The following is a 72089-nucleotide window of genomic DNA, read 5'->3' on the forward strand; positions in this document are numbered from 1 at the left end:
TGCTTTATTATTTGGATCATCTCCATAAGTATAATTCCTATTTACCCTTGTTTAATTATTGCTAATCACATCATTTATTCATCATGTTTTGCTATGTTAGTATGATTGACAACCTTAATAGCATCCTAAACTTGATCATGAGTGAGTAGTTCTTTAGCTAGGGTTAATGGGGAATTAGGGGAAACAAACATGGGAATTAATCTATGCTTAATCTAATATGTTTTCATAATTAATTTGCTTGCTTATTGTGATTTCAACCTATGCACATGTTATGTTTGATAAAATGTGAGACTATGAATCCTTGCATTTTTTACCCATCTCCTATCTTTTCAATGAGGCTTGAAAGACATAAACCAACTCGAGCCTCATTAGACCATGCATAACAGTCTAGATGACTCGGCTCCGTGACCTAAATTCTCCTAGGGATTGTAAGATATACACTAACTCGATCCCATCACAACAATAAGTGCTTGCATCTATTTGGGAACATGCTTGTATAATCTATCCCCATGAATCCCCTATGAACCCATGACACTCTAGTGCTTTCAATCAATTGTTTACAAATCCCTTTATTTGCTTTACTTTACTTTCATTAATTTACTTTCATCTTATTGATTAGTTTAGACCACATCTCATCTCAAACCCAATTTGTGACACCCTTAGACATAGCTACTTGCAATTGAAAATCCTACATCAATACCCGTCCCTTGAGATCCGACCTTTACTTACCTCTTTGCTAAGAGTAGTTTGTGAAGTTATAAATATTGTTTTGGTTGGTAGCTTTTGACAACAAGTTTTAAACCGAATAAAAAATGGCGCCGTTGCCGGGGACGGTGTTGAATTGAATTGATTTTCGTTAATTGTTTTTAGTTGTGTCTTTCTTAACCTTGGGTAAGTTAATCTCCTCAAGGTTGTTCTAATTGTTTTCGAGTTGTTTGATATTTTGCATGACTAGGAGATCACAAGGTAATTTATTACCAATTGATTTCGAGATTGAAAGGACCTTAACCCGCAATAGAAGAGTTGCTAGACGTACTTCGAGAGTTGTAGGTATTGGTGAGATTGTGGATATTCAACCAAATAACATTGAGTTTACCAACCCTTTTGCAAGAGAAGGAGAGGATAATACAATTCAAAACCCACCACTAAATCAACCTACAATGCCTAAATTTTCATCACATTTCGTACCAACCGAGGAGAACCTACCAAACGGTACTCCTACACCACCACATTTAACCGGTAATTTCATTGCCAAATCCGCATTCATACAAGTAGTTGAGAGAATTTAATTTGGAGGGATGCCTAGTGAAGACCATCACTCACATATGGAGACTTTTTGTGACTATTGTGATGCAATCTCTCAAACCGGAGTTACTCAAAAGCAAATCCGATGGGTATTGTTTCCTTTTTCTTTGATCGGTACCGCAAAGCAATGGTTGAAGAGCCTAGACAAGGCTACCCTTGGTATTGATTCATGGAAGAAGTTAGCACTTGCCTTCTATAAGAAATTCTACCCTCCGGAGAAGACTAATATGTTGAGAGCCCAAATCACCGGGTTCAAGCAAAGGGATGAGGAATCATTATATGAAGCATGGAAGAGATTTAAGGACACTTGTCGTTCTTGTCCACACCATGGGCTTAGTGAGTGGTTCCTTGTGCAAAAATTTTGGAACGGCCTATATGAAGACTCCTGCAATGATCTTAATATTAGATCCAATGGGATGTTTACCGAATTTGATGTCAATCAAACATGGGCCAAAATCGAAGAGATGGCAGTTCATAAGTCCCAATATAGTAGGCCTCGAAAGGACACAAGAGGAGGAAACCATGAGATAGATTCCATCACTCAATTGGGTGCTCAACTAAGTGCTCATATCGACACCATCAATTTGAAGTTTGAGAAGGCCATGGCTAAGCTTGATGAAACTTCCAAATCACCCAAACAACATGTTAATGCTATGGTGGCATCATCCTCAATCCTAAGTGGAGTATGTGAAAGTTTTGGAACCTTGGGACATGATCAAAGCGAATGTAGGGGAACAAATGAATAAGTTAATGCTTTCCAAGCATACAAGAGTGGCACCCCTTATTCCAACTACTATAATGAGAACACCAAATTCCATCCAAATTGATACCCGTCGTTGTGAGTACCAAAGATAAAATTTATAATCTCCTATTAAGACTAACCTAGGCTAGTGGTAACAGGGTCGAACCACAAGGAGGCAGTTGTAAACTTTAGTTGATTTATGTTCAGTCTGAGGTAACTATTGTGGGGGTTGAATTGAATTGGTCGACGGCTAAAGTGAACAAAGATAATAAACTAAATAAACGAATTAAACAGATAAAAGAAGGGTACTAGGATGGTCGGTTCATTATAGCTTCGGTGGCAGCAAAATAAGTCGGTCTGAATCAAACACAGGTAAGGCGGGAAATAAAGAGGTCCTCTCGGTCCACTCTTTACAAATAGCATCTCTCGATCTCGCTATAGGTCCCTAATGTCACTAATACTAACTTTCGTCCTGAAAAGTGACTAACGGTCTAAACTATACCTATCTTTCGATCTTAGCACAGTTTAGTCGAATTAATTGATGGTCTAATAACCTTCCCTATCTTTCGATCTAATGGGTTAGTCACGAAATAGGTATCTAACTGGTCGCATGCATTCGATTCGTTAAATACAAGATTAAATTTAATTAAAACGAATATGAACCCTACGAGGTCAGTCGATCGACTGAAAAGGTCAGTCGATCGACCAATACGCGAGACAGTTCTCCCTAATCTAATGCCGCCTATGCCATAAATCGCCTACATCCTAGCACTAAAGAATTAGCTACTCACGATGAAGGTAAAAACAACAATGAAAATAATAATAATTACTGAATTCATGCTTAAAGTAAATAACAACAGTGATGATACGATAATTGGCTTTGGGGCACTAACTATCAAACCTATACTAACAATGAAAGTAAAGCAATAAATTGAAATTAGGCGTAAATGAATACCGAAATTCAAGAGGAAAGATTAAGAACAAGGGTAGAATTCCAATGCTAAAATCGATAACCCAAACCCTAGTTACTCGAAATAAACTAAAACTCAAAGCACTGTATTGTGATGAAAACTTGGATAAAAACTTGATATCTAAACTGATGGTTTTATGTTACGTTATATAGCAATCAACGCAACATCTTATTTCCTAAACCTAAACTTCACGGGCTTCAAGAGTCACGGTCTTTCAATTCACGTCTGGAATAGAAATCCGGTCGATCGACTGCTAATGCTGGTCGATCGACTGCTCCTCAGCAAACAGTGGCTTCTGGAACCCGAGCATTGGTCGATCGATCAAAAGTGCTTGGTCGATCGATCGGATGAGCTGCTATTGACTTCTTTATTCTCGTGGATTCGTCTTTTGGGCCTTGGATTGCGCACCGAGCTCGTTCCTTAAGCAATTCCTTTACGTCATTTGCAATGCAGTTACTCGGGGCGGATTTGGCTTGATTTCCCGTTAAATTCTTCACATTTCTGCAATAATGTACAAAATACGGAAGTAGACGGAAATAGGGAGAAATGTAGCATAAACTACAAGAATGAGCTCTGAAATGCGTGCAAAATGGGATGTAAAACATCATATAAAAGACACGCATCAAACTTCCCCAAACCAAACCCTTGCTTGTCCCCAAGCAAGAACTAGACTCGATCTAATGACCTAATGGAACGAGTTCAATCTCAGAGCGAAATGCAAATTGTTAAGCCTAAACCGATTTAATGCACAACCAACAATCAATTAGTAATGTGAATCATGCAAACGAATTATAAAGTCGTCAAAAACTGCTGCACCGTTGACTATAGAGACTTATCAAATTGGACTCTCGCGGGTCGCTCAAATCACTCAATTAAGCACGGGTGATATATATGTAAGATAGAAAGAAGTAATTTTGTAGTGACTCTCACCTTACTACGACTTATGAAAACATGCCAGCAATAAAATATGAAAGCAATCTCTACAACCGTACATATGCATTCCAACGGAACAGATGACCAATGACACATGCCGAGGTATATATGGGATATGTGAGGTATGGGTAAGAAGAGGCAAAACATTTTATGGTAAAGTGGAGGTACAGGTGATCAAGCTAGTACCAAAACGGAACCAAAGGATAACATCCAACTTCTTGCTCATAATCAATCGAAAGGGTGCTATAGCAAGCACAAAACTCACAATCTTCAAACTATCAGATCAATAAAACACCCCATAAGATGTAAATGAAACATGGGAGCAAAAATCGCCAAAAGATAAGGATTAAATTATGCGAATTGATCTCTTTTCTCGAATCTCAGTCGATCGACCATGAGTGGCAGTCGATCGACCCATTTGAACAGTACAGAACCTCTTTTTTTTTTTTTTCCTTTTTCGAATCATTTTTTTTCATTTCCTATTTCTTTCTTTCCTTTATTTCATCTTCCCAATAACGTCTCAACAGAGCATATGCCACCAGAAATGAGTAACAACCCCAAGAACACAGACTACTAGCTTGACAAAGGACAGGCTAAATGTAGGATGTAGTAAATGGGACAAAAAAGGATATTTTTGGCAGTGTGGAGTTTATGGGCAAAACGAGAAAAAGGGAAACCTCTACCACATGTGTCAACAAACCGCAAACCGAATGCATACAAGTATTAAGCAGATCAAGTTCATATTTATGCAAATTAAGGAAACATGTCTCATAAGGAGTACTACTCACATTCCTAAGTAAACCGGTCATTAATGTCACCAGTTATAGGCTCTAAAACTCAGAAATATGATGTAGCTTGCCAATTTTCAAAGTCAAATCTCAAGTTCAGCAAGAATGTAACGAAAACTCGTAGGTATGCACTTGTACGATTCTACTAATAACATGTTAATCTAGCAAGGCTCAGGCAAAACAGTTGCAAATGCAAAATCATCATGGAAATACTACCGTTCCGACTCGACCTATATGCGAAAATAAACGTGCATTTTATGGATTTTTTGAAATTTTTAAAAAATTCTTTTTTTTTTTGAATTTTGGTATATATGTAAAGAATTAAACAATGCAAAACAAAATTAAACGTGAATGCAAGTAAATGATATGCGACGCAAAACCCTTCCCCAAACCAAATCGCACAATGTCCCCATTGTGAAAAATCATGTAATGAAAAAGAAGAGAAATGGGAATCTTGCGAGAAAATAAATAAAACATGACACAAAGGAAAGATATGGAACTCACAAGACTTTAAGCGCGCAAAGGAAACCTCCCAAACCAAATAGCGAGCTAGAGGTTTCAAGAGCTGCAGTGATGCTACCCATAAGGACCTAAAAGGACAATTAAAAACCACGCATAAGACTGAGAAAACAATTTTGAAGCGTAAAAATTGTGCACAAATGAGATAATAGAAGAAATAGATAATCGACGGAAAATAAGGTGGAGTAGAAGACTCCCTTAGGTCCGCATATCGACCAAACACAAAGGGGAGAGGTCGTGAACGAATGTAGCAAGGCGCGGGGTCGTCGATCGACTAAGGAGATCGATCGATCGACCAGGTGGGTGTGAACAAAGATTAGCTCTGTAAACTGCAATTGATTGATCGACTAATGGTGCCGATCGATCGACTTAAAACATCTTCTTTGCTGCGTCCTATTTCTTCGTAATTGCTCAATGATTTGAGCTAACAAGCTCTAAATACCGCAAATGCACAATAGTACGCGCCCAAAATTGCAAAAACCCGAATGAAGTCTAAAGTACGTAAAGATCCTAAGCAAAATAAAATAAAAGCGAAGTTTTCGCGCACACAAAAAAGCAATAGAGTTGTCTTAATAAAGCAAATAAAGAGAAGTTTATAACGAACTCGATCAACTAATAGTTGATCAAGAAGGACCACGGTATGGCCCACTTCGTCGGCTTCTGGCTACTAGAGGTAGCCTCAATGGTGCTCGATTTATCACCGCACCCTTCTTAGCTTCAACGTCGGAAATCTCACCGATCGGCTTCGTCACCTCCCTAATCAAGGACTCCTCGGAATCGTCGGAATCCAAATCGCCCATCTCACCTTGCCTGGTTCACCTTCCACTTCCTCATCGGTCCCATAGCTTAGGCATCCAAGACCTCCTCTTTGAATGATAGGCTTCTTTACAGCTGGCACAACTTGTAGCACTTCCTTCCCCAAACCAGCTCATGCATTATCTAAGACAACAAATTCTTCCTCCTTCTTGCTCCCAATCTGGGGCGGAGGGGTTAACACAGCAGTAGTAATAGGGACAGTCGATTCAGGAAGCACAAAGTACGATCTCTTTTCAGAGACCGTATTACAAGTTACGGGCCACATGGCGTCCTTCTTTTTAGCAGGTTGGGCAAATATGATAGAATGTTTCCCAACTTTGAAAGTCAAAGTTCCAGAGCCTACGTCAATAATCGCACCGGCGGTGTGCGAAACGCCTACCTAAGATTATCGGTATATGGGCATCCTCGGGCATGTCAAGGGCGACAAAGTCAACGAGGAAGAAAAACTTCCCTATCTGGACGGGTATGTCCTCTAGGACTCCTATAGGCTCGACCGCAGATCGGTCAGCCATCTGAACTGTCATGTCTGTGATAGCAAACCGGGTCAACTTGAGTTTCTTAGCTAGACTCAAGGGCATGACACTTATGCTAGCTCCTAAGTCACATAATGCCTTTTCGATAGAAAAGGTACCTATCTTTAAGGAACTGAAAAAGCGCCGGGTCTTCTAACTTATGGGCGCATGTGAGACAAGTAGGAGCAAGACTCTTTAGTTAACGCAACAGTGTGAACATGTTCAAGCGATTTTTTCTTTGACAACATCTGTTTCATAAATTTAGTATATGCTGGCACTTGGTTAACTAACTCAAGGAAGGGTACCTGAACATTTAAGCTACGAATAACTTTCTCAAATTTACTAAAAGATACCTGTTCCTTCGTCGGCACGAGTCTCTCCTGATGGGGCCGTAAGGAGTACCTTAGCCCTCTCCTCTAAATCGCGTGTGCCGGTATCCTTGGACTTAGGGTGAAAGTCCGTTACCTTCTCTTTGTTGAAGCTAGACCCCTCCTCGGACCGTCTCAAATGAGAACCATTGACCGTCATTGGATCGAACTTCGGAGCCGGGATCGACCCATCAAAGACTCGGTGCGCCCAAAATTTTCGAGACGGTGGTTCCCGAAACAAGTGGTCTCGTAGATTATTTGGCATCAAGGGACGAAATTCTTGAAGATCGCTCGCCGATCTCGGTCGATCGAACACTCTCCTCGATCGATCGGATGAGATGTCGATTCGAAGCTCCTGTAACTCGTGTTTCGATCGATCGACTAGGTATGTCGTCGATCGATCAAATACCCGCGACGTCTTTTTCTTTGATTTGTTCGTTGAAGCTTTCTCTTGACTTGTTTCCAGCTCATCTTTTCCAACAGCATCCTCAACCATGGTAGGACCATCAAGGTTGGACCCGCTCCTCAAAGTGATGGCATTTAGGGTCTCCTTTTGTTCGGGTTGAGTGGGCAAGTGTCCTGGAGCTCGAGTGTTACTTTTACTAGCTAGCCGATTGAGCAATTTGGCTCTCCAAGAAACTTCATCCCTACCTCTCTTGCTTGGGACTCCTTTAGCAACAGATTCTTTAGCTCGGAAAATTCAGAACTTTGTGATTGTTGCTTTCTTTGCGGCACATAAGGAGGCTTTTGATATTGCTTTGTTTTTTTTTATGAGGGGGCACATAGGGTTGTTGCTGCGGCGGATGTTGGGTTGGATTTTGGACATTTTGGCTCCTCCAACTCAAGTTTGGGTGGTTTGGCTTGTAGTAGGTGTTTGTCTGCCTATAGTGTTGAAAGGCAGCACAAGATTCAAAGGGACTAGGGCAATTTTTCGAGACATGGCCCTCAACTCCACACCTTTCACAGACGAAGGGACCGTCTGACACAGCGTTGACTTGGTACATCCCACCCTTAGAGGCTCCTCCTAGCTCATACTTGTCAAACCTCGCAAGAAGAGCCTCAAGTGCGACACGAGAGGAGGATTCGGCTCTCCTCTGGTTCCCTCTAGAATTCCCGTACTCGGCCTTGTGGGTAGCTAAATCGTCAATGATCTTCCACCCCTTGGTTGCTCCCAAATTTTCAGCGAATCTTCCATTGGGCTGCAGATCCAAAATGGCCCTCTGATCGTCGTACAACCCATTGTAGAAATGATTGCACAAACTCCACTTTTCAAACCCATGGTGCGGTATGGTTCGCACCAACTTCTTGAATCGGACCCATGCCTCGTGGAAATTCTCATCTGGCCCTTGTTTAAAGCCCGTGATTTAAGCTCTAATAGCGATCGTCCTTGAAGCAGAAAAGTACTTCTTGTAGAACGCCAATGCCAATGTATTCCAATCAGTGATCTCCTGAGCGGTCCGGTCCAAATCTCTATACCACTCCCTTGCGGCATCACGAAGGAGAAGATGAACATGGTCTCCTTGATTTGATCCTGGGTCACGCCACCGGGGTGGGGGAATGGAGCAGCGATGAGTCAATAAAGGTCTCCATATGCCTTGCTTTGCATCTTCATTTGCAGCTCCCCCAAACCGATTTCTCTCGACCATAGTAATGTAAGCGAGGCTTTGGTTCGAATTTCCTGGCATCTCCCGTGCTCGAACCCCTTGTATAAATTGTCACGGCTGTCGGCTCGAATAACTAGCTATACTTGCTTCCTCGGCCATGACTGGAATTTCCGGAGAAGTAACTGTCTCGGCTGAAGAGGTGGAAACGGGTGAAGACTGTGGGTCTTCTTCGAACAGATCGTTCTCGTGATAGCTTGACAGAGTGCTCAGCTCTTCCTCTGTCGGTAATACTCTTTGTGTTCATCTCAACTCGCGCAAGGATCTCTCAAGCTCAGGGTTCAATGGTACTAATTCTCCACCCTGTGACCTGCGCATAAGAAGAAACTACAAAAAGAATATGAGAACAGTTTAAGGAACGGATGTCCCTTAAACTAAGAAAGACTGAAAAATAAAAACAACTAAAATTAGGACTATTGCTTCCCCGACAACGGCGCCAAAATTTGATACCCGTCGTTGTGAGTACCAAAGATAAAATTTATAATCTCCTATTAAGACTAACCTAGGCTAGTGGTAACAGGGTCGAACCACAAGGAGGCAGTTGTAAACTTTAGTTGATTTATGTTCAGTCTGAGGTAACTATTGTGGGGGTTGAATTGAATTGGTCGACGGCTAAAGTGAACAAAGATAATAAACTAAATAAACGAATTAAACAGATAAAAGAAGGGTACTAGGATGGTCGGTTCATTATAGCTTCGGCGGCAGCAAACTAAGTCGGTCTGAATCAAACACAGGTAAGGCGGGAAATAAAGAGGTCCTCTCGGTCCACTCTTTACAAATAGCATCTCTCGATCTCGCTATAGGTCCCTAATGTCACTAATACTAACTTTCGTCCTGAAAAGTGACTAACGGTCTAAACTATACCTATCTTTCGATCTTAGCACAGTTTAGTCGAATTAATTGATGGTCTAATAACCTTCCCTATCTTTCGATCTAATGGGTTAGTCACGAAATAGGTATCTAACTGGTCGCATGCATTCGATTCGTTAAATACAAGATTAAATTTAATTAAAACGAATATGAACCCTACGAGGTCGATCGATCGATGAAAGGTCGATCGATCGACCAATACGCGAGACGATTCTCCCTAATCTAATGCCGCCTATGCCATAAATCGCCTACATCCTAGCACTAAAGAATTAGCTACTCACGATGAAGGTAAAAACAACAATGAAAATAATAATAATTACTGAATTCATGCTTAAAGTAAATAACAACAGTGATGATACGATAATTGGCTTAGGGGCACTAACTATCAAACCTATACTAACAATGAAAGTAAAGCAATAAATTGAAATTAGGGCAGAATGAATACCGAAATTCAAGAGGAAAGATTAAGAACAAGGGTAGAATTCCAATGCTAAAATCGATAACCCAAACCCTAGTTACTCGAAATAAACTAAAACTCAAAGCACTGTATTGTGATGAAAACTTGGATAAAAACTTGATATCTAAACTGATGGTTTTATGTTACGTTATATAGCAATCAACGCAACATCTTATTTCCTAAACCTAAACTTCACGGGCTTCAAGAGTCACGGTCTTTCAATTCACGCCTGGAATAGAAATCCGGTCGATCGACTGCTAATGCTGGTCGATCGACTGCTCCTCAGCAAACAGTGGCTTCTGGAACCCGAGCATTGGTCGATCGACTGAAAGTGCCGGTCGATCGACTGGATGAGCTGCTATTGACTTCTTTATTCTCGTGGATTCGTCTTTTGGGCCTTGGATTGCGCACCGAGCTCGTTCCTTAAGCAATTCCTTTACGTCATTTGCAATGCAGATTACTCGGGGACGGATTTGGCTTGATTTCCCGTTAAATTCTTCACATTTCTGCAATAATGTACAAAATACGGAAGTAGACCGAAATAGGGAGAAATGTAGCATAAACTACAAGAATGAGCTCTGAAATGCGTGCAAAATGGGATGTAAAACATCATATAAAAGACACGCATCACAAATCTTTCATACAAGAGCCAAAATGTCCAAAAACCCCAACAAACATACACCCCACCTCCAATGAGAAACCAAGCTCAAAGACTCTTTTTCAACCAAAGCCAAGGTTACCAAAATCATCCTTCTTACAACCAATCAAATAACCAAAGCTTTGATGTTCGAAAAGCAGTCCTCCAAATGCAAAAGAACTAACAAGAATTTTTTACCCAAATGCAAAAAGCAAGCCAAGCTAAGGAAATCACCATCAAAAACATTCTTGCCCACACCAAAATGTTAGAAACTCAAATGACTCAATTACAATCTTCTAGCTCTCAAAGACAAAAGGGGCAATTACCACCTCAAAGTAATCCCCCAAGACATGAGACGGTTAGTGCCATCCATTTGAGGAGTGGTACAAGATATGAGGGGCCGAAGGGGCCAATTGATGAAGATATTGTGGATGTTAGTGACAAGTAAAGAGTTGTGGAGAACTCTAAGGAGGTAGATCCTACCTCCAATGAAGTTTCAAAGAAGAAGAATGAAGAGAAGGCCAAGGAAAAAGAGCCTATTGTGATTAGACTTCCATTCCCAAGTCGTCAAGCCAAGCCTACGTTTGATGACCAACTTGGAAAGTTTATGGAAATTGTGAAGAACTTAGAAGTCTCAATCCCATTCACGGAATTGATCAATCATGTTCCGGCCTATGCAAAGTATATGAAGGACATTCTTACCAAGAAGAAATCCATCCGAAAGCTAGAGACTATTGCCTTAACCAAAGTGAGTAGTGCTATTCTACAAGGGAGTTCCCCTCCAAAGCTCAAAGATCCGGGAAGTTTTTCAATTCCATGTACCATTGGCGACACTACAATCAACAAAGCATTATGTGACCTTGGAGCAAGTGTAAGTGTTATGCAATACTCGGTATGTTAGAGGCTAGGAATGGGAGAGCTCAAATGCACCAACATCACTCTTCAAATGGCGTATCGATCAACAAAGGTACCTTTAGGGGTATGGGAGGATGTGCCCGTGAGAATTGGCATTGTAGACATGGAAGAGGACTCCAACATTCCTATCATTTTAGGAAGACCTTTCTTGCATACAGCCGGATCAGTAATCGATGTAAAACATGGAGAGCTCACACTTGAGGTAGGGGACGAGACAACCACTTTTAATCTTGTCAAAACAATGAGAGCTCCTCGACTACATGAGCCATGTTTCATGGTCGACCATTATAGCCGAGAAAGTGATAGGAAGAAGTTGGAATCTCTATGCAAAGATCAAGCCATGAGTAAAGAAACACCACCCATATGGAAGAAGAAAATGGATGACCTTCAAGTAGCTCTATTCGGAGATCAAGGAATTTTAAACAACAATGAGAGCTTGAATAGTTCACCCATCATGGCAAGCAATGAAGAAGGCCTCATTGGCCAAGACAACAAGAAAGAGGAGTTGCCCTCGTCAACTCATGACATCATTGGAGAACAAGCTAGTGAAGTTTGCGGTCTATGGGATGATGAATTTGAAGGATTGGTCAATCCTTATATTGGAAATTTTATGACCTTAGATCACGGCTTTGTGGATCTTTGTAATCACTTTGACTTCGAATGCAACAATGAAGAGAACAATGTGCAAAGGTCTACCCAAGACCTCTATCATGAAAATAAGCAAGCCTTCGACTACTTCTACAAGGTGTTGAGCAACATCAACAACATCTTGGCTTTGCCCCCTTGACATCTCATCCATAAATGAGAGTTTGGTGGAGTCCTCCCTAAACCACCATTTGTAAATATTCTAACCCCTTAACTAGCATTTTATTTCCCTGATTGCATTTTTGTCATTCTTGGATTTGCATTTTTGTGCTTGGATCAAGATTTTCGACATGAGAGCAAGCGAGGGAGGTATTTTAATATGTTTTGATGTGTAGTGTTTGATCTAGTGTGGGGATGGCAAATGCCTAGGCTAACCGAGCCTTCGTAGTGCACCCACATTGAACAAAGTAAAAGAAGAAAGAATGATATGGGAAAAGGAATCCCCACGGCCAGACCTGAGCCCGTGGGAGATGAAGATGATTCGGGCGTCCCCAGAGGCAGTCCGAGCGTCCTGGCCTTAGGACGCGAGTCCGGGGATGGTTTAAATTGTAGAAAATGTGGTGTATGAAAATCTGAGCAGATCACCCTCAGGACGTTCGTCCCAGACATTGAGCCGCTCGTCTTAGCATCAGTCCGCGCATCCTTTCATGCTTCAAAATTATAAAATTATCCTGTAAGGAAATCTGCACGTCCCCAGGAGAATATGAGCATCCCCAGAAGGAATCCGCTCGTGCTAAGTCTAATTCGCGTGTCCTGGCACGGGTTTGCAATTTCAGAATTTCCTGTAAGATAATCCGCGCGTCCCGTGCATGATCCGCGCGTCCCGAGCTGGTATTTAACAAAAACACGGAATAACACCCTTCCTTCCCAATTCATTTTTATCTTCCATAAACACAAACACATACCTTTTCTCCTTCAAAACCCTTAATCTCCTCATTCAAAAACACAAATTTCTCAACAGAATTCACCACCATTCAAACAAAACTTGCTCAAAACTAGATTAAATCACTCCTTTATCAAAAAAAGACCATCTAAACATCAAATTCCTCTCAAATTGAATCAATTTTCTAGGGTTTGGGTACAAATTCGAAAATCCTAAAATTAATTAAGGAATTGATTGAAGTTTGAGGAAACAAGGAGCATTCAGGCAAAATCTTTGTTTGTTGATACTAATTTGAGAAGGAGAACACAATGGCAAGGACCAAAGGCAGAAACAAGGCACCCAAGACTCCAAATTTATCAAAGAGACAACAAGCTCTTCTTGCACCAAAGGCTTTGGTAGTGACACAACCAAGGGTGAAAATCCAAGAAATTGCAACTCCTATTGAGGAAGCTACCACATCTACTCCGGTTATAGAACAATTGCCAAATTTTTGGGAGGTAACTTTCTTAAACGATGCTCATAGGAATGCATTTTTATCCCTTACTTGAGAGACTATTGTGGCTACCAAGTTTATATGTCAAGACACTTTGGAAAAATTGGGTGTGCTTGAAAGAACTAGAACATTCTTCGAGTCCATGAGGTTGTTAGCCCTCTTTGAAATGGAAGAATTGACCTACCCTTCATTAACCATGGAGTTCATAAGCTCCTTGAAGGTGTCTAAGGTAGAGACTCGACATTTTATTGATTTCTGTATTGAGAACAAGAGTAGAACCATGACTTTGAGTGAGTTTGATAATGTGTTTGGTCTTTTACAATATCACCATTATAAGAAGAATCCTTTGAAATATGATGCCACACCCCTTTGGAAAGCTATTACCGGTCGAAAGTTTGATTCTTTCCGGGAGTGTCATGCTCTATATGTTCATCATCCGTGTATAAGAGTATGGCACAAGTTTGTGGGCAATACCTTGATTGCTAGAAAAGGCACCAATCACTTCACTGAACTTAATTTTGTCTACCTTGAGTCCTACATGAATATCAATGGAAAGCTCACCAAAAATTACGACATTCTTCAACTATTGCTTGATCGGTGGTTTGAGATTGATAATGGGAAAGACAGAGCGGCCTTCATTGTAAACGACGGCTTAGTAATGAGGCTAACTAAGCACTTTAACCCAAATTTCAACAAAGATAACACGTACAAACCGGTTAAAGGGAGCAACCTCCTTGATATGAGCACTATGATCAACAAATTCCATTGGGTCAAGAATGACAATCTTGACAACAAATATGATTGGCTCATCAAAGAAGCTAAGTCCGCTGTCTTGCCTAGCAAGATTTGTCGTATCTCCGACCGTAGACTAAACTACCTATTGCCCGTCTCCAAGGAAGCTGAAGTGATAATTAAGCAACATAGGGAACCAATTGCAAAGCCCTCCTCCTCCACCATTGTGACTCTACCATACCCTTTTGCCTAACAAGAATTCAAACCGAGTGGCTCTAATGTCATGGTAGGCAACGACTATTTGACCCAACCAATGCAACAAATGCATAAAGAAGCTCATGAAGATCGGGTGAATGCCTACCATGCCCAATATCCACCCCTTCTACATTTAGCTAGGCAAGGACTTCTTTATCCTTAATGTCCGTTGCCTAGTTGGGCCGATAGGGAGGTATTCTTCCCTAATGCTTCTCAAGATGCCGAAATAGATAGTCCGGTAGCACATGGAAAAGAGGTTGTTGTTTATGAAGACGGGGAAGGTAGTGATTCATGCCAAGAAGAAGAGGAAGAAGAGCAAGGTTCAAATAATGATGATGAGAGTGTTGAAGCCTCCAGGTCAATGGAGGTGGATGATGAAGAAGATTGAGAAGAAAATGATGAAAGCAATGATGATGATGACGGCAATGACGCCGGTGATGAGGATGTCGCAATGAGCGACAATTGAGGTTTACAAGGCTATTTGGAGGATACCACACATGCGGGGTTGATTAATTGACTTCCACCTATTCCATTTTGAGTTCCCTACACCTCCTTTAGCTTTGTTTATATCTCTTGTTTTTAAAATTTTAATCTTGATCATTTGTTTTGAGTCCTAGCAACACTTAAAGGACTCCCACCTCGGTTCCATTGAGGTGTCTCATATATTGTTCCCACTTGTACAATCCAAAATGACAATTAGCTTCATGCATTGCATCTTTGCCTTGTGCATAAACTCCCTCTTTTTGACACTAGAAATAGTGTCTTGATCGGTTTGGGGAAGTTCAAACACAAGGAATGGGAGTTAATCCTAATTAGCTCTCCAACCAATAAAATCATGCATCATATAGGATAGATTAGAATGCATCACTTGTATATATGATATATAGTTTGCATATTAGTGTAGAAATCATGCATTCTCATTTAGCTTGCATAATTTCCTATCGTATTGGCCACTGAGGACAATGCCCACACTAGTGTGGGGATGGAAAATTCTAACTTAACCTTTTAAAATAAAAAATGTTAAAAATTGAAAAATTACAAAAACCATAAAAAATTGAAAATTGAAAAACCAAAAACATGTTCATTCCTTTGTAGTATAGAATTGTTTATTGTGTATATACTTGTGTTTGTTTGTCCTCATATTACATTGGATCGACTACGCCACATCCGAGGCATGAGGAATATGAAGACCGCATGGTATCATCTTTCCAATTTCCTTTTTTCTCTCTATGTTAATTACTATGTGGCTTTATTTTGGTTGATGCGGTACAAACCAATGTGTTCTTAGGAGTTGCATGAAGTTTATATGGAATACTAGTTGATAGAAGCATATGCATTAGGTTGTATAAATGTTATTTGCATCATAGCATGTAGTTGCATTTTAGAAATTTTTTTTCTGAAAACATCTATTTGGGAAACTTGACAAGTGTATATAAGGCCCTTGTAAATACTTTTTCTTCTTGAGACTTTGCTCATTAGAATACCTCTAAAACACCCTAGGATATGTCATGCTAGTATCCTTTGAGCCATTGATTAAGGCCTAGTTAAGAGTACCTTGTGGTGTGATAACTACTTGGCTACCGTTTATACCAAGGTGACCCTTGAAACCATGCAACCATCTTCCACTTCTATCATCATTTTGTCAATAAAAAAGGGATGGGCACAAAAATTATCAACTTGAGTTCAAGTACCAAAATTAAAAACTAGAAGTTTGCAAATTGCATGAAAGAAAAGAGGAGTACAAAAATAAGAACTCCTATGCTTCAAATAAAAGCACCCTTGTTCCAAATTGGGGTGACTTTGAAAATGTTCAAAAATGCAAAAGTTGGATATTGTCAAGAGTCAAAATGCCAAACATTAAATAAATGGCAAAAGAAATTGTTCTCAAAAATATCAAATGCCACAAGAAATTGGGGGGAATAACAACATCAAAAGCAAACTCCCATTATGAAACTCAAAATATATTGATCCCTTTTTCCATTGAACCCACTTTTATGCATGGTGGAGAGGGGACGACCCTTCTTCTTGTCTAGGCAAGAGGAGGAATTCCGCGATCCTACAGTGTTTCTAACACCATAAGAAGTCTACTCTTAACAAAAGCATTTAACGATTGATGGCAAAGGTACCCTCGCTTGACACAACTTGGAGGTGATTTATTGGTATCCTCCTAGGCTTAGTAATTTGAAAAAACCATATCTATGATGGAGTGTGTACCCTTATATTGCTTCCCTTCTAGATAATTTCCGCCACTTAGATGCGGAAAGTGGCTATTCATTTTTGTAGATGCATCCATTACTTGCTTTTGTGTGCTTAATGATTGGATGTATCGCCATTTTGGCAAGCCCCACCTTGCCTTGAAGGAAGGCATCCTACCTCATGGTTGTCTTGTTGTGAGTTGAAGGGGCGGAGTGAGGCCCGCTAATTGTCTCACATCGGTTATATTAGTAGGCTAGTTTAAATAAAGGTCCTAGTTTTAGTCACCTCTTTACTCGGGACGAGCAAAGGTTCGGTTTGGGGATGTTTGATGTGACTCATATTTTAGCACATTTAGTCCCCGAATTAGCCTCGTTTCCATGCTTTCTAGCATATATTAGGGTCAATTCTTATCTTTAGTTTCCCATTTTGCATATTCTTTGAGGTTTTGTGTCCTTGGTAGGAGAGGATTGCTAACCTTGTATTTATGAGGCGAAATGGAGCTAAATGGATTGCATCTAATGACCAAGCATCAAAGAGAAGACCAACACTGGAGGCCTAAGTAGATAAAGAAAGTGAAATGGGCAATGATGAAAAGATCCTTGCATCACCAACACGATCCTTGCGGATTGTTAAGGAGCCAAACAAGAGAACAACCCTGTGCCAGGATCCGAGTGGCCTGAGCACAGGACGAGCGTAACAAAGAGCCATGATCCGAGCGGCCTGAACCCAGGATTAGCGGATTGAAGAGCTATGATCCAAGCGTCCCCCTTGTGATCCGAGCGGATCTTCTTATAGGATAGGCTGTGCTTCAGCATAGGACGAGCGGATCATAGTGGGAGTAGCAGCTTGATCTTCGCATGTCCCTTGGGAGTTGCATTTCCTCAAGTTTTCATAGGGTCTTAATAGTCATTTAAGCCCTTAGTAACCCTAATCCTTGTACTTAATTTTAGCATAAATACCCCATTGTACTACTTAGATTATCATCCTATCTTAATGCTACTTTAATCCTATCTTAATATCATCTTAATCCCATCTTAATTTAGTCTTAATTTAGTTGTAATATACTTTCCAATATTAATCACATCTTAATCTTTCCTTAATTTCTCAATTGTTTTTAGTTTTATTTGGGTAATTAGAAGATCATTTAGGTTTATTGGAGGATTGACAACCTTTCATCAATCATCAAGTACTTAAATTATTCTTTGCTTTATTATTTGGATCATATCCATAGGTATAATTCCTTTTTATCCTTGTTTAATTATTGCTAATCACAACATTTATTCATCATGTTTAGATTTGTTAGTATGATTAACAACCTTATTAGTATCCTAAACTTGATCATGAGTGAGTAGTTCTTTAGCTAGGGTTAATGGGGAATTAGGGAAAACAAACATGGGAATTAATCTATGCTTAATCTAATTTGTTTTCATAATTAATTTGCTTGCTTGTTGTTATTTCAACCTATGCACATGTTATGTTTGATGAAATGCGAGCCTATGAATCCTTGCATTTTTTACCCATCTCCTATGTTTTCAATGAGGCTTGTAAGACATAAACTAACTCGAGCCTCATTAGACCATGCATAAGAGTTGAATAGGAGGAGACTAAGTCTACTTGTAGGTGTTGTACAGTCTAGATGACTCGGCTCCGGGACCTAAATTCTCCTAGGGATTGTAAGATATACACTAACTCGATCCCATCACAACAATAAGTGCTTGCATCTATTTGAGAACATGTTTGTATAATCTATTCCCATGAATCCCCTATGAACCCATGACACCCTAGTGCTTTCAATAAATTATTTACAAACCCCTTTATTTGCTTTACGTTGCTTTCATTAATTTACTTTCATCTTGTTGATTAGTTTAGACCACATCTCATCTCAAACCCAATTTGTGACACCCTTAGACATAGCTACTTGCAATTGAAAATCCTACATCAATACCCGTCCCTTGGGATCCAGCCTTTACTTACCTCTTTTCTAAGAGTAGTTTGTGAAGTTATAAATATTGTTTTGGTTGGTAGCTTTTGACGACGAGTTTTAAACCGAACCAAAAACGTAAACTTCTTATTTTATTTCTGAATAATCTAAAAAATAAGACCACGGTCGGTCCTTATTTATAGTCCTAATTGAAGTAAATAATCTGACTATAACTCTAATTCCTTAGCTTGCTAATTAAGCTATCTAATTCTTCCTAAAACTAGGAAACTTATTTAATTCTCCCTCCACTCATAAGTTTTCACCCCATTTCTCTATTATATGTGAGGTATATTTTAATGAAATGTTGTGAAAATAGGTGTGTGGAGGGGGTAATTAACTACTAAAATCAGATTTGAAGAAGCTAAATAAAACTAGGATTAGGAAATACAAACTTTCCTAATTTTATTCGAAAACAGTAAAATAAACTAATAGCTAATCCAACACGATTTAGGAAATTGTGTCTTCCTTGCACGACTGGAATACCGCGCTCCTGCACGGTCTAGGAAACCGTGCCTTCATTGCTTCCTCCCTCGTTGCACTCCCATTTCACCATCGTCACATAACTCGAACCCATTTTGAAACCTTCTGTAATTTTAGTTACATTTCGACTAATGAGTACTTCATTTTCGCTATCTTCCTATGCTCCCGCATCATTCTCTCCCTATTTTTGAGAATTTGACCTCAAATTTTCGTCGTCGAGATATGGTGACAGATCTCCCACATTGAAAGTTACACTTACTCCACCATATTCACTTGGTAACTCCAGTTTATAGGCATTAGAACCATAGTATTCGAGTATCTTGAACAGACCATCTTCTCTTGGCATCAATTTATTCTTTCGCTTGGATGGAAATCGATCTTTTTGTAAATATAACCATAGAAGATCGCCAACCTTGAAGATAGGCTATTTTTGATGATAATTGGCCTTCTCTTAGTATCTAGCATTCGCTTTCTCGATTTGAGCTCTAACCTGCTCACAAACTCGAAGAAACGATGTTTGTCTCTCCTTAGCCATGAAACATAACATATCTTTCTTCGGAATGGGAACTAAATCGATAGGTAAGTATGGATTCACGCCATAGACGATCTCGAATGGAGCTTTCCCGTAGTTATCGATGGTGTACGATTGTAAGCGAACTCAGCGTGAGCTAGCTTAATGTCCCAATCCTTTGTCCTTTTTCTAACCAACCCTTGCAATAAGCTTCCCAGAGTTCCATTAGTCACTTCCGTCTGACCATCTGTTTATGGGTGGTGAGAAGTACTGAAAAGTAGCTTAGCTCCCATCAAACGCCATAACGTTTTTCCAAAATAACTAAGAAACTTAACATCTCTATCTGAGACAATTGTAAGAGGTATTCCATGTAACCTAACAATCTCTCAATAGTATAAATTAGCTACTTTAGTAGCATCATCGGTTTTATGGCATTGAAGAAAATGTGCCATCTTAGAAAATCGATCAACAACCACCATAATCGAATCCCTTCCCCTCTAAGCTCTCGATAACCCTAGGATGAAATCCATGCTCACCTCGTTCCATGGCTGTATAGGTATGGGCAGAGGTGTATACATCCTTTTGTGGAACGTACTCTTCGCTTTATGACATACATTGCACTTTGCTACGATTTCTTGCATATCCTTGCTCATTATCGGCCAATAGAAGTGTTCACCTAGAATGTCGTTTGTTTTATTCACACCAAAATGCCTAGCAATAGCTCCTCCATGAGTTTCACGAACCAGTAACTCCCGAATCGATCCATTAAGAATGCATAATCGAATACCTCAGAATAAATAACCATCTTGAACAAAATATAAACCCATTGGCTCGATAATTTGTTTTGAGAACTCCGGATCAGATTTATACAACTCCTTGATGTGCTCAAACCCAAGTATTCTTGCATCTAACTCAATCAACAAATATTGTCATCGGGACAACGCATCAACAACTATATTTGAGTTCCCCGTCTTGTATTTGGATGAAAAAGTGAATGATTGAAGAAATTCGACCCACTTAGCATATCGTGGATTCAACTTTTTCTGTCCGTGAATGTGTTTAAGAGCCTCATGATAAGAATGCAATATGAACGGCGTTGGGCGTAGATAATCACTCCATTGATCCAACGCTCTAACAATCACGTAGAATTCTTTATCATATGTTGAGTAATTCAAATTTGCACCATTCGACTTCTCAATGAAATATGCAATATGCCTCTTTTCTTGAACCAACACGGCACCAATCCCAATGCAGTTTATCAAAATCGGACAGCGCTAAAATAGGTCTTGAACACAGCTTCTTCTTCACCTCCTCAAATGCCTTTTGGGCACTTGTCGTCCAAACAAACTCTCCTTTCTAGGTTAGCTCTATAATTGGAGCCATAATCAAACTAAATAGTCTATAGAATGAAGCTAAACCATGAAAACTTCTCACTTCTGTAGTCGATTTTGGAACCAACCAGGCTTGAATAACATCGACCTTGGATGGGTCCATACTTAGACCTTCTCAAGCTGACCAAACAATTTCTGTTTCCTCATCATTTTAAAACCCGGCCCTTAGATGTTGCTTGTGTTCTTCTTCATTGTCGCTGTAAATCAGAATATCATCAAGATATACAACCACAAATTTGTTAAGGAAATGCCTTAACACTTAATTTATAAGCCTCATAAACGAGCTAGGAGCGTTACATAGACCAAACGACATCACGAGCCATTCATATAACCCTGTTTCATTTTAAAAGTTATCTTCCACTCATCTCCTTCTCGAATCCTCATCTGATGATAACCACATCTCAAATCTAGCTTCGAAAACATACATGAACTAGAAAGTTCATCCAATATATCATCAAGTCTAGGCAAAGGAAAGTGGTTTTTTATGGTAATGTTATTCCCCGCCCCACTGTCAATACATATCCTCCATGTTCCCTCCTTTTTTGGCACCAATAAAGTAGGTACTGCACACGAACTCAAGCTCTCCTGTACATAACCTCTTTCAATCAACTCCTGGACTTGCCTTTGTAATTCGTTCGCCTCCTCTGGATTACAGCGATAAGCAGGCTTATTTGGTAATGCCGCTCCTGGAATCAAGTCTATTTGATGTTCGATTCCCGGCAAGGGAGGTAACTTATATGGTAAATCCTCGGCAAATACATCCATAAACTCGTCAAGCAACCCTGCACTCTACGGGTATCACTTGCAAGAACGGTATCAGACTCTCGGACAACTAGCACATAAGCTTGTTCGCCTCGAGCGAGAATTTCCTCTACATCTTGAGCCTCGATAAACATGCTGCCCTTCTTTAGTTTCGACTCTTTAACCTTATTAGATGACATAGGTTTCAGATTGTAAGTTACATTACCGTTCGTCACGCTATACACGTTAGACGTCTCATCGTGTTCAACTTTCCGATCAAACTGCCAAGGTCTGCCCAATAGAATGTGGCATGCATTCTGATACCTGTCGTTTAGTACCAAAAATAAATACCTAAAACAACTAACATAAGCTAGTGGAAGTAGGGTCGATCTTCACAGGGAGGCTATTATATCTATCTGCTATCTAAGTCTGTCAGGTAACAAATGGGGGTTTTAAATTAATTTCTAAACTAAAAGGAGATTAAAGCAAAGAGAATGAGAGTAGTAAAAATAAAGAGAAATAAACGGTGTGATCTAATAAACAGAAGTATGCTAGGAAGTTGTTTCATCATGGCAGTTAATCAACTCAGTCGTAAATAGCTCAGACGATCTAATGTGAGAAGGGTAAGGGAAAGGTCCTTCCGGTCCGCTATCCGCCCTAGAATACAACTAACTTAACTTTCATCCTCATTAGTGTAGTCGACTGTTCATAACATGTCTGTTCATTCCAATATTCCGATCTAGGTCTGAATTTAACCGATTTAACTAGTTTAGAAGCGTGCACTCAACTAAACCATTACAATTATATTGTCATAAAACAGTTCTCACAATTTCATCATCCAACCTATTCATAACATCGTCAACTCACTACCATGGCTACCCAAATCCTAACATAGAGGAATTTAGCTACCCATGCTATTGATGCAATAAACAACAACAATATATGAATAAGCAATAGACATAATATAAGAATAAGAGTAATAAAGATGAATCATAAACTAATAAGAACAATAAATTAAACAGAAATTAAGAATAAGGATTAAGAGAAGAGCAAAGGGAAATTAAATTAAGAACAAGAATAAAGATAGATTACAAGCTTGAGATCCAGAATAAAGAGCAAAAGCAACGTAAAAAGGAGAAGAAAGTTTCAGCCGTGATTAAGAGAATAATAGAGTGATTAAGCGTAATGTAGAATGTGGTTAAAACCTAATTACGTCTTCCCTTATATAGGGAAGATATTTATTAACTAAACTAAAATACTAACTAAGATAAACACGGAATAAAATCCCGTATAAATCAGCAAACCACTCCATCAAGGCATTTCATTCTTCTCGATCGAGCAGGTCTTCAGCCAGTCCCTTCGATCGAACTAAAAAAGCCTTCGATCGAGTTCAGTAGGGACTCGATTGAACACCAGCAACCGTCAAAACCACTCGATCGAACAAAAGAGCTCTCGATCAAGTGCCCAACCACTGAAAACAGCTTGATCTTCATTTGGTCAGCTTCCAAGGACCCTTTCACGCTTCACGAGGCACAGCACTTCCGCTCTAAATCCTCCATCGTCATAAATGCATGCTAGGAGGACTGAATAAGGCATGATTCTACTACTTTCAGGTTCGTTCCTGCAAATGAAACGAAACAAACCAAAGTAGCCTATTTAGGGCATTTTGCAATACAAAACTATGAAATTGTTATAGAAATGCGTGCAATAAGAGGCCAAAAAGACTATATAAATTGTACGTATCACATTCATTGGAATCACGTCACACCACAACTCGTCATTATAGGGTCCTAAGTTCAACGAAATCAAAGCCTATTTCTTTACTTGAATCCCGTTATCCCCATTCAACCAATGCAACTTATATGGCTTATCTGGGTCTCTAGTTTGCAATTTAAGTTCGACAACCAAAGCCCTCGATACTACACTAGTACATGAACTACTATCGCTATTAAGATTCCAGATTTTGTTATGTACCTTGCACCGAGTATGGAATAATTGTTCTCTCTGTTCGACCTCTGTTGATCTCGTTTCCACATATAGGTTACGAAGTACCAAGCACTCTTCTTTAATCAACGGCTCTATATCATAGACAACAAATTCTTTGTGGTTAGCTATGTCGTCCCCATGATCCTCCTCCTCCTCTTGTGTGATAAACACAAGAATCATATCGTATAATTTTTGAGCTGTTAGGGCTCGCTTCTGAGGGCACTAGTTTGCTATGTGTCCATAGCCTTGACACTTGAAACACGCCTAATAGAATTCCCTTTAGGCTACATGACAACACCCTTTCCTTTATCCTTGGCTTCTTCTTTCGTAGTTTCTTTAGGCTTGCTAAGAGCCGGCCTAGAATAAGAACTCATTCCAGTATTCATCCCTTTAGAATAGGAATAAGGTTTTCGTGTCTTATCATGCTTTTCTAATTTAAGAACAGTTTTGGTATTTTTCTACCGAATTAGGTTAAACTAGGTCAAAGTGGTCTTATGCGTTATGTGAGGAATTAATGATATTTGTAGGGTTGATGCGTAATTAAATAGAGATGTAAATAAAAGATTAATATGAGAACTTTGGTGATGCGGAAAACCCAATGTGGGAAACGACCGCGGGAAGGGGACGGTACCCTTCCAAGGATTGCACTAGCTTTAATATGGAGGACGAATATAATGAGTATGGCACGACTATATGCTAATAAAATATCTAGGGTTTGTATGTGTATGAATGAATGTTCTTTCTTCCTTTCTCCGTCATATATAGAGGACCCAAACCCTAGTAGGGTTTAGGTTACTTGCTCGATAAGTTAGCGATAACCTGCCTTCACTGGGCCTTTTCTGCTGCCAGCCTATGACTTGCTAACTAAAGCCCAACTCCCTTCATTCTCCCTGAAATATGCCTGGTTACTTCGTGCTTACGGGCTCCCTAAGGCTATCAGATTATTCAGCCCAGTCTACCTTGAGGGTTTTGATGGACCAATCTCCCTCTCGGCCCAATGTGCAGAATTTGGTCCAAACTGTTTGCCCCTAATTTCTTGCGAGACACGCTTCAGTTAATCCTTGTGCAGTCTTTTGCACAGCTTCCCACATACTCATCATTGCTCCCATATCCTCGTTTCTCGCCCCCCCCCCCCCCCCCTCAATTCTCTCCCCCTTATAACTCTAACCACCCCATATTCACTTCACCACAATCAATTTCCCATAAATTCTAAACACTTTCTTCTCTCTAAAACCACTCCCCCTCCTTTCGATTTCCTTGTCAGATCTTTCACCATCTTTGCCGGAGCCCTATTTCTGCTTCATCAGGTATCACCTCCATCTTCTAATCTTTTCCCTACATTGATATGGGTAAGTTTCGCCATGCCCCTTCATCTTATACCTCGACTACTTCGATACCGGAAACCTTTTTCCCGTCTCGTGACCTCTTCACCCACCGCCACAATTGCGACTCGACCCTGACGACCTCCGATATTCCCCTAATCAAATAACTATTGGGGCCTGGCGACGGGGTGGACATTATCCTTCCCGATCTTGGTCAGAAGGCGGACGCATCCTAAGAGGGATGGTTCTGTCTTTACCTCTATCCTTTTAAGTATGACCTTCGTTTTCCATTCCCTAAGGTTGTTCAGGACTTTCTCTAAACTAATGGCTTTGCCATGGTTCAAATTGCTGCGCATGTGTGGGGGGGTTCTCCTCTACTCTCTTACAGCCAGCTAGAATACTGGTAGTACCATCAATTTGGGTGATCTCGCTCATATGTTCGAGATTCGTTCACTGGGGAGAGGCCACTTTTCATTTCGTGGCCATGGTGAGGCTCCCTTCAGGCATGTGTCAAAGTCGAAGGAAGAGAAGTGGTTTGAAGAGTTCTTCTACCTGAGGAAAGACTCTATTCAGCCACCTACTGACTATATTTTTGAAGACTGGTTCATGACTTCGAGTAAGCAGCTTCCCTGCCATCTTGTTGATTTCTACGTGCTCTCTGACTTACTTTTTACTTGTGTGCAGGTCCTTGCAACCTGATCCACCTAGGAGACCCTATATTTTCTCGCAACAAGTTGCTCTGGTTACCCGCCTCTGACAGAAAGTTTCCTGACCTACTCCCTGGTTTCTCTCTTGCTTCCTCTTCCAATCCCCAACAATCGTCGTACATCATGTCTTCTGGTAAGTTTCTGTAACTTGGATGCCCAATGCTGTTATTCTGCCTACTTGATATTCCTTGATGCCTGATTTCTTGCCGATAGCAGGTGCCAGAATTGATCTTTTAGAGGCTATCATGTAGAGTACTAGGAGGAAGAGGGCTGATGGGAGCCCTAACACCCCTTCTACCTCTAAGAGGAATGCTCCTGCTACTTGCTTCCCATCACCTCCTTCTCACTCTAGCACTGGTCGCCCAACCTCCGAGCCTTTAGAAGTCAGTCCTTTATCACGCCATCCACCTATTCCTCCGTCAAGCCCTACTGCCCCTGGCGGAGGTATAACTGCCCACTTTCCTAATGGATTTGGGAATGTGGACCAGGTCCCTTATTGGCCAGCCATGGATCAGCTTCTGTTTTCGCCACTTGTAGAGACTTTCAAGGAGTTCTCCTCTGAGGAGATTGTTGAAAATGACGTGCACAATGCCTTCATGGTAAGCTTGTCCCTTCTGCAACCTTTATTTGCTCCAAGTTCTTATTTGTTGGATCTACTGACCTTGGTTTCTGGTGACAAGCCTTCCAATCAGCTTTGTATAATAGGAATATGATCGACATGGTTCAGACTACCAGTAGAGCAACCAATGCCAGGAATCAGGAGCTTACAGGGATCGTTGCTGGTTTGGAGCAGCAGCATCTTGACTTGAGGCAGCGTGTAGCGGAGCTGAAGGAGAGAGTTGACTAGGTGGCACGTACCCAGGAGATGTGAAATTCCTTTACTGAGGCTCTCAAGCGTGCTGATGAGAGGATTAATGAGCTGATCACTCTTTCCACCAATACTGTAGCTTATCCTACTTAGCGTGGTAAGATCAGCGGGATGCGTGCTGCGCTGGCTGAGCCCCCACCCTCCAGATGGTAGAGGGGGAAGAGAGGCAGCTGGAGAACCTCTACTTTGTGATGCTTGACTTGAGGGTGCTGATGCCGGAAGTTGGTGAGGTGAACTCTCCTGCCATGACAGAGCAGGCTGCTACGGAGGGAGCTTACCCTCTTCAGGAGGCTGATGCTGATGTTGGTGTCTAGGAGGCCGCTGGTAGGAGGATCGCCATCCTGATCTTGTTCCTAAAAATGAGGGTCAGCCAGAACATGCAGGGGAGGGGGTTGTGGAAGCTGAGAAAGAAATCGTTGACTTAGGCTCTGTTTAAAAAATTTATTAAGTATCTTGTGGTTTTGGGGGTATGGCCCTGTATGGCGCAGACTTCTAAACATTTTCAAACACTTTGTTCTGTGGTTCGCGCCGTGGTGGCGGGTTAAACTTTTGGCCATGCTTGACCGTATTTTGAAATGACTGTTGCATGGTTAGCATGCTGAATTATTTCTTCATATGTCTCGTGTTATGTGATTTGCCTTTTCTATCTACTGACAGATTTAGACACATGCTAGGTAGTCATTCTTAGTTCTGGGACCTGTTCTAGATGTATAAATATCGTTGCGTCAATCTAATGGCTCATTTAAACTGGTGGTGGTCGTGTGAACACAGGAGGCTGATTTAGACCTATCGTGTCAACCAAGGGGGCTGATTTAGACTGGAGGTGGTTGTGTCCACCTAGGGGGCTGATTTAGACTGGAGGTGGTCGTGTCAACCCAGGGGGCTAATTTAGACCCGTCGGGTCAACCCATGGGGATGATTTATACTGGAGGTGGCCGTGTCAACCCAGGGGGCTGATTTAGACCTGTCATGTTAACCCAGGGGGCTGATTTAGACTTAGATAGCTGTCATGTCAGCCCAGGGTGCTGATTTAGAATTATCGCTGCATTTTGACTACTTAACCTTGTTCTTGATGCAAGGTGTGTTCATCATGTTTAGAACCAACAGAGGCGTACCTTAGGCAAGTTTATTGTCATTCTAGGACCAGTGGAACGTTGCAGGATCCTAGTTGCTCAAAGATCCCTACGCTCCTTATATTTTTGTATGCATGCTAGCGCCATGACTACGTCGAGTACTCGGTGTCGATAGCTATCTTTGAGGGTGGTATCCGGTGTAGCTGTGTGAGCTTTAAGCTGTCGGCCAAGCCCCCCTTCGTATGTTCCACAAGCCGCCTGGTGAGGGTGCTCCTACTGGAGAATTAGGTTAGGCATGTTGGAGTGCCATGTGCCTAGTTACCCCGTGTTCAGTTGATAGTCCTGCTGGTAACACTTTCAACATACCATAGACGTTAGAGTGCAAAGTGGTATTTCAAAGAACCCAAAATAAAAAAGTCAAAAAATCAATTAAAGCAATGATAAGTACTTGGCGCTATCTCATGGGGTTCCAGAGCAACCGTGGACCCAGAAAGCTACAGACCACACAGCTCCAATAGTGGTTTTAAGTTTAAAGAAATGTAAATAAAAAGAAGTACAATAGAAAACTGATAGTATGCCTAACATCTTTTATTTTTTTTTTAGGGTTTCTTGAATACAAACTTTATACACTAAATTCTACTTGTTATCAAAAGTGATACCTCTTCAGGTGAAGTATGTTCCATGGTTGGTCATTAATCTGTACGCCCTATGGCTAACAACGCCTTCAACCTGGTATGGTCTTTTCCACTTATAAGCGAATTTGCCTGCCTTGCGGTTTTTGGTGTATTGAAACACTTCACGGAGAACCAGGTATCCTACCTCCAGGAGCCTGATTTTTATGTTCTTGTTGTAGCTCTTGGTGACTGACTGCTTGTAGGCAGCCAGACGTATTTTTGCACTTGCTCACAGCTCGTCTACCATGTCCAGGCCCCTGATCATCTCTGCACTGTTCAGTTCCCCTATCATGCATCCATACCTGTGAGTTGGAACTAGAACCACTTATGGAATCACCGCCTCTGGTGCAAACACATGACTGAAGGGTGTTTTGCATGTCGCTGTATTTGGTGTGGTTATGTCTAACCACAGCACTAGTGGCAACTCATCTGCCCACTTTCCTCCTAACTCCTCCAATCTCCTCCTCAAATTTTCCATAATGATTTTATTGTTGGATTCAGCTTGCCCATTGGACTCAGGAGTCCTAGGCGTTGACTTTTACAGTGAGATGTTCCACCTAGCACAGTATCCCTCCGTGTTGTTTGACAGGAATTGTGATCCATTGTCACATATGATTTCTGATGGGATACCAAACCTGCAGGGGATGTTACGTTTGATAAAAGAGATGACTTACTTATATTTTACCTCAGTTAATGCTTCCACCTATATCCATTTGGAAAAATAGTCTGTCATTGCTAGCATCCATAGTCTGTTTCCTGGGGCCCGAGGCAGAGGGCCAACGATGTCCATTCCCAATGTCATGAATGTGTTGGAATATGTGTCCTTTGACAATAATGCGATCACAACTGTCGATCATGATGATCACATGTTTAAGTCTCATTCTAAAAAATACAATTGGGAAGTAATATTTTACTGTCAACTGGTCCACACATATCGGTAATGATTGGCTGACTAGAGTTTGACATTACTGTCGTGCGACGGTGGTGACCAGTTGATCCCCTTAGGTCATACCTAAAGGGTAACACTCTTAATTGATCATTTAATTGATCAGTTGACGATACGGGTTAATTAAATTACTTAAAATTGACGGATGATTTTGGAAGTAATATTTACGTGTCTCATTGTAATTTGATTAAATAAGATACGGTCTAAGTAATCGCATTGTTTTATTACTTAGATGAAATTATTGTTTAAGGCAACAATTGCATTTGAATGAATAAATTATTATAAATACAAGACGTTGTGATTTATAATTGGTAAAATATTTTGGTACAAGTAATTATGAATTACTAAGTCAATTTTGTATATGACGTATTTTTATTAATGCGTTGATTTTTAATATGTTAAAAATACATAACAATTTTACATGACATATTACATGTGACAAATTGACAAAATAATGTGTAAAATGGATTTTCCATTTTACACTATATGGACCGAAATTAGGGGTGATATTAGGAAAATATTATGTTGATTAAGTAAGTGGTAAACATAATCATTTGCTTAAAACCTAGCCATGCAAAACTAGTGGTTATTGTGAAGAGCACTTTGATCATGCATTGGGCATCACCACCTCCCCCTTCTACCCGGTTTTGTGAGAGGAAAAACCATGGGTTTTTCCTTCTAATTTTTACCTAATATACACGACCAAAACATTAGTGTATCATTCATTTACACATATAAAAAAATAAGAGTTTTTAGAAAGATAAATTCTTCCTCTTTCTCCCTTTCTCTTAACCGAAATATTGAGAGAACAAAATTATATTTTGGTCAATTTTATACAAAATTAATATTGTTCTAGTAATAATAATATTAATTTTATTAAGTTGTTACTTTGGGTATTAATCCTTGGGAGGGATTCTCTACTTGAATCCTTGTTCATCCATTTAAGGAAGCTTAAGAACAAGTGAGTAGGAGAACTCACTTGTGCCCAAATAATCTGAAATCTTCAATGTAAGATGATGATTTCTTCCTTATTCTTTTTATTGTTTGCATGCATAAGATCAATATTTAATTTTATGACTAAATTAAAACAAAAACATATATGAATATGTTAAGTAAAGAGATATAGATTTCTAACAAGTGGTATCAGAGCCTAAGATTGTTTGCATGCTAATCGGTTATAGTTTTTCCGAGTTATATGATTAACATATAAAACTCATAAATTTGTGTTATTATGATATATCACGAAATAAATTATGCATGTTAAAGTTTCTGATCCTAAAATGTATTTAGGATATTTTGGTTAATTTATGGATTTTATTGTTCATCCTATATAATAATGGCATTAAAAATCTGATTTTATGATTAAAATGTCATTTTCGGACCAAATTAGCTAAACTTCGAATTTTCCAGAATTTAAATGACCTGTAAATTTTCAAAATTTTTGGAGTTCTTATGCTCGAAATTTGGATTTTTCATGATAAAAATCGAATTTAAATGAAAAATAGGTTAATATGAGAAATATTTTGAATATGGTCATATAAATTTAGTATGTTGTCACATGCAATTTTACAAGATGTGTGTAAAATAATAGGCTATTATGAAGTCATTATGCATGATTTATGAATTTTTGATGAAAAATAGCATAAATAGTGACTTTAATTAGTGAATAATTTCTAAAACATACTTCATGACTAAGGAAAAACGTCACATGTTGCATTTTATTACCTATTTCAGATCTAAAATTGAAAAGTTGATACATATAATTTTTCTCATGTTGGTATGATTATATTTGATAAATCCGATAAATCGCAACATTATTTTTCTCGATAAATTTTGAAATTTTTAACCTATGTTTTTGAACATTATGAGTGTCATGGTATTTTTCCAGAATGTTCATGAGTTTAAATTTCAAATTTCAAATTTATTTGAAATTTTTGTGATTTATTTGAAGTTTATATCATTTTATTGTAATTTTGAGTCCACTAATGAACAATTTTAAGAAATATAAGTTAATTATAGTCAATATGTTAGTGGAGACTAATTTTGAGTCCTAAGCTGGTTAGGGTAATTAACTTATGCATAAATATGATTTTATGTAATTTATTGTGATTTTAAAAGGTTGAATCACGCAAATCCGTAAAAACCGTTGAATATACGATATTGGCTCCTTAAAGGCGATTTAGCATAAAATTGGGCATGTTCATACATATTATAATGCTGCATTTTATTTATGATTGTCATAATTTTATTTTATGTAGTTTTTGAATTATGTAATTCTTACTTAGTATGGCCTTAGTTTTTAATTGGTATTACCCGAAATGTATGGGAATATCGATTCGGTTGTAATTTATTGTGATCTCGCATCACCATTTTGTAATTTAATAGATTTTTTTTTTTTTTTGCAAGAAAAGCAAGCCAATTTTATTCATCCTTAAAGGGAATAAGAAGGCCAATCTTACAAAGTAGAACCAATAGAAAGCAATTAGCAGCTGTTTAAACCAGACAACACTAACTAGAAATTGGACTCGACGAATGACATGTTCCACATTGTTGAAAATCCCGGAGTTCCTTTCTTCCCAAATACTATAGACCAAAGCAGTCATACAACTAGTAACCCAAAGAAATTTCCAATGTCTCCTATGCCGCCTGTGTGCAATCCAGTGCAATTCAGTTTTGAAACGCATAGACCTACCACGCAGACCCATCCAGTCCAGCAAGTGCTTCCAGACATGACTAGAGTAGTTACATTGAAAGAATAGGTGCTGGTGATCTTCACTTGCACCCTTACAAAGCACACACCTATTCACCAAATGCATACCCCTGATAGTTAACTGATCAATAGTAGCCAACTTACCTTGCATAGCAAGGACAGCTATGAAACTATGCTTAGGCACAATAGCTTTATTCCATACTGCCCTCACCCAACTGACTTTACTGTTTGGCTCTCAATTTAATAGATTTATTTTATTTTAATTACAAATGTATAATAGGAAATTATGTAATTTGTTATTTAATTTATTTATTCCGGAGTTCCTTGAAGACGGTGTCACTCAAGAAGGCGATACATAAAGACGGTGTTACCTCGAGACTCGTGCCAAAACCGAAGTTCAAGGGACCAATGAAGTTGGTTTCCGAATATGTAATAGTCAATTAGATTTTCTATTTTAGGAAGGCCATACTAGGATTTATTTTATACTTTGCATTTTATTTATATGTTGCATGCATCGCTAAATCGCCATAACTAAAACATGCATCATCTTTTAATCAAGTTTATCGACTGTGTCAATTAGAATTATCGAAGTTCACCGCTTTAGTTCACTTAAAACGTGATAGATAATAAATTGACATGACCTCTCGCTAAAATAATCAATTGAGACATAGCCTTACCAAAAAGTAGAAACCATGAAAACCTATTTCGCGAGGGAGTGCACTCGGCCCTACCGGGGTACAAACCTTGTTACGTAGGGGAAGTGGGTGATAAATGTCTATCCACCGAATTTATATTAATGAGGGGTATTTCGGCACACCGTGCCCTAAGTTGATATGAGTTTGGATCATGGACACATTTATTCGAAATTTGGGTTGAACTCAACGAAAGTATTCACGACGATTTCCGGATGTGTTTCGGGCTAGAGATAAATATTAACGTAATTTTATCGACCAAGAGTTCTAATAAAAGTAGAATCGGTTAAGAGATTAATCACTTTTATTTCTCATAACAAAATGGCCGCACCAAACACCAACGCCACACCTCTCACTAATACTTCATGGCTCCGATCCTTCATGGATCGTTGTAAACTTGAAAAGAATGGGTCAAATTTCTCCGATTGGGATGCCCAACTCAAATTAGCCTCCCAAGGTGACGACAAGCTTCGTTACCTTACCGAGGCCTCTCCACCCGAACCTAATACTAGGTCGACCGCCGCTACTAGGGAAGCATATGAGGCTTACCACAAGAAGTCCGCCGCAATGAAAAATGTGTTGATCTTTGCGATGGAGGCGAATCTCCAAAGGAGAGCCATTAAGATGGGCACCGCTAATGAAATTTATTCCAAGCTTGTGACAATGTTTTCACAAACTCCGCGGATCGTCCAATATGAGGCGGCTGCGGCATTCTTTGATCTCGACTTCAAAGAGGGCCAAAAGGATAGCCCTCACGTGCTCAAATTGATGGAGCTAGTCGAGACCTTGAAAATTAAAAAGGTTGAAATCCCCAAGGAACTCATTGTAGATAGGATTCTACACTCCTTATCCAAATTCAAAGCGTATGTTCAATTCCGGGTGAATTTTAACATGCAAGACAAGGACGTGTCTCTTGAAAAATTGCACAAGTTACTTGTGCAAGCCGAAAGAGACATGGGGTTAAATGTGAACCCACCTAAGGATGTGCTTAACATAAGCACCAAAAGCAAGGGGAAGTTCAAGAAGAATGGGAAGAAGGGTAAAAATAAAGCTCCCACTTTCACCAAAGCTAAGACTTATGAAGCTAGCACTTCCAAAATCAAGAAGGGTCCTCTTGATAAATGCCATTATTGTAATGGTGTTGGAAACTGGAAAAGAAATTGTTTCAAATACCTTGGTGATATTAAAGCTGGAAAGATCACTCCAGTAGGTAAATGACTTTCCTTTCTTTTATGTTTCTAATTCAACTATGGTATTGTGATACAAAGTTGTGATAATGTATCCCCTTTTTATTTTAAATAGGGCCTCCACCAAGCAAGGACAAAGGAAAAGAAAAGCAAGCTTGAGAAACCATCAAGAAGCTAGGAGTAGCTTCCATGAAGCTTGGCTTTTTATTATCTTGTTTTAATTTATGTTTCGGATTTTAGAACCTTTTGATTTCCGTGTTCGACATGGAAATGTATTTTGGATAATGGTTGTATTTTGGATAATGGTGGCTTGGTTTGCAACCCAAGTCACCCGTTTTATCGTATTTTATCCTTGTTCTAAAATTCGTATTTATCCGCTTGCTCATAGAAACATATGATCATTTAAAGTGATCTACTAAACAACTATAATGATGGGATTCATTATATATCCACAATCTTAAGGCTTGTGAAAGATCAATTATAAAGTGATATTGAGTTGATGAACTCTCTTAAAGGAATGTCAATCACCAAGTACAATCGTCAAATTTAAAACAATTAGTCAACCTATGAGATAGTCCTCCTTATACTTCAAAATCATATTTGTGTCTCATAAGCTATCTTTAAATCTCTATTGTATTCATTCTAAAGATAGAGTGGGAGAAAATGAAGACACAAAGAACATAAAGCAAAATTTGTGTACTTGTGTAAATGAGATCTACGCAAGAACGAATGATTTTTATACCTATACAGATAGTATATTCAAATAGATAAAATCTATGGTCTCGAATAGATGATATATACATGAGAAAAGAGACCAAGTGAAGTAATCAAAAGAATATGTTCTCCAAGATAACTACACGAGGAGACCAAAAGAAAGTTTTGGAATAAGAATGACTAATTTAAAGTCTTAACAATAAGTTTTGACTAAGTTTATGAACAACATTTGACCAATAGTTTCAATATTGATATTTATTTAAGAGCCTATAAAGTTGCATCCTAGAAAATAAATGAGATTTATGACTAGAAGTTGCAAAGATTGATATACCGATATCCATAAGAGCTAAGTTAAGTGTTAACCACGCTAATGTTATTACTTAACCTCATTATGAAAATGTTATGGTTAAACCTCCTTCCGAAAAGGGTATTTTGAGAAGGACGTATATTAGATATTATTCATATTTAAACAATGACATTACTACGCATCATTATAAAATGAATGAGTTAGAGATTAGAATCTCTTTCCATAAGGTAAAGATGAAATCTCTTCAAAATAGGTATTTTGAAAGGATATGATGGGAACATATATGATTTTATCTTAATAACTTAGCAAAGCAATATATATTTCAATTCTTGAAATTTTTCGATTGAGTAGTCAATTGCGAAACATGTGGAATTCAGTGGGAGTTGGAAATTATCATGTGAAGACATGGAATTTAGTGGGAGCAATCATCTTGTAAAAGTTTATAACTCATTACTCATTGAGAATGACGAGCTAATACTTTCTTTCACAAAGAAGTATTTGAGTTTTCAATTCTGGATGAAAATGGACTATGATGAATCCAATCACATCATGAGATGTTGGATAGGTATTGAGACGTACACATCGAATCAACGAGAAACGTAGGTTATTCATGTCAATGAATATGGAATTGCCATTAGCAGTCATGGTCGTTCATTGAACCTAGGAATGGTTGATCACATGATTATTAGTTACTAATGTTTCTGCCATTAGAATAATCATGCATATGTCCAATAATGAATCATATGTATAAGAGCATGATGAATCATTGGCAAGCCATAGAAGAATCGTCATGAATTCTCGAGGAGAATCCGATAAACGATTTCAGTAATTGAACAAAACACTCTGTTATTTGTTAAGAGGTTGCACATATTAAAGTTCGAACACATGTAAGGATTTATGAAAATCCTAAGCTTTTCAAGCTAAAAGGAGAAATAAGTAGTTTGGAAAGGTACTTAGTTGAAGTAGGAAATTACTCAAAACTAATATTTCCTAATATGCTAGGACTTGTGAGAAGTGTTAGGCTAATCATCTTGAAAATTGTTACAAGACTCTACAAAACATTTACCTAGTGCATAGTGAGTGGGTGGAGTACTTGATCAATGCAAGTTATATCATTCACCAAAAATTCATTGGTTATGTGATAATCGATAGGGAAGTTCTTTCAAGATAAAGAACCCAAACTGAGGTTGGGAACCTATATGTGTACTTGGTGAGGTTCATTCTATGAGAGATAACATGAACGTAAAGGAAAATGCGATAAAAGAAGTTTGAACACATGGACACATGGTATGTTAAACTTCTATTGCAATCGTCTGGTGTTTACACACTTACAATATGCATCACAAGGTTGTAATATGGTATTGACTACCCGAATCTGATGTCGACATTTGTCGTTTGAGGTATTATTAACTCACCTTATACTTTGTTACATCCAAACGGGTCGTAGAGACAATTGAACCCCGTTAAAGTGAACACGGATTAGCATTGTATTCGCCCATAGTTACTTACATGAGGTGATGTCTCGAAGTGACTAGAGTGTGATGCGATTGATGGCAAGTTCAAGCGCCATGGAGTCATATGAGAATGACTAGTCGATCACATAGGCAGACTGTTAGGAACACGTTGTTGGGCCTTATGACCGCTTATAGAGTTCTGGCAAATTTATATAGCCTGGTCGTGGCGAGAGCTACTATAGTATTCTAATGAGTCGATTCTTTTGACTAAAGACTGTTCGCCTAAGATGGCACAGTTTCAGATTAACTTTGATTTATGTTACTACGACCTTCGTAAATGGGGTCAAATGGGCATATTTTGGGTTATGATGGTTGTGGCTAGTCGAAGGGAATGAGTGCGATAGGAATTGTCCACCCCTAGTCAGGGTTATAACAATATTTCAGGGCCACTCGAGGAGTCATGAACTGGAAATGCGTGGCCACGCTCGGAAGATATCTATGGTAGATAAATCCAGTCAATCAGTTATTCTCCAGATTGAGGAAACCACCCTCGATATGATCACTTGCAAGTACGACCTGAAAGACACCTTGCATTGAGTGAAGATAGTAATAGGACAAGAGAATTGGTCACGCACACTTGTCGAGGACAAGTGAGAGATTGTTGGAATATGTGTCCTCCGACAATAATGCGATCACAACTATCGATCATGATGATCACATGTTTAAGTCTCATTCTAAAGAATACAATTGGGAAGTAATATTTTACTGTCAACTGGTCCACACATATCGGTAATGATTGGTTAACAAGAGTTTGACATTACTGTCGTGCGACGATGGTAACCAGTTGATCCCCTTAGGTCATACCTAAAGCGTAACACTCTTAATTGATCATTTAATTGATCGTATGACGATACAGGTTAATTAAATTACTTAAAATTGACGGACGATTTTGGAAGTAATATTTACGTGTCTCATTGTAATTTGATTAAATAAGATACAGTCTAAGTAATCGAATTGTTTTATTACTTAGATGAAATTATTGTTTAAGGAAACAATTGCATTTGAATGAATAAATTATTATAAATACAAGACGTTGTGATTTATAATTGGTAAAATATTTTGGTACAAGTAATTATGAATTACTAAGTCAATTTTGTATATGACGTATTTTTATTAATGCGTTGATTTTTAATATGTTACAAATACATAACAATTTTACATGACATATTACATGTGACAAATTGACAAAATAATGTGTAAAATGGATTTTCCATTTTACACTATATGGACAGAAATTAGGGGTGATATTAGGAAAATATTATGTTGATTAAGTAAGTGGTAAACATAATCATTTGCCTAAAACCTAGCCATGCAAACCTAGTGGTTATTGTGAAGAGCCCTTTGATCATGCATTGGGCATCACCACCTCCCCCTTCTACCCGGTTTTGTGAGAGGAAAAACCATGAGTTTTTCCTTCTAATTTTTACCTAATATACACTACCAAAACATTAGTGTATCATTCATTCACACATCTAAAAAAATAAGAGTTTTTAGAAAGATAAATTCTTCCTCTTTTTCCCTTTCTCTTAACCGAAATATTGAGAGATCAAAATTATATTTTGGTCAATTTTATACAAAATTAATATTGTTCTAGTAACAATAATATTAATTTTATTAAGTTGTTACTTTGGGTATTAATCCTTGGGAGGGATTCTCTACTTAAATCCTTGTTCATCCATTTAAGGAAGCTCAAGAACAAGTGAGTAGGAGAACTCACTTGTGCCCAAATAATCCGAAATCTTCAATGTAAGATGATGATTTGTTCCTTATTCTTTTTATTGTTTGTATGCATAAGATCAATATTTAATTTTATGACTAAATTAAAACTAAAACATATATGAATATGTTAAGTAAAGAGATATAGATTTCTAACAAAATGGCTATGGGGAAATGATTGGATGTAAAGGTTCTGCTGGCTGTTGGATCATTGGTGCTGACCTCTGGCAGGCATCACACTTTCGAGCGTATTCTACTAAATCCGCCTTCATTATAGGCCAGAAGTAGCCTTGTCCGAGAGCTTTGTTTGACAGACTCCTACCCCCTGCGTGGTCTCCACATTCGCACTGTGGGGGGCATGCAATACGTTCTGTGCCTCTTGTTTATCCAGACAGCGTAAGTAAGGTCTTGCTAGTGATTTTCTAAAAAGCATGTTTTCAATCAGTACAAATCTGGAGGCTTTCATTTCAAAATCCCTTACCTCCCTTTTTTCATCTGGCAGCTTGCCGTCTTTCAGCCAATCTAAGTAAGACGTACGCCAGTGTGGATCAGCTGACTGGTCATCTATGTTTGACAGAACTGCTGCTCCGTTCTCCATATCCTGCTTGTCTTTCAGCTCCCCTCTGTCTATTTCCCCCGCATTTTGGATTGATGGCTCCAATACGTGTGCCATGGGTATGTTGGTCAGCTCTGTTGGTTTGAAAGTTGCCCCCATGGTTGCCAGGGCGTCAGCATCCATATTTTGGTCTCTGGGAACCTGCTTGAGCTTGCAGTCTTTGAATTTTTGCTTTAGCTCCTTTGGTACTTTTAGGTAGGCTATCATCTTTGAATCCCTGGCTACATATTCATCATTTACATGATTAACTATAAGCAAGGAATCATTGTATACCTGTAAATTTTTGATTACCAGGTCTAGAGCTAGTTGCATCCCCAGTATTAAGGCTTCATATTCTGATTCATTGTTAGTAGCCTTAAACTCACAGCGGACTGCTTGTGCTACCAGATCCTCGTGTGGAGATCACAAAATTAGGCCTACACCTGCCCCCTTTGATTGGAGGCACCGTCGATGTGCATCTGCCAGACTTCTGCATCCTTGTCCCCTTTGAGGGTAAACGTCTCTCTATCAGCTAGATTTTGGATACGTGGGCTGAAGTCTGAAGCGAAATCTGCCAATGCATGTGACTTTATTTTCGTTCTTGGGTCATACCTAATGTTGTATCCACTAAGGTGTACGGACCATTTTGACATTCTGCCTGATAAATCAGGCTTCCTCATTATAGACTTTAGGGGATAATTGGTTACAACATATATGGTAGGTGACTCAAAGTAAGGGTGCAGTTTGTAGGATGCAATTATAAATGCAAGTACCAGATTTTCGAGGGATGTGTACCTGGTCTCTGCCGGTAGCAGAGACTTGCTTACATTGTAGACTAGTCGCTGCATCTTATCCTGTTCCCTGACTAGGACCACGCTCACAGCTACCTCTGTGACGGCTAGGTAAAGGAATAATGGTTCTCCTGGTTCTGGTTTTGATAGCAGCGCTGGGGTGCTGAGATAGTGTTTCAGCTCCTTGAATGCTTGTTCGTGCTCTTTGGTCCATTCAAACCTTTAACTCTTGCTTAGTATGTAGTAGAATAGTCTGCATCTGTCTGACGATCTCGAAATGAACCTGCTGAGAGCTGCCACCTTTCCTTCTAGTCGCTCCACGTCTTTTGGCGTTTCTGGTGACTCCAGCTGTAGTACCGCCTTTATCTGTTCCGTGTTGACTTCTATTCCCCTCTGGGTCACTATGTAACCCAAGAACTTTCCGGATGATACTCCAAAGGTACATTTGGAAGGGTTCAGCTTCATTATGTACTCTCTGAGTGTGTCGAAGGTTCCTGCCAGATGCTGCATATGATCTCTGGCTATCTTTGACTTTACTACCATATCATCAATATATACTTCCATAGTTTTTCCTATCTGCTCCTTGAACATTCGGTTGACCAACCTTTGATTGGTAGATCCTGCATTCTTTAGGCCGAAAGGCATAACGTTGTAACAGTATATAACCTCTTTTTGACATGAATGCTATCTTCTCTTGGTCGGCTGGGTCCATATTGATTTGGTTGTAACCACTCCAGGCGTCCAGGAATGTTAGCATTTCGTGTCCAGCTGTGGCGTCAACCATGGCATCAATATGCGGTAGTGGGGGATCTTTTGTGCATGCCTTATTGAGATCGGTGAAGTCCCCAAATACTCTCCACTTCACATTCTTATTTTATTTGTTGCCAGCAGGTTATCCATCTTGATATTGATCACCTTATTTCTTTCGGCTGCGAACATTCTTCGTCTCTACTGGATAGGCTTACATCCTGGATCTACACTCAGCTTATGTGTTATGATAGATGGGTTTATCCCTACCATATCGTCATGGGACCATGTGAAACAGTCCATGTTGGCTGAGGTCACCCGTGCTCCTTCCCCTATTAGCATCGTTCTTTCTGGTTGCAGTCCGTCCCGGTTGATTTGGTCCAGCTCCTCGGCTGGGGGCTCGGCGTACTCGTCCTGAACGTGCTGCTTCTATAATTGCTATGCTGGAGGGCTAGCTGTGCATTTTAGTGCCTTCTTATAGAATCCTCTGGCTTTCTCCTGATCTCCACGTACCTTCTCCACTCCCCAGGGTGTGGGGAACTTCACACATTGATGATATGTTGAGGGGACTACTTTCATCAGGTGTAGCCTTGGTCTTCCAAGGATAACATTGTAGGTAGATGGTCCATCAATGACCAAGTACCTTACTTGCTTGTTGATTCCTCCTGCGTAGCTCGGGATCACGATTTCTCCTAGTGAGTTAGCTGTTTCTCCAATGAATCCCACAAGTAGGTTGGTCTTCATATGCATGTCCTTCTCGCTGAATCCCATGTTTTATATGGTTTTCAGCATGATCAGATTGACCGAGCTGCCATTATCTACCAGGACCTTTCTAACCGTGTAATTGGCTATTAACAGTGTTATGATAAGTGCGTCGTGGTGTTCCTGACTGTCATGGACGTCTTTCTCGTCGAAGGCGACAACAGGTAGGTCGCTGTGGGAAAACTCTACAAGATGTCTCTGGCCTGTCACTTTTAGTCTCGGTAGCGTGTATCTTTGCCGCGGAATATGTCAATCCGCTTAGGTCTGAGCTGCATATTATCACGTTTATTTTTTTGGTGCATGTAGGCGATGTGGAGGGCTTAGCCCTTTTTGCGGAACTCACCTTATCTTGCTGCTTGCCCCCACATGGTAGAAGGTGGCGCGGTTCCCCTTGCTCGTAGAGGCGCCTGATCTCCCTGCACAAGGTGTAGCAATCCTCCATAGTGTGTCCACTATCACGATGGAACTCGTACTACTTCTTGTTATCTTTCCTCCAAGCTTGTCCCTCTATTGGCGGCCTAGGCCACCTTACTCCATCTCCCATTTCCCTTAGCGCTTACAGAATTCCCCTGATGCCGGTTGTGAACCCATACTCAGCCAGCGTAGGAAGTTGTTGATTTTCCTCCCTATTGTCGATTCTGTTTACTCCTCTACCATATGGTTTGTATCTCTCCTCCTTCTTTCCAGTGGGCTGTTTCCTGCCCGATTTTTCTATGGCTGATGTACTGGATACGCTTGGCGTGCTCGGTATGCTTGCTCTGGTGAGCATATCTTCTTCCAGTCTCATTGCTGCTGCAGCTTTTTCTTGGACTACCTTAAAGATGTGGCAAGAATGCATAGTTAGCTGTTTGTATAGGTCTGAGTCGTTGTGCAGGCCCTTCCTAAATGCTTCCACCACTGTCGACACGTCACACTCATGTACTGCGACCTTTTCGTTATTGAACCTGGTGTTGAACTTTCCAATCGTCACGTTGGCGCCTTGGACTATTCGATATAAGTCGGCAGCATGCTTTTGTGGCTTCCGGCTGCTAGAAAACTGCTGATTAAACGCATTTACCAAGTCGTGAAATGTGGATATCGACCTGTTATGTAGACTAACGAGACATCGGAGTGTGGGCCCCGGCAATGTTGATCTGAACCCCTTACACATGTAAGCTTCCTTCACATGCCCAATGGCCATTACTGTCATCATCTTTTGTTTGTATTGGCTCGCGTGATCAAAGGGATTCGTCGTGCCGTCAAAGAGAGTCACGTCTGGGTTGTTGAATCCCTTTGGCATGGCAACAATCGATATTGCGTCCACGAATGGCGAGTCTGCATAGCTATCAGGTCCTGCCTTCTCAAGTGAAGGTGGCATCCCTGGTACCCTGCTTAGCATCACTCTTAGCTCCAAGTACTGCTAATTTGTTAAGCTACTTGAATCTGCGTTGCGGTTGCCAGCTATCTGCTGATTCCGGGTACGGCTTCCAGGCCAGAGCTCCCCAGGGCTCTAGTTTTGTCCATTATCCAGAGGGTTTGATGTTATAAGTATCCCCTGGTGCCGGCCTAACTGCAGACTTCCTACAGATCCTGCACCAGGTGTCTGATTAGTCATAATGAAATTACTGGTTGTGAGTGCATTTACAGTAGAAGAGTGGTGGTGGAGCTGAACAAGAACACTGCCTGGACTTTCCCTGTCAGGGATTTGGTTGAGTGGTGTAGTAGTAGAGCAGGCACGGGGCTTCAGAAGGGAGTACAAAATGCCATAGTGATGAGCTTGATGTACCAGTCCGGCGTGAGAGAAATAGAAGTAGGAATGAGATGAGTTTGCTTAGACCGAAAGGGTGGCGGTGCTATCTTGGAGAATATGAAATCAAGAGTTCGAACCCGGGAAAGAACAGTGTTGACTCTTGCAGAACGAGATTGGTTGACTAAAATGCATCTTATAGAATGATATCTCTTGTATGAACACCATAATGTAATTATTTTTTCATATTAATATATTTCTCACATTTCACCAAAAAAAAAGAAATTACTGGTTGTAATGTTACCTGGTACTAAAACTACTGGTTGTGACAGGTGTCCGTTATCCCCGGTTGCGCTGTTGGTAGGCTACCAGCTATCTGGTGTTAGATATCCTAGCATCTGTGGGACTATTCCTTCTCCCGTTGGTACTGCTGTCAGATCCAATCTGGTCACCAACTCGGTTGGAACCTGTCGTGGTTGACTCCTGATGCCTGATGCCCCCTTGTGAGGGCTCCACAACCAAGGCCTGGCTTCCACCTTCTGTGCTTGCTGGCGGTTTTACTTGTTGCTTCATGAGGTCTATCTGTGCCCAGAGCTCCCTATTCCTCCTTGTTGCTTGGGCTTCTGCCTTCCTCTAGTCTTCTCGCATACTCTCCATTGCCTTGTGCAGATTGTCCATGCCGTTTAGCAGAGTTTATGTTGGACTTGGCGGTGGGGTGAGACTCACGCCTCTGAAAGGTTCATATACCCCTATTAGACTCATCTAATCATTTTATAAATTACTCATAATTTATATATTAGTGGATCTAGTTGCATGTAAGATGATTTTATACAAAACAAGAAGAAAAACATGTTTCTTACATTATATGTGGGACGAAAATGGGCACAAGTGAGGACTCTTTCCTCCACTTGTTATTGAGCTACAAAGTATATGGATGATCCTCCAACAAGATCCTAAAGTAGAGATGCTCCACTTGATTGCACCAAGACTATCCCTCAATACTACAAATATTATTAACTAGATAATAAGAGTAGTGACCTTAAATATTGATTCTAATATTAATATTATTTCTACCATAGTAATATATTTATTTTTAGATGTTAAGAACGGACATAAACTATTTTTATGTATTTTTGAAGAGAATATGGAGAAAAGAATAAACATGCATAAGCATAAGAATAATATCTACAAATATGAGAACACTCCCACTAGTGTGTTAGGGGTGCACGGTTTTCCTCTTCTTAGAAGAGGCATGCATTCCTTTTTCTCTTATCAAGACAATAGCTAGTGAATAGGTATGTAAGATGGTCATCATGATGTCTATTTTTATCATTTAAAAAACAAAACCATTAAAGCCCATTTACCACCCATAAAACCGATTTTGATGGGATAAAATGGACATCCATTTTAAAAAATGTCTTTTGTCATTTCTAATGTGTGACATGTGACACATAACATGTCACAAGTAATTTTAATGCATATTTAACAAATTAAATATAATTATTCATTAAATAAATTACAATTGTAATTCATAATTACATGTATGTAAAATGGGTCATCTATAACCTAGCTAATATAATCTACAACATTTTGTAATTATAACTAACTAATAATTGTTTTCTCAAATGTTTCATAAATAATAATCAATTTTAGTACTATAAGATTTTAATTACTAAATTGAATCTTATTTAATCATATTACAATAAGATATAATATTCTCTCTTATATATCAATTTGTTCAATTTAAGGATTTAATCAATGTGTATCGTCATACGATCGATTAACTTTACAATTTATGGAATCGTCCTTTAGGTCTGACCTTAAGGGATCAACTGAGCATCACCATTAAACGACAGTAATGTCAACCTCTAGTCAGTCAATCATTACCGATTAATGTTGATCAGTTGACATATATAAATGAATCATCTCTTACGTATTCTTATCATGAGTTTCAATAATGTGATCGCACCATTGTTGAGGACGCATACTCCAACAGCCTCCTAGTCCCTTATCCGACCTGGAGTGCGTTCCCATAGTAGGAGTCTTGGGAGGTAAGGTGACCGTAGCCATGGGTGTGGCTCTCGACGTGTGTCCGGTAGGTAAGGTGACCTTAGCCATGGGTGTGGCTCTCGATTGTGAGAATTGATTCATAGCGATTTAATTGTAATTCATATTTTAGATTTATAATGATAAATCACAAAACAATTTGCATGTTATACATTCTGTTCCTAAAATGTTTTTAGGTCATATTGATGATTTATGGATGATTATTGCTTATTTTAATGATTTTTAGTGAACTAATTACATTTTAATGAGTAAAATGAACTTTTATTTACTAAAAATAGTTAAACATCACTACTAGCCGTGCTTTTTTAGTATGACATCACATGCATAGTTTGCATATTGTATGTAAAATTTCGGATCTTTGTCATTAGTTTTGCATATAATTCTCTCAATCGAGCAGCTTTAAACTACTCGATCGAACACTTCCTTGGCAAAATCTCTCGATCGAGGAGTTAGTCTACTCGATTGCGGAACCTCAAAATACCACATCTCGATCGAGAACAGCTAGGTATCGATCGAGCATTGTTCACCATCTATAAGCACTCGATCGAACAACTTGACCAACAAAAGATATTGATCGAATGGATTACCACTGAAACAGCTGCTTTCTTCGTTGGTTAACTTCCGAGATGACTTCACGCTTCTCGAGGCAGTAGTAATTCCGTTCCCATTTTTCTATCTCCATAAATGCAGGCTATGGGGCAACAAAAGGCATGATTCCGCTACTTTTGGGTCCGTTCTTGCTTAAAAGACAAAACCAACAAAAGTAGACTATTCGGGGCATAGAAATACGTGCAATAAAGGCTTAAAAAGACTACATAAGAGGCACGTATCAAATCTCCCCAAACCGAACATTTGCTTGTCCCCAAGCAAACTATATCCAAACTAATGGAACGGAATAGAAAACTCAGAGCTAGCTACAAATTGTCCACTTAAACAGGTTTAATGCAAACAAACTGACACTTATAGCGAAACTGACAAATACAACAAGTAGTATGATGTTCATAATAAAGCTGAACTCTCGACCTTGTAAGACCTTTGAAAATGGACTCTTACGGGTCACTCTTCTCTCATGAAGCAAAGGGTAAGCATATGAATATAAGAGAGAAAAAATTATAGTCGCTCACCTAAACTACGACCGACATAAACATGCATGCAACTAATATTATAGACAATTCTCGCAACCGTACACATACATTCCAACCAATCAAGGTCCCGTCACAGCCAAGGGCTTAAAATATATGGAAAAGTGAGGCAATGGGTAAGAAGGGCAAAATATTTTTGGAAATGTGAGGTAATAAGTCAAGCTAGCTACCTAAACAGAACCAAACCAACCATATACGATTCTAAACCATCTACAAAACTGAAGCACAAATGCCTTAGTTGGCATAGAAACTTACTAAGCCAAATAAATAGTCCTCATAAGATAAAGATAAGAACATAGAAGTATAACCGTTCTTATTCAATCTCTTTTTTCATTTTTCTTTTCCTTTTTTTCTTCTCAAGGTTTTTTCATTTTTCTGTCTCTTTTTCATCATTTTTCAACTTCTTTTTCTTTCTCGTCTCATCCTCCTACTTCTTCATAAATTACCAACTCCAAATCAATACAATACAAACTAAACTCGGCACGATAAATTATATACCGCAAAAATATACACTAAACTAGCTTGACAAGGCAGGCTAAATTTGGATGTAGTTAAGGGTCAAAAGGCAAATTTAGCTAAATGTAGAGTTTAATGGGACAAATGAAAGAAAAAGGGAATGTAAGAACCTCCTTGCATGTGACACCAACCACTAACCTGAATGTATGTAGGTAAAAAACAATTGAATTTCATATATGTGCAAATTAATGATACATGCTATGCAAGGAGTAACTACTCACAATCCTACATGAACTGGTCGTAAATGACACAAGTTCTAAGGCTCTAAATCTTAGAAATTCTGAGTGGGTTACTAAAATTTCAGGTCAAGTCTATTTGTTCAGTTAAATTATAACATTAACTCGTGGATATGCAATAAGACAAAGCTAAAAAGATATCAGTTTCTTGCAAGGCTTATGCAAAAAGGACTAAAAGTAGTGCAATTTCATCATTGAAATCCACCGTTCCGACTCAACCTATATGCAAAATTAAACGTGAAATATTTTTTTTCAAATTTTTCAATTTTTTTTGTATTTTTCAATTTTTTTTTTTTGAAGATAAAATACAATGCAAGCAGAAAATGAAATAAACGTGAATGCAAAACAAATGCAAATGTAGACTCAAAGGATGGATTACCCTCGCCAAACCAAAATGGACAATGCCCTCATTGTCCTTCAGCATACACCAGCAGAATAATAGGGGGCGGGAAAAGTACAACCAAATGCAAACAAATGAAATAAACTAAAAGAGATGAAAAGAAATAAAGCAAAAATACTTACAAAACGAACTTCCCCAAACAAGTCAGCAAACTGGGGAAGTGAGTAGTCCAGTAGCTACTCGTCAGCCTCCTCGTCAACCAACTGGTAGGTGGGGTCCTCCTCCTCCTCTCTTCTCCTCCTCTGATGACCTCCCGCATCAAGCTCCGCTCTGTACCTCTCCTCCCTCTCAACTGTGTCCTCCTCGCTCGTAGGCTGTGGGTATCCTTCCGCCGGGTACCGGTAGAAGGCAGGGTGTGGCCTGTCAGCTGGGACAGGACATCCTCTCATCACGTGGTACTCGTATATAAGGAATAAGGCAAGTGCCTGATCCCGCTCTATACGAGCCACTCTACTGCACATCTCCAAAAATAAAGCGTCACGACGCCCTTGGTCCATGAACCCAAGCGCCTCAAAAGTGGGAGGAGCAACAAAATTAGACGGCTGAAGGATAGAGGGTGTAGGTGTAGGGGTAGAGATAGGCGTGGGCATGGACGCGAGCGCGTGCCAAGCTCGTGTAGGTGCAGACCCCTCTCCCACTTCCCTAACAGAAGTGGAAGTCCTCTTCCGCTTCCTAGAAGCGGTAGGATTAAGGTCAAAGAGGTAATAAGATGGAGGTGTTGGTAACCTCCCCGACACAATAGTCAAGGGTAAAAGACGGGGTAGGTTAGGTGAAGGTAGAGTCACGGACACGAAAGTGCCAATTTTCCACGTCCGTTGGTCTTTTGCTAACCAGTGCATTGCAATCATGGCTGGAATATCAAAGACTACATCCTTATCTAAATATGTAAGGCCACGGGCAAAGCCGGGGAAGAGGCCGTGGGCAATGCGAGTCACTAACCCACCACAAGCTATCGTGCGCGTCGCTTTCTGCCTGACAGTGTTAAAATGTTGAGCAGCCAAGTAAGAGATGTTAAAAACAAAGGGGTTACTGCTGTCATTGTTTAGGTAACCCGCTAAAATGGACAGCTCGACATTGTTAACATTGTTGGGCTCTTGACTACCAAAAATGTTCTCTCTTAGCAGACAGAGAAATTAATGGTCTGGGGGAAAGTTGACGTGCGTAACACGTTGTAGACTGAAGGGAGTGTGTGCAAGTGTATTCCAAAGTAGAGCCAGGAGCTTCTTAGAAGGCTCCTGAAGACCGTTACTAACTAAACCCAACCGCCCCCAAACTCAGCTAAGGCCCAGGTGAAGGTCGTGTGGAACAGTCGAAATGTAATGCACTTGCTCTTAGGGTCACTCGCATAGGCCACAGGAGAAAAGGTGAAAGAGCTGAAAAATTCTTAAGTCGCTCGTCGATAAGTGAGCTCTTTTAAGGTGGCCAAACCCGATATTCCCGTCCCGTTGAGCAGCTCCACAACGGGCTCAAAAATTACCAATTTCTCTAAGGATGGTCGACATAAGAAACAGGTCGATGTCATGTCACAGTCCATTAAATTTAAAAATCGAGTTCTGTGGGACGGGGAAACGAAACGTACCTGCGAAAACTCAGGTAAAGTCTTCGTGGAAGTGTCAATATAATGTTGGGTAGTAGCACGAGACCCCTTACTCGCTCCAGAACGAGAATCGGTAGCAGCAGCAGTAGTGACCATAGTAGCGGAAGTAGTAACAACAGCAGGAATAATAGCAGTGGTCACGGGTGTGGGTGTCGACGTAGCAGGGGTCGGCACCACTGTAGTAACAACGGCAGCAGCAGTGGTCGCGGTTGTGGTGACGGTGGTAACAGCAGGGACCACCGTCTCTAAAACAGAAGGAGTAGTAGCGGAAACAGAAGGAGATCTCATCGGAAAACTACTATCCATCCTATAATCAAAGCAAGTTCTAAATTAACATACAATCAACAATTGGATTTTCCCCAAATTTATTTCTAAAACCATAATTTGTAAAAAAATTAAGGTAAAATCGCAATTAAACATTGAATAAAAGGGGAATGAACTTACTTGAATCGATTACCCAACACAAATATCAATTAAAATCAACAAAGACGCAAATTAATCGAAATAAATGTTGATTTTTCCGCGAACCCTAATCCCGCAAATAACTTCAAATTACTCGAAAATTGAAGAGGTAAATATGGGGGAATGATTTAATTGATGATAAGCAAAGGATTTGGGTAATCTATTTGGCAAATTAGTAGAAGAAATTAGGGATTTGGGTTGATTGAATGGGTGTGTCGACGGAATTGGGGGAAAATTACAATGAACAAATGAACAAAAGTAAGGGAAGAAGGAACTCCCTCGTGCTCATATCAGCTGAAACTGCTTGATGAAGTGGTTTTAAACTACTCGATCGGGAGCTTTTCTAGTCATTTGCTCGATCGAGGACTTTTGTTACTCGATCGAGAGCCCCCAAATATGACCTTCTCAATCGAGAGCTTCACATTACTTGATTGAGAGCTTTTGCTTGAACAGTTGCTCGATCTAACGCAAAAAGTATTCGATCAAGAGTTTTCCTTTTACCACGCTTCCCAATGATCAGAAATCTCCCAAAACCTGCAATTTACACATATATACTTCCCACAAAAATACCAAAATAATAGTACGCAGTCTATATTCTGTCTTAAGCTAATTAAATCTAACTAATCTAATACTATTTTCTACATGTAATAAAAAGGTCTAACAAATTCAAATTACAAATTGTTTATACAAACGGGATGGCGTCCCGTTTTATCTTCCAAAACACTTGAACAGCCCGTAAGAAGGCTTCTGACTAGAGGAGGTCCCTTCAGCATCGCGGACCGTCCTTTTTAGCTTCCATGAACTTGAATTGATCGACGGAGAGTAGTCCGCATCCACGTATGCCTTTACTATCGTCCTTACTTTGTTCTGCTTCTTCCTTCCATGGCCTTTGTCCTTCGCATCATCTTTTGTATTGAGCTCAAATTCCACTATACTCTTATCACCGGGATCTCCAATTTCTAATCCGCCAAGACCTGTAGCAACAGAAATGATAGAATGGTCCTCCATACTGCTCCCAATCTGGGGCGGAGATGTAAATATCGCTGCATATGATTTAACATTATCAATTGGAGGTTCCGTGTCAGGGTTTGTAGAGGGTAGTGCATTGCAAGGCTCGACTTGTATAGGAGCCCTGCGAACGCTAGAATGATAGAAAGTCAACTCCTCATCACCTACTTGAAAAGTTAAAGTCTTCCCCCGACATCTATTACTGCACGAGCGGTATATAGAAATGGTCGTCCTAAAATAATAGGAGTATATGAGTCTTCGAGGATATCTAAGACTACGAAATTGACGGGAATAAAGAACTTTCATATCTTAACAGGTATGCCCTCCAAGGCACCTAAAGGCAGCGATAAAGTGCGGTCGGCCATCTGTACGGTGATATTAGTACAATGAAACTTTGTTAACCCAAGCCTCTTAGCGAGATACAATGGTAAAACACTCACGGTAGCTCCCAAGTCGCATAATGCATTATCAATGAGATGGGTCCCTATATGACATGGTATAAAGAAACTACCCGGGTCAGACAACTTAGATGGGGTCTTATTTTGAATAAGGGCAGTGCCCGCTTCAGTCAAAGCCACCATCTCATGGTCATTAATTTGCCTCCTACGCGCTAAAATATCTTTTATAAATTTTATATAGGAGGGTTCTTGGGTTGGTAACTCAGCAAATGGTACATTAACATGAAGACTTTTCAAAATTTTGGCAGACTTCCCAAATTGCTGCTCAATCTTCTTGCTCTGCAATCTTTTCGGAAATGGGACAGTAATTGTAATAGCTAGTCCTTCATTTTTCTTCGCCAAAGAATTTTCACATTCAGCATCAGATTCACTCGATTAAGGAACAGTACCTCTCGATCGAGTACTTTTCTCAACAAGAGTGCTCGATCGAGCACTTTGATCTACTTGATCGAGAACAGTGTTTTCAGCAGTGCTCGATCGAGCACTTTCACTCTCTCAATCGAGAACCTTTTCAGCATAATCCCTCGATCGACCACTAGAAATCAGTCGATCGAGGACATCTCGTGGTGTCAGCACTTTTCATCAAAAGTCGACTGTTCATGTACAGCAACTTCGGTTTCCGGATTAGAATCAGCATTTGCTAACGGCATCTTGGGTCCCTCATAAGAAAGACCACTTCTCAGATTGATCAGATTCACTGTCTCATGTGGTTTCTTGTCACGTTGTGACGGTAAATGACTTGGTTGTCTTGAAGCTTTATTAACAGCTAGTTGGGCCATCTGGGATTCAAGTGACTTAATGAAAGCATCTTTCGCTTGGTCACTTTTTTGCAATTGCATTGTCAATGATTGTACCATTGACTTCAACTCGGCTATATCACTTATGGTACTAGAAGAGGCACCTTGTTACGGCGGTGGGAAAGAAGGAGGCTTCTGAAAGCCTTGTTGTTGATTTTTATGAGGCGCTACATAAACTTGTTGCTACAGTGGAGGTGTAGGATTCAAGACATTTTGTCTAGTCCATCTCAAGTTAGGATGAACTCCATCTTGGTTATTGTAATAGGAGCTTCCTTGCCTAAATTGTTGAAAGGCATAGACCTGCTCCTTTTCAGCTAATCACTCCACTGCAGTATGACCATTTTTGCCACATCTCTCATATGAGAAAGTCTCTTGTCTAGACAACAAGTGAACCGTCTGTTGATTCCCCGCGGCCTGCAACTCAAACTTATCAAATCTGGCATTCATAGCTTCCAGCTGAGCCATAAGTGCACTATTATCTGTAGAGACTATTCAGCACAATGGGTAGCCATCTCTTCTATAATTCCCCGGCCCCATATTCAGCACGGTGGTCATCATGCAACCCATTGTAGAACTGGTTGCACAAAAACCACTGGTTAAACCCCTGATGTGGGATAGACCGAACCAACTTCTTAAACCGACCCCACCCTTCATACAAATTCTCAGTCGGAGTTTGCTTGAAACTTGTAATCTGCCCTCTCAATGCGTTAGTTCTCTATGGAGGGAAGTATCTTCTATATAAAGCAAGGGCCAAAGTCTCCCAATCAGTTATCCCAGCTGTAGTCCTATCCAAATCATTTAGCCACTCTCGGGCTCCATCAGTAAGAGAAAAAGGAAAAAGGACTTCCTTTATCTTGTCTTGCGTCACTCCCTTAATAGCAGGAATGGTAGAACAGTAATCCGTAAAGACCTCCATATGCTTTCTAGGGTCTTCACCAGCTACTCCCCTTTATAGGTTCCTCTCTACCAGATTAATGTAAGACGAACGAATATCAAAGGTATTCCCATCTTCCATTGCAAGATTAAAACCCTTAGGAATGGACGCAGCTGTCGGCTCAGAATGTCTCGCAATATTACGCATCTTCACAGATTCAGTAAATGTTGCAGAAATAGAAGTATCTTCCTCTAAAGACTGATCTTCCGCAAATGTAAAATTCTCTAGAACAGGTTCAAGAATACTCAAGACTTCCTCTTGACGATTATTTCTCAGCAAGTTTTGTCTACGGCGAAAAGTTCGCTCCGGTTCAGGATAAGCTGGTACTAATTCCGACCTTTTGGACCTGCGCATACACAAAACTAAGAAGGAAAAAGAATAAGAACTGACTCAAGGAATTAAAAATCCCTTGAGACTAAAACAAACTAAAATGAACAAATAAATAAACTAATTGCCTCTCCGGCAACGGCGCCAATATATGACACGGCTGTCGTAACCCTATCAAAAATAAACCAACCGGCTCTAACTAATATAATAGAGGTATGTCGGGTATCAGACTCCACAAGGAGGCTATTATATCTACTTATTATTCTAGTCCGTCACAGTAACAAATTGGGGGTGTTTGAATTGTTTTAACTAAACTACTGAACGAAATATAAAGCAAAGAGAGAGAGAGCGGTAAACATAGTAAAATAAAGTAAAGGTGTAATAAAATAGAAAGAAGAATGCTAGGATGTCAGTTCACTATGATATCACACAATTCTGCTAAATGTAAGGTCAGTCGGTCTGATGTGAGAAGAGTAAAGGAAAGGACCTTTCGGTCCACTATTCGCCCTAAAGTACTACTAACTTAGCTTTCACCCTCATTAGTGTAGTCTATTGTCCATAACAAGTCTATTCATTCCAATCTTTTGATCTAGGTCTGAATTTAACCGGATTAACTAGTTTAGAAGCGTGCACTCAACTAAACGATTACAATTAAATTGCTATGAATCAATTCTCATAATCAAAACCATCTAATCTAATTATAACATCATTTTTTACTACCATGGCTCCCCTAATCCTTGCAAGAGAAGAATTAGCTACGCATAATCGTAATGAAATTAACAATAATTGATGAAATAATAAAAGACATGTTATAGAGATTGATATTAAGAAATTGCATAAACTAATAACAACTTTATTAAAACAGACATTAAGAGACAAATAATTAACAATGCAAGAGAGAATTAAAGCTTGAATAAAAGAGAAGGAAGGATTACAAAGGTTTAAGTTCCGGCAATAGAATGAAGTAACGTCGAACAAGGGAAGAGAAGTGTCTACTAACTAAATGCTTAAGAGTAATTAAGAGATTAAAAGATGAATCAAAGATAACCTAAACCTAAATGACGTCTTTCCTACTTATAGGAAAGATATTTATTAAACATAACTTAATAAGATAAATAAGTTCACGCGAAATAAAATATCGCGTTCAGATAGAAATCCTCTCGATCGAGCAGCTTTAAACCCCTCAATCGAACACCTTCTTGGCAAAACCTCTCGATCGAGGACTTAGTCTACTCGATCGAGGAACCTCAAAATACCACCTCTCGATCAAGAACTGTAGGGTCTCGATCGAGCATTGTTCACCACCCATAAGCACTTGATCTAACAACTTGACCAACAAAAGATCTCGATCGAATGGATTACCACTGAAACAACTCCTTACTTCGTTGGTTAGCTTCCAAGATGACTTCATGCTTCTCGAGGCAGTAGTAATTCTGCTCCCATTCTTCCATCTCTATAAATACAGGCTAAGGGGAAACAAAAGGCATGATTCTGCTACTTTCGGGTCCGTTCCTGCAAATAAGATAAAACAAACCAAAGTAGATTATTCGGGGCATTTCGCAATATAAAACTACGAGAATCACATAGAAATACGTGCAATAAAGGCTTAAAGAGACTATATAAGAGGCACGTATCAGGGCTCCCTGAGGCTACCAGATTATTCAGCCCACTCCACCTTGAGGGTCTTGATGGACCAATCTTCCTCTCGGCCCAATGTGCATAATTTGGCCGAAACTAGAGCCAACCTGTAAACATCGTTAAATCCATAATAAATCTGGATTTCCACCCATTGTGCTAGGCTTGGATTGAGGCCATGAATAAAAACCGCGGTTCTCAATTCTTCCTTCTCTTCCAAATCGCAAACAATGGACATCTTCTCAAATTCCTTGATGTAGTCGGTTACAGACATACTTTTTTGCATTAAAGATTGGAGCTTTAAGTAGTTTTCTTGCTTGTAATCTTGGGGCATAAACTGCTTCATGAGATGCTTCTTCAATTTAAGCCAAGATTAAATCTTTGCTTTACCTTTCTTCTTCATTTGTTTCTTTAAATTCGCGTACCATAAAGAAGCGTATTTAGTAAGTTTTAGAATTGCTACGTTGAACTGCTTCTTGTCGTCATATTCTTTGTACTCAAACACCCACTCGACTTGTCGTACACAATCTAAGAAATTTTCTGGATCCATGTCGCCATTAAAATCAGGAATATTAATTTTAAGACCCCGATCATCATCGTTCTTGCTCCTCGTATTTGCCCTTGGCTATTCGTCCTCTTCGGAACAAGATCCCGATTGGCTGCCTGTATCCCCGTTCTTTTTCTTCCCTTTGTTCTTTAACATGGTTGATATCCCCTTTAAAACATAAGACATTTGAGCCATCTCCGTCTTCAACTCGTGATGCCTATGTTCCTATGTTTTCGGAGTACCATCACCATCCTTGTCGTTAACCATAATTAACAACTTTCCAAGACAGATTTATTAAGGAATAAATCTAAACCTGGCTCTGATACCAATTTGATGTAAAACTATAGAAACGAATGACAGTGAATAGACCAAAAGACTGTTTGTTGATGAATATAGGGCGCCGTATGTGTTCGTGTGTTGTTGTTGGAATTGTGCTGCGGAAAAGTTTGTGTTTGTTGTTGTTACGCGTGAAAATAGGACATAAACTTGGATAGAATAGCTAAACCTTGTTCTAATCTCGCGAGGTTATAGCTCAATTTGCTATAACTCGACCTCGCAAGGAAGAGTCCTAAACTAATCTCGCAAGACTAATTTGAATTGCTTAAAAATTGTAAACGTTATTGAATTATTCGAATAATCTGAAAAATAAGGCTACAGACGGTCCTTATTTATAGTCCTACTTGAAGTCATTAATCTGACTATAACTCTAATTCCTTAGCTTGCTAAGTAAGCTATCTAATTCTTCCTAAACTAACTACGAAACTTATTTAATAATTAACTACTAAAATTAGATGAAGCTAAATAAAACTAGGATTAGGAAATACAAAGTTTCTTAATTTTATTTGAAAACAGTAAAATAAACTAATTGCTAATCCAACCTAATTTAGGAAATCCTGTCTTCTTGCACGACAGGAATATCCTGCTCCTACACGGTCGAGGAAACCGTGCCTTCACTGCTTCCTCCTTCATTACACTCCCATTTCACCATCGTCACATAACTCGAACCTATTTTGAAACCTTCTGTAGTTTTAGTTACATTTCAACTAATGAGTACTTCATTTTCGCTATCTTCCAATGCTCTCGCATAAAAAACCTTTAATCAGTTAATTTATCTAAAGTACTTTAGTTTGTTTTACTTTTTTATACACTACCTCGAGAAATCCGAGATGGTACCAACTCCTTTTATCTAGCAAAGCCTAGTTAAGGCTCTTAGATAAATGGGGGTGTTACAAAGTGGTATAACATGAGTATAGGAATGCCTCTGGCTTAGTCTCTAGTTGATAACATGAGTATTGGAAGGCCCATGCTTAGTCGCTGGTGAATAACGTGAGTATTGGAAAGCCCCATGCTTAGTCGCTGGTGGATAGCGTAAGTATTGGAAGGCCCCAGGCTTAGTATCTGGTGGATAATGTGAGAATACCTCGGTTCAGTGATTGGCAGGAAGAATGGGCGTTTCGGGAGATGTGAATTGGTTGTTAAGAATTTTCATAACTTGACTGTTATTTATATTGTGGTTGTATTCAAGTTTTTTAGATATTCCGACTGAACCGTTTAGTTGACAGTGCATTCTGTAAACACATGTGATGAACCAATTATTGGAGAGCAGATTGACTGAGAGATACTTGAGATTAGCTGACTTAGGGGCATGGGATGCGTGAGGACGGATGGCCAAGTCTAACTAGCTGTCTAACTCACTTAGTTCAGACATTTGTTATTTACAGTATGCACTTATTTAATTTTCGCTGCGAGTTTGTAATTTAAATACTTATTCAGTTCTTTGGTTTGGAGAACGTGTAATAAGACCTTTAATCATTTAATTTGTCAAAAGTACTTTGGTTTGTTTTACTTTTTTATTCACTACCTCGGGCAATCCGAGATGGTAACAACTCATTTTATCTAGGAAGGCCTGGTTAAGGCTCTTGGATAAATGAGGGTGTTACAAAGTTGTATCAGGGCGAACGTTCCCCAGGTCTAAACTAATGAACTCAATTAATGTAGGGGTGTCTAAGAAAACGAACCCAGGTAGAAATTGTTAGGAGCCCCTTAGGCTTGGAATGAGTAGGGCCCCCCTCACACAAAACTTCTGGCCCTTTCAGTTTGAACCGGTTACCTTGAAGGAAATTGAAGAGTGGGGTAATTAAAATAAACATTTTTTTAATTCAGAAGGGTCTATTGCTTGCCTTAAGATAGAATTACTAACCTTTTTACATGATGCAGATTGAGGTAAGTATTATGGGATTGGTTTAAGATCATATGATGTATTGAGTGTAGCATGCGAATTTCTGCAAATTTGAGTGATCGTATGGATTGTTGGTGAAGTGAATTATCTATTACTTGAGTTTATATACATATTTGAAGATAATGTCGTTAATTGGATGTTTTACATGTATGGATGTAATATATGATATGTGAAGTAGAAATTTCATGTCTAGTGATATGCAGAATATATAACCCGAAAACCATAATTAGTTGATCTTATTTAGCAAGTGAAATTATCAATTTAATAATGTGTGGTGGGGAAGAGTGAGCACATCTCTTGCCGTGGTGAGCAGTTAAGATGTCAGGTGGATTATGGTGGTATGGCATAGACTGATCAAAATCTTGGTAATAATTAACTAATCTACAATATATAATAATTCCGTGATGGAAACTTATCCTTCTATGCATTATAATGATTGGAATAAATAAGGAATAATTCATACACCCTACATACACTAATCCATTCTTGTAATGACTTTTCTCAGGATGTATCCCTTTCCAGATGTACATCCAGAAGACCTATCCATGCACCCTGCTACAGACATTAGTGAACATTGCCGACAGTTAGAAGATTATATGGACAAATATAGGAAGTGTTGGAATAGGGTGAAAGGATTCAATAACCCTCTAAATTAACTCATTTAATTAATGATCTAAATTACTCTTTGATTTAGTCATTAAATCTAGTGCATGCATAATAAAATTAACAAGGTTAGGAGAAAACGGTTTTGTTACATTTGTGAGACGGATTTATAGGCACTAGATTTGCACTCCTTCCAATTCTAGATCTTGAGCTAAATAAGATATTTGGATGATCCTCCAACAAGATCCCAAAGTAGAGATCCTCCTCTTGATTGCACCCAAGACTATCCCTCAATACTACAAATATTATTAACTAGAGAATAAGAGTAGTGACCTTAAATATTGATTCTAATATTAATATAATTACTACCATACTAATATATTTATTTATTAGATGTTAAGAAAAAAATGGACATAAACTATTTTTATGTATTTTGGAGAGAATATGGAGAAAAGAATAAACATGCATAAGCATAAGAATAATCTCTACAAAATGAGAACACATCCACTAGTGTGTATGGGGTGCACGGTTTTCCTCTCATATAGGAGGCATGTATTGCTTTTTCTCTTACCAAGACAATAGCTAGTGAATAGGTATGTAAGATGCTCATCATGATGTCTATTTTTAACATTTAAAAAACAAAACCATCAAAGCCACTTTACAACCCATAAAACCGGTTTTGATGGGATAAAATGGACAACCATTTTACAAAATGTCTTTTGTCACTTGTAATGTGTGACATGTGACATGTAACATGTCTTTAGTAATATAAATGCATATTTAACTAATTAAATATCATAATTCATTAAATAAATTACACATGACAATTTACATTGTAATTCATAATTTTTTTTTTTTGATAAAATGTAAGCTTTCATTAAATTGAATATCAAAGATACATCAAGGATTACAAAGTTCTAAGGCCACACATAGTATCCTGCCAATCAGTAGAGGATATATAAGTGTTGAACCCAATTTTTGTCAATATTCAAAACTGGATATACAAGGAAATGTTTCAGTCTAGCATGAACCAGCTTTTGTATCTCCTTCACAATGTAATCAGGTCTAGCGAGCTTCATTTCAATTCGACACTTGTTTCTCTCGAGCCAAATATGATACCAACAAGCAAGTTTATCCATTCTACAAGTATGTTTCTACAGGACAGTCCCTTAAATGATGCCCTGGTCCAGTTTGAGATGCAACCAATCTTCAATCCTTCCTATTATCTGCTTGCTATAACGACATTCAGAAAAAATATGCATGAGTTTCAGTCCCTGTTTCACACAAGACACAACAATCAGTGGCAGCTAAGTGGAGTTTGTAAAGCTTTTCCCTAGTATTGAGTGCCTCATATTTGATCAACCATCCAATCAACGAATGTTTTGGGACACACCAATTATCCCAAATCTCAGAGTACCATGGCACAGGGGGGTGCATTCCCTGCAGGCTTCAGTAACCAGATCCAACAGAATAACCCTTAGGATCAGGCATCCAAGAGTTATTCACATACCCAGCATCCATCCTTACTGTTACCTTGCAAATGTTTCTCCAGTTCCAGTTAGAATCAGCAGGAAGAACATAAGTAGCCCAATCAGCTCCTTTTACATAGATATGATCTATCTACTGAACCCACAATCTATCAGCTTTAATATAAATCCAGTGCACCAACTTCCATACAGTTGCTATATTCCATAATTCAGTATTTTTTACACCCAAACCTCCTGTCTTCTTGCTGCAGCAGACTTTATCCCATGCCACCAGTGGGGCTCTTTGATATTCAGTGCCTCTATCCCACAAATAAGTCCTACATACTACTACAATCCTATTAATAACCATTTAAGGAATAAGGAAAATCGATGACCAGTAGTTATGCAAGGTGTTTAACACAGAATTAATCAGTGTCAAACTACCAGCATAGCTCAGTTTTCTAGCTCCAATTCCCCTCACTCTTGCAATTACTTTCTCCACAAGGATGTTACAATCCTGCCTTGTCATCCTCCCAGCCTGAATTGGTATGCCAAGGTACCTGAAAGGTAACACCCCCTATGTAAACTTTGAAATCTGAAGTATATCCTGTTTCACTGCATCTGATACTCCTGCAAAAATAACCTCAGATTTAGCTACATTAATTTTCAAACCAGATGTAGCAGAAAAGATGGAAAAAGCCCTCACCATCAATATTATAGAAGTAGTATCCCCCTTACAAAATAGGAGTAGGTCATCTGCAAAGAGCATATGATTCAGTCTAATCCCCTTGCACAGAGGGTGATATCTGAATTCCCATTTTTGTGTTGCGAACTCTAGAATTCTTGATAAATACTCCATGCAAATAGTAAAAAGCAAGGGGTAAATGGGATCCCCTTGCCTCAAACCCCTCTTACCAGGAAAGAAACCAAAAGGTGCCCCATTTTGATTCAAAGAAAAAGTTGGAGTAGTCACACAAAGCCTAAGCTACTTCCTAAATTGCTCAGGGAACTATAATGCCACCAACATCTGATCAATGAAATTCCATTCTATAGAATCATAAGCTTTCTGAAGATCAAGCTTAAACATACACCTAGGTGAACAATTCTCTCTATTATACATTCTCACCAAGTCTTGGCAAATCAATATATTCTCAAGGATACTCCTACCTTGAATAAAAGCCCCTTGATTCCTACTAATAAGGTCAGGAAGAATAGTAGCTAGCCTAGTGCGCAGTAATTTAGATATTGTCCTATAAATGACATTACAAAAAGCTATGGGCCTCAAGTGCATCACATTTTCTGGTCTAACAATTTTTGGGATGAGTGTAATCAAAGTAGCATTAATTTGGCTTAGAATTTTACCACTATCAAAGGAATTGAGCACATCAGCACACACTTCTTCACCTACTAAGCCCCATGCATCCTTATAGAACTGAGGGGTATACACATCAGGACCAGGAGATTTGCCTTTGGGAATACTGAACAAGCAATGTTGAACCTCTGCTACGGCTATTGGCCTGTTTAAGATCTCCCAGTGTGCTGGAGTACAACATTTCCCTCTCCTAAGCACATGAGTATTAACTGAATCAGTGATGCTATGAGTTCCCAGCAATTTAGTATAGTACTCTAAGAAAGCATTTTGAATCTTGTCCCCATCAGTACATAAATTGCCATGATGATCTTCAATACTCATAACCTTATTCTGTAAAACTCTCTTGTTAATGGTATTGTGAAAATAGGCAGTATTAATATCCCCTTCTAAAGGCCATTGTATCTTGGCTTTTTGCATTAGGAAACTATCTCTAGCAGTAAGTAATGCCCTTAATTCTTGAGACACTTCCATCTCCTATTGCATCAGATCCATGTTCCCAGGATTATCCATCAAGCTAGTCTGGATCTGCTCAAGTAGAGCACTAGTGATGTTGAAACTTGTTTCAATATCCGCGAAGCAATTCTTATTTAAACTCTTTAAAACTGGCTTTAGAGCTTTCATTTTCTTCACCAATTGGTACATTTTTGTACTAGAGTACCTTCTATCCCACACACTCTTTACACATTCCTTGAAATTTTGAGATTGCCCCCATATGTTAAAGTATTTAAAGCTCCTTCTACCACTCAATTCAGTTCTCTTATGCACAATAGTACATGGACAGTGATCAAAAATTCCCTCTGGGTGAAAATGAGCCATATAATCCCCATACTCCACCTCATGATTGCCCATCACCCTATCTAGTCTACTATACACCCTATGAATTGGTTCCTGCTTATTGGACCAAGTAAATAAAGCTTCGGCCAGTTGCTTGTAAGTCCTCTATACAACATAAAGAGACACACTCCTGGAAGTGTTCCATCTCAACATCAGTTGTGTTGCCATCCAATCGTTCTACAGGAGTGAGCACAGTATTGAAGTCTCCTGCCCACAACCAAGGTTCATTACACTTTAAGGCAACATCCTTCAGAAACTGCCACAATTCAATCCTCTCATAAAAATCATTATGAGCATATATCATTGTAAGGAGGAATTTTTTACCATCAACTTTAGATTCAACCTTCATATGGATAAATTGAGCACCATAAGCTAAGACATTCACACAAAATAGATAAGGCTTCCACAATATCCAAATCCTCCCCCCTTTATGTCAGCTACTATTAGTGGTAACACTCCATCCATCACTGAGAGAGGTGTTCTTATTCAACATATATTTAGGTTTGTAATTCATAATTACATCTATGTAAAATGGGTCATCTTTAACCTAGTTAACATAATCTACAACATTTTGTAATTATAAAAAACTAATAATTCTTATCTCAAATGTTTCATAAACAATAATCAATTTTAGTAATATAACATTTTAATTACTAAATTGAATCTCATTTAATCATATTACAATGAGATATAATATTCTCTCTTATATATCAATTTGTTCAATTTAAGGATTTAATCAATCTGTATCGTCATACAATCGATTAACTTTACAATTAAGGGAATCGTCCTTTAGGTGTGACCTTAAGGGATCAATTGATCACCACCGTTAAGCGACAGTAATGTCAAACTCTAGTCAGCCTATCATTACCGTTTAATGTTGATCGGTTGACATATATAAATGAATCATACCTTACGTATTCTTATCATGAGTTTCAATAATATGATCGTGCCATTGTTAAGGATACATACTCCAAGAATCACCCACTTGTCCGAGACAAGTGTGCGTCACCAATTGTTTTGTCCTATTACAATCTCCCACTCAATGCAAGGTGTCTTGTAGGTCGTACTTGCATGTGATCATATCATGAGTGGTTTCCTCGATCTGGAGAGTAATTGTCTGACCGGAATTATCTACCGTAGATACTTTCTGAGCGTGGCCATGCATTTTCAGTTCACTACTCCTCGAGTGGCCTTGATATTTCAAATAACCCTGACAAGGGGTGGACAATTCCTATCGCACTTTTCCCTTCGTACAACCACAGTTCATCATGACCTAAAAGATGCCCACTCACCCCCTTTTTACAGAATGGCTTGGGGCAAAATCAAAATCAATCACAAACTATGCCGACTTGGGCGAACAGTCTCTCGTCAAAGAATCGACTCAAAAGAATACTGTAGTAGCTCTCGCCACGACCAGGCTACATAAAAGTTTCCAAAACTCTATAAGCGGTCATAGCCCGACAGAGAGTCCCATACGATATGCTTATGTGATCGATTAGTCATCCCTTATGACCCTATGGCACTTGAACTTGCTATCAATCGACTCACACTCTAGTCACTAGGAGACGTTACCTCATATAAGTGACTAGGGGCCAATACTATATTAATCCAGTTCACTTAAATAGGGTTCAATATTGTCTCGATAACCTATTTGGAAAACAAAGTATTATAAGAAAAGAGTTTTGAATAAAACTCAAACGATGAATGTCACACCCGCGAATTTCTCATTTTTAGCATTTGTGATTTATTAACCGTTCAATTTCTTTATTTATATTTTAAATTATTTAATTTAATTAATTTCCAGTTTAACATAGTTTTCATAAAGATTACATTTTTATAAGCTGGTTTATATAAAAGTATATGTATATAGTCGGATATTAATAATAGGTGAAAATAATAATAATAATAATTCCGTCTTATGTTACCGACTAGCGTAGACCGTCGCATTTCATTTGAGAATCTTATCTAAACTCGGACCAACCGTATATCGACAACACATACCACCTACTCACCCCACACTCACCATTTATATATTATTATTATTATTATTATTATTATTATTATTATTATTATTATTATTATTATTATTATTATTATTATTATTATTATTATTATTATTATTATTATTATTATTATTATTATTGTTATTATTATTATTGTTATTATTATTATTGTTATTATTATTATTATTATTATTATTATTATTATTATTATTATTATTATTATTATTATTATTATTATTATTATTATTATTATTATTATTATTATTATTATTATTATTATTATTATTATTATTATTATTATTATTATTATTATTATTATTATTATTATTATTATTATTATTATTATTATTATTATTATTATTATTACATAATACACACTACCGTGTCCCACCCCTCACTCCCCACTTCTTCTTCTTCTTCTTCTTCTTCTTCTTCTTCTTCTTCTTCTTCTTTACGAATAAAACAAGCAGCAACAACAGCGAACATAACAGAGCCCGTACACCATTTTCGTAAACTTCAACCCGAGATCCCTCCGTTTCTCAACCAAATTTCATAATTTTTGTACCATTCTCTTCCTCCTCCCTTTCTCCTCCTTTCTAGGTAAGAAAGTTTCAGTTTTGATTGAGTTTTTGTCTGACACCCCGCGATAACGCGAAAAACATAACTAATATATTAAAGCGGAATTTATGAGATTTTTAAAACTTTTTGTTACTAGCTAAATATTAACACGCGGGTGTCAAAAAAAATGAAATAAAACAAGTACAACAATAGGTAAACTTAGGTTATTACAACCCAAGTCTAGAAAGCGGGGAAAAGATATCCCAAGAATAAACAGATAAGGGGTTTCTAAACTAGCAAAACTAAGGTCCAAGGGTTTAGTTCTCGCTAGCCCACACGTCTTCCCCACGTAAGCATCCTCACAACCTGTCATTCATGAAAACATGAACGCCACAGTCAGTGGAGAGTAACTCAAGGTTCTCCCAGCCAGAATATGTCGAAACGAACATAATAAAGAACATAAACAAACAATCATATTAGATAAGACATGGGTGAATCGAATTATAACTAAACATGGGATCAAACGTTTTTAAACCAACAAGAATAAAAGAAATGATGGAATAAACAAGTAAGGCATAAGCAACAATAAATAAATGAAAAAGAAAGACAAGGAAACAGACACGACCACTTAACCACGAGCACGTATTTCTAGGAGATATGACCAAAGTAACCATCCAAATAATGCAAGACATTTATCACTCTTAGACTATAATTTCCCCGAGTAGGACTACGATAATAATATGGTCCTAGTCTAAATCTGCAGATTCTCGGGTGTACATCGCGATTCGACGTGCGCCAGCACATCACGCACCCAAGACTCGAATACTAATGGAGATCGAGTACCCCAATCGCCAGAACAACACGAAAGTGGCGGAAAGACTAAGATAAGACTCACCTGCCAGCATAGCACAAGTGGCCAAAAACCATACTTGCCAGAACAGCCCAAGTAGGTCAAACTCGTACTTGCCAGAACAACACAAGTAGGGCGAAAATGCATGTCAAGCACATACGATGGTATTATTAAACTTCTGCAAGAATACGACTCACAAGTGTAAGACAACCACAAAGTGTAGACGGAGTATCCGACTCAGAGGCTACTTTTAAAGCATGTCCGAGATACCACGCACAAGACTACATCCTAGACTCCAACCTCCTGGTAGGACGACGATCATATCGCAACTAGACGGCCTATGACTCACCCCTAGTATCCGTTAGGACCAAGACTCTCACAACCGAACAATACTAGACATTATCAGGGATATGACTCTTACAAGTACATATTTATAATAAATATCTCATACTTGTATTATATTACTAAATACTCCACTTCATAGTTTAACATGCCGGTTAAATGAGATATAAACAAGCGATAAAGAATAATTTACGTTATGTGGAAGTTTACGGAATAAAATGTGACAAAGCTCAAGTGACTTATTTATAGACCCAATAAGCAAACTATGAGGTTGGCCCGACAAATAATATATGTCGAGCCCAAAAAACAAGATATGTCCAATAAAATAAATAAGACAAGCCCAACAAGCAAGGTAGACAAGTCCAATTAAATTAACAAGATAAATCCACTTAAATTAACAAGACAAATCCACTTGAATGAATATGACAAGCTCAACCAAATAAACATGTAAAGCCCAATAAATAGAATGTGTGAAAGGGCGATATTTAACGGATTACTTATATAAAACACGAGACGGAAATCTAAATAATCAAAACCAAAACACTTGTTGCCAACAACTACCTAATACGACACAAAGAGGGAACTTGGGCAACCACTTTCACGACTCCACAACCAACGAGACACGGCCTCAAACCCGTAACTAGCTAGGCCACGGCCTAGACCACGGTCGGGCCACGACAGACGATGACTCGCCCCAAAAGTAGCCTGAGCAGCCCGACATAGTCTACCCTCAATAAACCACAACCACCCTTCACACCACTACTTGTTCCATCCCAAAACAGAGACAATAGCCGTACCCGTCACAGTACAAACGAAGCTTCAACAGCCTAGTAATTCACATTTTCAGACAGGAATCAACGGACAAAGTTTAGACATGAAGGAGCACGACTGTACAGGGACTAAACGGTTCAGACACAACATGAAGATAGAGTTCCCACAACAAAGTTCCAACTGAAAACCAAGAAGGAAAATGAAGCAAGGTCGGGACAGAACCAAGCTCGACTAGGGCGCAATTAACCGCTGTAACATACACTCCAAGGATACTCTAGGAAGACCAGAAAATGCAGCCCAAACATTCATGAAAACAGATGGCATAAACTTGAACTAGCCGCCTTAATTGAGACCGCCATGAAAACGAATCAGGGGGTATTAAAAAAAAAACATATGAGATGACTATTTAACCACATATTCGACCATACATATGAAAAGGAGATAAAGAACTAAACTTTACAACAAGGAAAACGATTAAAAACCGAGTAAAACAAGAAAGACACATTGTCGAGTAACCTATCACCGTTACCTTAACTCCTCGAATTTCCGAGTAAAAAGGTCAAAAATGGCACGAGCTACTCTCCGGGCTTCGAGCTTGACAACAAGGAAGAAGAAAATGGGTTATTTGAGTCGTAAAACCGAGTTTGTCATAAGATGCCATTTTCGAAAACTCAACAAAGTCGAAGCTTTCTTACCTTACAAGAACGAGGAAGGGACGAGGAAGCTAATGGTACAAAAATAATGGAGTTTGGTTGAGAAATGGAGTCGGGATCTTGGTTTGAATGTCGCGCAAAACGGAGTTGTACGGAGCTCTGTTTGATTGTTGTTATTGCTGCTGTTTGTGTCTTGTTTTACGCAGGAAAGAGGAAGAAGAAAAAGGGGTGGGGACGGGTGATGACTAATAACCACACAACTAATAATAATAATAATAATAATAATAATAATAATAATAATAATATATACAGTGCTATATGATAATAACAATAAAATTAATAATATATATATATATATATATATATATATATATATATATATATATATATATATATAGAAGAGATATTTAAGAGTGGAGTGTGAGAGGGTAGGTGAGTGTGTTGTCGACATAGGATAGGTCGAGAAAATATTAGCCCCATAAGTGGAAATGTGACGGTCTAATGTTAGACGGAATTTATGACGGAAATTATCATCATTCCTGTCTTTATTACTGTCCGACCAAAAATATGTATACATAAATTCTTATATAAATTATGCCTCAAAAATATAATTTAATAATACGTTTTTTTATAAAAATAAGCTTTTATATAATACTTCATAAAAATCGTGTTTGACATAAAATTAATTAAATTGAATAATTCAAAAAAAAGTATATAATAAAGTAATTAAGCGGTTTAATAAACTTTAAATGTCAAAATGGAAAATTCGCGGGTATTACAATCACCCCACCTTTTAAAAAGTTTCGTCCTCGAAACTTGAAAGTAGAAATGAAAGGTTATAAAAATCAAATTGGACGTTTTGAAATCGGTAACCAAAACGTTAAACGGTTACTTATCGTAAGTGTTAAAATTCTTTCAAAAGATTCAAGTAAAAATTTCCCAACAGAACCCGAACGAAGGGTAAATCATTGGTATAAATCAAAAATCAAAATACTTTCAAAGACATTAATGAAGAGTTTTCATAAGTATAAGTCGCATTCATGGAACGAAATTGCTTTTGTCGTGCACACAAGAACGCTAACTTTCCAAGTCAAAGACAAATTTAAAACAAAATCAATTCGCCGACAAGCGTAGAACAAGTTATTAAACGTCTCTAATAACGAGTTCTAACATCCGATCAACGTCAAAATCAAAAGAAAAAGATAATATACTTCAAATTGTCTTTTGTAAAAGCCAAAATAGAAATGAAGGTTTCACCTTTAAACTCGAACGGGAATTAAGTTCCTGAAAATATAACATTATACTTTGACGAAGAAATCATAAATGGATTAAAGTTAACAGAGATTGGATAAAATTTAAAGAAATCTCGGGTTTAGTTATTAAAATCATGACAAATAAGTTTATGTTCAAAGAACAAGTAGGAAACTAAATCAAATTTCCATTTTCAAAATTTTTAAAATAGGTAAGGTTTTACAAAAGTAACATCAACTTTTAACAACGAATCAAAACTGGTAGGTTGAAAGTTTAGAAGTTGTACAAAAAGGAAGATAACTTAGTCATCAAAGATACAAGTATGCTAAAAGGATTCAAACTTAACTAATCAAAAGAGTTGTGATGAATTTCATAGGGTAAGAATTGAAGTAAGGTCAAAAGGAGGTCAAAGATAGAGTTTCACAGGTTACGAGTGTCAAACTTAAAGGAGGAGCATGATAAAGCGAGAGAGAGAGGTACGGACGGTAACAATTACGGTCAAAGAAGAAGGGAATTTGGCAAGAAGGAAATGCCAAGTACTCGAATCCCACATAATAACATCAGCCTAAACGGTACCGAAAACTTCCCAACAACAAAACTTATAACCAAAACACTCCCAAGGATTTCCTCAAATTACTTATGTTACTTCATCTTAAGTTATTCCTTGAAACAAGGTACTCCACTATAAGTGTAATCTCATCACCCAAATCCTCAAACATCCACAAACAACTTCCACAAGATCGAGGTCAAGGTTTCCAACAAAGCTATACTCATATCCAACTAGTATCAACCATGGGTTTCTCAAATATTCCACAAGGTTCTCCTATAAGGCAAGGTAGTAGCATGTCAACCCAAAGTCTTCTTTCATGAAAGTTCACTCTACTACACACTCTTTTGAGAAAGATGCATAATCATCCACGTTTGAAAAACAATAGGGTCTCGAGTCCTTCCATCCTATTACTTATTACGGATTCCCAAAAGCGGAACTACACTCAACTACAACATCATCCCATCATCTCAAGTACTCAATACCACCACAAAGTTTCTAAAACAATAGGGTCAACAAAGACTTCTCAACAATGTAGCCTAGTCTCACTTTCATACCATACCTCAAGTAGTAATCAAGATCATTCACTTAGACCCACTAATAATCCCACAATTAGCATTTCTCAAATGGTAACGTATACATTAAACCCTCATATCCAAAGCAACTAGGAAAGCCAATCGCAAACTCGACTTACTTATTCAATCCTACATCCTCAAATCCACCATTCAAAATCATCCATTTTAAGTCAAGTACTAGGCACTAGTATCCCAAGACACGTCTGACTACACTTCTCGAGCCTTTCAGATCCCAAACGTAAACAACAAAGCCAAGTTCTATAACTTTAGTAACAAATGTAACTCACACTTGACAACACAAATAATTCGACTAAACAACCACACGCCCTTTATCAAGGAACTAGGTATAAGAATCATTAAGTATGTCTCATCACACTACCTAAGTCTTTCTAACATCAGAACCTCTCAAAACCAGGGTTATGGGTTAACCACAAACCATCTCCTCAAAAGTCAAATTTTCCAACCAAGGTCAACATTCCTCAAAAGAAAGAGTACTATCAAAAGGCGTTAAGGGAGGATTAGCAAGGAACAAAGAAAAAGTTGGGAGGGTACAAAAGTAACTTCCAAAGAAATGAAAAGAGAGTTTAGAAGACGGATAGGCACCATGAGGTAAAGAATAAGGCAAGGTACACAAAGAAGGAGGTATATCTTCGAGGAAGAAGAAGCATTCTTCAAAGGTTGAACAAATCTTTAGTTTCCGGCACTAGGCACCAAGTCTTGATCTCCACATAGGTAAGCTCACGGTCATTGATCCAAGGGCACAACAATTATTAAATGACAATCAACAAACATGTTAGAACCTAAGAAAGAGCAAACACACTACGGACTACTACCTGAGGTCCTTAGGTTTACCCATCTCTCATTCGTTATTCAAGGTCAAGTTCAAATTTAAATTTGGGGTACACGTGCGTGCGTCGGGAGCAACATAGGCTCTGATACCAACTGTGACACCCCGCGATAACGCGAAAAACATAACTAATAAATTAAAGCGGAATTTATGAGATTTTTAAAACTTTTTGTTACTAGCTAAAGATTAACACGCGGGTGTCAAAAAAATGAAATAAAACAAGTACAACAATAGGTAAACTTAGGTTATTACAACCCAAGTCTAGAAAGTAGGGAAAAGATATCCCACAAATAAACAGATAAGGGGTTTCTAAACTAGCAAAACTAAGGTCCAAGGGTTTAGTTCTCGCTAGCCCACACATCTTCCCCACGTAAGCATCTTCACAACCTGTCATTCATGTAAACATGAACGCCACAGTCAGTGGAGAGTAACTCAAGTTTCTCCCAGCCACAATATGTCGAAACGAACATAATAAAGAACATAAACAAACAATCATATTAGATAAGACATGGGTGAATCGAATTATAACTAAACATGGGATCATACGTGTTTAAACTAACAAGAATAAAAGAAATGATGGAATAAACAAGTAAGGCATAAGCAACAATAAATAAATGGAAAAGAAAGACAAGGAAACAGACACAACCACTTAGCCACGAGCACGTATTTCAAGGACATATGACAAAACTAACCATCCAAATAACGCAAGACATTTATCACTCTTAGACTATAATTTCCCCGGGTAAGACTACGATAAGAATACGGTCCTAGTCTAAATCTGCAGATTCTCGAGTGTACATCCCGATTCGACGTGCGCCAGCACAACACCCACCCAAGACTCGACTACTAATGGAGATCGAGTACCCCAATCGCCAGAACAACACAAAAGTGGCGGAAAGACTAAGATAACACTCACTTGCCAGCACAGCACAAGTGGCCAAAAACCATACTTGCCAGAACAAGACAAGTAGGCCAAACCCGTACTTGCCAGAACAACACAAGTAGGGCGAAAATGCATGTCAAGCACATACGATGGTATTATGGCACTTCTACAAGAATACGACTCACAAGTGTAAGACCAACACAAAGTGTAGACGGAGTATCCGACTCAGAGGCTACCTTTAAAGCATGTCCGAGATACCACACACAAGACTACATCCTAGACTCCAACCTCCTGGTAGGACGACGATCATATCACAACTAGAGGGCCTATGGCTCACCCCTAGTATCTGATAGGACCAAGATTCTCACAACTGAACAATACTAGACATTATCAGGGATATGACTCTTACTGTAAATATTTATAATAAATATCTCATACTTGTATTATATTACTAAATACTCCACTTCATAGTTTAACATGCCGGTTAAATGAGATATAAACAAGTGATAAAGAAGAATTTATGTTATGTGGAAGTTTACGGAATAAAATGTGAAAAAACTCAAGTGACTCATTTATAGACCCAATAAGCAAACTATGAGGTTGGCCCGACAAATAATGTATGTCGAGCCTAAAAAAAAAGATATGCCCAATAAAATAAATAAGGCAAGCCCAACAAGCAAGATAGACAAGTCCAATTAAATTAACAAGATAAATCCACTTAAATTAACAAGACAAATCCACTTGAATTAATATGACAAGCCCAACCAAATAAACATGTAAAGCCCAATAAATAGAATGTGTGAAAGGGCGATATTTAACGGATTACTTATATGAAACACGACACGGAAATATAATTAAATAACGGAATTCCACAATTATAAATCATGAGTGGTAAAAGTATAAATGAACCATATTAATAATTCCCATTATACAATCCACAAGACGGAAATCTAAATAATCGAAACAAAAACACTTGTTGCCAACAACTACCAAATAAGACACAAAGAGGGAACTTGGGCAACCATTTTCACGACTCCATAACCAACGAGACACGGCCTCAAACCCGTGACTAGCTAGGCTATGGCCTAGACAACGGTCAGGCCACGGTAGACGATGACTCGCCCCACAAGTAGCCTGAGCACCCCGACATAGTCACCCCTCCCCAAACCACAGCCACCCTTCACACCACTACTTGTTCCATCCAAAAACATAGACAATAGCCGTACCCGTCATAGTACAAACGAAGCTTCAACAGCCTAGTAATTCACATTTTCAGTCGAGACACAACATGAAGATAGAGTTCCCACAGCCAAGTTCCAACTGAAAACAA

General features: G+C 38.8%; 4 protein-coding genes and 1 non-coding gene across 5 annotated transcripts; all 5 read right to left on the reverse strand.

The window, feature by feature from the left end:
* Positions 1-1532: 1532 nt before the first annotated feature.
* On the reverse strand, positions 1533-1639 carry LOC141636303 (small nucleolar RNA R71). The gene has a single exon (XR_012540924.1). It is a non-coding gene; the product is annotated as a small nucleolar RNA R71 (small nucleolar RNA).
* Positions 1640-21373: 19734 nt separating this feature from the next.
* LOC141631497 (uncharacterized) lies at positions 21374-23968 on the reverse strand. Its single transcript, XM_074444159.1, has 4 exons — positions 23652-23968; positions 23337-23423; positions 21901-22126; positions 21374-21850 (listed from the first exon to the last, which is right to left on the reverse strand). Exons 1-4 carry the CDS (start codon positions 23966-23968, stop codon positions 21374-21376), a joined length of 1107 nt encoding a protein of 368 aa, XP_074300260.1.
* A 16821-nt stretch (positions 23969-40789) lies between these two features.
* On the reverse strand, positions 40790-41122 carry LOC141631498 (uncharacterized). Its single transcript, XM_074444161.1, has one exon. It carries the CDS (start codon positions 41120-41122, stop codon positions 40790-40792), a length of 333 nt encoding a protein of 110 aa, XP_074300262.1.
* Positions 41123-59256: 18134 nt separating this feature from the next.
* Positions 59257-60132, reverse strand: LOC141631499 (uncharacterized). The gene is made up of 3 exons (XM_074444162.1): positions 59861-60132; positions 59485-59629; positions 59257-59427 (listed from the first exon to the last, which is right to left on the reverse strand). The coding sequence occupies exons 1-3, from the start codon at positions 60130-60132 to the stop codon at positions 59257-59259; spliced, it is 588 nt and encodes a 195-aa protein (XP_074300263.1).
* A 987-nt stretch (positions 60133-61119) lies between these two features.
* On the reverse strand, positions 61120-61828 carry LOC141631500 (uncharacterized). Its single transcript, XM_074444163.1, has 2 exons — positions 61604-61828; positions 61120-61533 (listed from the first exon to the last, which is right to left on the reverse strand). Exons 1-2 carry the CDS (start codon positions 61826-61828, stop codon positions 61120-61122), a joined length of 639 nt encoding a protein of 212 aa, XP_074300264.1.
* Between the last annotated feature and the right edge of the window lie 10261 nt (positions 61829-72089).

This window comes from Silene latifolia, chromosome Y, assembly GCF_048544455.1.
Source record: "Silene latifolia isolate original U9 population chromosome Y, ASM4854445v1, whole genome shotgun sequence".
NCBI lineage: Eukaryota > Viridiplantae > Streptophyta > Magnoliopsida > Caryophyllales > Caryophyllaceae > Silene > Silene latifolia.

Bases quoted from the DNA above. Each gene is read 5' to 3' on its own strand.
- LOC141631497 (XM_074444159.1), bottom strand. From the start codon at position 23,968: ATGATTCTTGTGTTTATCACACAAGAGGAGGAGGAGGATCATGGGGAC. The intron at 23,424-23,651 runs GTTGAATGGGGA...TTTCATTTGCAG, and splicing joins AAGCCATATAAGTTGCATTG to GAACGAACCTGAAAGTAGTA. The intron at 21,851-21,900 runs GTGCTAGTTGTC...TGATACCCGTAG, and splicing joins CTCGAGGCGAACAAGCTTAT to AGTGCAGGGTTGCTTGACGA.
- LOC141631498 (XM_074444161.1), bottom strand. From the start codon at position 41,122: ATGGGATTCAGCGAGAAGGACATGCATATGAAGACCAACCTACTTGTG.
- LOC141631500 (XM_074444163.1), bottom strand. From the start codon at position 61,828: ATGAAGGTTGAATCTAAAGTTGATGGTAAAAAATTCCTCCTTACAATG. The intron at 61,534-61,603 runs GTCTCTTTATGT...TCCAATAAGCAG, and splicing joins TGGAACACTTCCAGGAGTGT to GAACCAATTCATAGGGTGTA.
- LOC141631499 (XM_074444162.1), bottom strand. From the start codon at position 60,132: ATGGAGTATTTATCAAGAATTCTAGAGTTCGCAACACAAAAATGGGAA. The intron at 59,630-59,860 runs GTTTACATAGGG...GGTTATTAATAG, and splicing joins GATATACTTCAGATTTCAAA to GATTGTAGTAGTATGTAGGA. The intron at 59,428-59,484 runs GTATGGAAGTTG...TGGGTTCAGTAG, and splicing joins AATTATGGAATATAGCAACT to ATAGATCATATCTATGTAAA.